The sequence below is a fragment of the Gobio gobio genome (genome assembly GCF_949357685.1).
Source record: "Gobio gobio genome assembly, chromosome: 1".
NCBI classification, from domain to species: domain Eukaryota; kingdom Metazoa; phylum Chordata; class Actinopteri; order Cypriniformes; family Gobionidae; genus Gobio; species Gobio gobio.
Window position 1 is genome coordinate 63654693 of NC_137097.1, and position 60948 is coordinate 63715640.

General features: G+C 36.4%; 5 protein-coding genes across 10 annotated transcripts; 3 read left to right on the plus strand and 2 right to left on the minus strand.

Annotated features, from left to right (window-relative positions):
• Nucleotides 1–9115: 9115 nt before the first annotated feature.
• Nucleotides 9116–23503, minus strand: LOC307122787 (hemoglobin subunit alpha-like). Its single transcript, XM_079811002.1, has 6 exons — nt 23351–23503; nt 23048–23255; nt 22781–22874; nt 9830–9941; nt 9463–9670; nt 9116–9343 (listed from the first exon to the last, which is right to left on the minus strand). The coding sequence occupies exons 1-6, from the start codon at nt 23443–23445 to the stop codon at nt 9215–9217; spliced, it is 846 nt and encodes a 281-aa protein (XP_079667128.1). The 5' UTR covers nt 23446–23503; the 3' UTR covers nt 9116–9214.
• LOC307137164 (hemoglobin subunit beta-like) lies at nt 11155–12019 on the plus strand. The gene is made up of 3 exons (XM_079834664.1): nt 11155–11331; nt 11449–11671; nt 11786–12019. The coding sequence occupies exons 1-3, from the start codon at nt 11243–11245 to the stop codon at nt 11915–11917; spliced, it is 444 nt and encodes a 147-aa protein (XP_079690790.1). The 5' UTR covers nt 11155–11242; the 3' UTR covers nt 11918–12019.
• An 805-nt stretch (nt 23504–24308) lies between the features above and the next one.
• Nucleotides 24309–27280, plus strand: LOC307137175 (hemoglobin subunit beta-1-like). Its single transcript, XM_079834673.1, has 3 exons — nt 24309–25010; nt 25133–25355; nt 25448–27280. Exons 1-3 carry the CDS (start codon nt 24919–24921, stop codon nt 25574–25576), a joined length of 444 nt encoding a protein of 147 aa, XP_079690799.1. The 5' UTR covers nt 24309–24918; the 3' UTR covers nt 25577–27280.
• Nucleotides 27281–29306: 2026 nt separating this feature from the next.
• On the plus strand, nt 29307–52451 carry nprl3 (NPR3-like, GATOR1 complex subunit). Of its 6 annotated transcripts, XM_079834594.1 has the most exons (15): nt 29320–29984; nt 30153–30222; nt 35618–35656; nt 36461–36593; nt 38549–38623; nt 41344–41497; nt 41604–41685; nt 42499–42636; nt 45380–45536; nt 47152–47258; nt 47409–47538; nt 48842–49031; nt 49140–49332; nt 51558–51742; nt 51962–52451. In XM_079834594.1, exons 1-14 carry the CDS (start codon nt 29789–29791, stop codon nt 51721–51723), a joined length of 1830 nt encoding a protein of 609 aa, XP_079690720.1. In that variant the 5' UTR covers nt 29320–29788; the 3' UTR covers nt 51724–51742; nt 51962–52451. The 6 variants fall into 6 exon arrangements, with proteins under 6 accessions (XP_079690722.1, XP_079690720.1, XP_079690723.1 ...); XM_079834597.1 differs by lacking the exon at nt 35618–35656; XM_079834598.1 differs by lacking the exon at nt 35618–35656 and having other exon boundaries at nt 41607–41685.
• On the minus strand, nt 52239–60715 carry mpg (N-methylpurine DNA glycosylase). The gene is made up of 3 exons (XM_079834639.1): nt 60125–60715; nt 53403–53607; nt 52239–53083 (listed from the first exon to the last, which is right to left on the minus strand). Exons 1-3 carry the CDS (start codon nt 60335–60337, stop codon nt 52671–52673), a joined length of 831 nt encoding a protein of 276 aa, XP_079690765.1. The 5' UTR covers nt 60338–60715; the 3' UTR covers nt 52239–52670.
• Nucleotides 60716–60948: the final 233 nt, after the last annotated feature.

Consider the following 60948-nt stretch of genomic DNA (forward strand, 5'->3'; position numbering starts at 1 on the left):
AACTTTATATGTTAGTCTTGTTCTCTCTTTCCGTCTGCTTCTATCACCATTAAAGTGTTACTTTTGAGGATTTTTTTCCACTAAAATAATCTATTTTTAGATTATTTAAATTCTCTTTTGAGAACTATGAAAACGCGAATGCACTCTCTCGCATCAATCTGCGTTTTTTACTCGTTACACTCTCAGCTGTTCTGTCTCCGAACTCACTTCCAGGAGGCGGGAACTAACCTCCGACCTCATCCAATCAAAACTTCCTTTGGCCAATTTCTTTTTCTAGATTTATATTTATAATATAATATAAATTAACTTAAATCTGCTTTCTTTTGTTATAATGCTAAACAGATATTAATAAAAAAAAATAATAATTTTAAATAAAATAATTACTAGTGACCTTGTCAGTGACCTGGGTTACACTTCCAATATGTATATGTCATATAAACATAGATATATATGTCATATCTTGGCCAGCAGAGTTTCATATTTGGGTGAACTAGAACTGCACAATTCTGGATGAATCACGATTTTTTGCTGTAATCCTACTTATCAAAGGTTTTAATAGAAATAGCAGAATAATTGTAATTTAAGAATAAGATGATGTAGGTGTTTGAATTAATATTCTTTTTACAATTAATCATGCAGCTCTTCCTTTAATACAGATATTGCCTCTTTTCAGATTATATTTTGATATCTGAAATCCGTACCTGATGCTCGAATTCGAGCTCTGATATCGTACCTCTTTGTCTGGTAAACCTTCAATGTGTTATAAAAGTTAGCTAGGCAACTAACTTAACTTAAGTTAACTAACGTTAAGAGTCACAATATGTCAGTCGCCTGTCATAAAAGTATTTCAAAAATATATAGATGAAATTTCGATTTCAGGAAATTTAATTTATAATATAAAATATAATATAATATAAGCTAAAACTATAATATAAATCATGTCAACTCGTGTCTCAACTTCCACAGCTAAGTAGCGACATCGCTAGCTATTAGTCTGACTCTGGTGACCAACTAACGTCACTATAACTACAACCAGAAACAAATGTTCAGTCTTACTTGTGAAAGGCAATTCCCCGAGAACTGTTTCCAATTGTGCGGTGATTTGTTCAGCCCCGAGCAGCACACGAAGCAGGCATTTTTCTCAATTCCAGTTATTAGAGTTATTGGAAAGTTGCCCTCCGCAATATGGCGGCGTCGTTGACGTGCGGTCCAGCGGACAATCAAACCGTCTCCATTTACTTTGCATTGCGGGAGGCTGCCTTCTTGTCATTTCGGACTTAATAACAAAAAACTGAACAATGTATAAAAGCTGATATGTGACAAAGTGTACTGCAAACAAGCTAAACAAAACCCAGAACCAAAAACCCCGACGTTTTTATAAGCTGTTGACCCAAAAAACGAGCGTTTAAGGGCAAAAAAGTGGATGCAGACCATTGAGACAGCGCGCGACGAGTCATTACAATGATAACTACGGCGACTATGGCAAGCCATTTTAACTTTTAAAAGCTATACTGGATATGTGTTGCAGATATCTGTAATTCAGTTTTGCCTAGTCAAAAAGAACATTTCAGATATCCGCAACTACATTCTTCCTATCCATAATTGTCATTTCAGATATCCACAAAGACATTCTTCCTAGGACAAATGACGTCATGTTTGCCATTCATTTGTATGGGGCTTATCATTACAGATATCTACAATTCAGTTGCAGATATCCGTAATTCACACAGTGGATATCTGTAACTTGAATTATGACTAGTCAAAATGACGTTGTAGATATCTCAAACTGGAGTTAGGGATAGTCGTAATTTTTGTAGATATCTGTTATCAAGTTATAGATATCTTTAAATGAAATTTGATCATAGATATCTGAATTTTGAGATATCTGTAACTTTCATTCTTCCTAGTCAAAATGTAATTACAGATATCTTGAATTGGAGTTTTGACTATTCGAAATGACGTTACAGATATCTGAATGCAAATTAGACCCACATCCCACTTTAGGCGGAAGCAGAGCTTGTTGTTCAAAGCATCAAATCACATAGCACCTGTTAACTATTAACTTGTATTTACACTGATTAGCATGTCGGAGCAGCCAGAAAGTGTTTTTAATCATCTTTTTAATGCTGCAACCCGTGCTAGACAGGAGCTGGCAGCAAGAAATGATGATTCATTTCTTTCTACAACAAAAATTTGCGTCTATTAGAGTTTTCAGTTGAGCCAAACTGCTTTTGAGTTCGTTGTTTGTGTCAGGTGATAGCAAATGTTAAATTCTTCCGAGATTTCTTTCACAGTTTTCAATAGAACGACGTTCTCTCTCTCCACAAATCCCCTGTGTGAGGGCTCGATCAATTTCATGTCATTTTCTGGTGTTTTTTTCGATTACAGCCAACGCCATGACTGCTTCTTTCTTCTTCCATTCATAGAAATAAAGAAAATCCTCTTTGATTATGGCGGGAGCTGGGGAATATGGATATCTAAAATAGAACGTCATGCACAATAATTTGCACTAGTCATAATGACGTTTGAGATATCTTTGACTTTCATTCTGCCTAGGAAAAACGGAATTACAGATATCTGCAATTGTCATTTAAGATGTGTGACGAGTTTAATGTCGGTTTCAATGATGTCATTGCAGATATCTGTAATACAGTTTTGCCTAGTCAAACTGAATTACTGATATCTCTATCTGTCATTTCGACCAGTCGCAATTACGTTACAGATATCTTGAATGGCAATTCCAAATATCCAAAATGTAATTAGGACTAGCCAGAAAGACGTTGTTGATATCCACAATGTTAATTCCAGATAGCCAAACCTAGCTTTTAAATGTTTATATAGGCACTCTTCTTATAAATAAACCACAGATTTGAGCTTTAAACAACTACATTATCGACTGAAAAAGTCTTAAAACTACGTTTTGTCACACATTAACAGTAGATTTTAACACAAAAAGACGTGTAAACACAGCCCATGTCAGTCATTTCCAAACGAGACGAACATGTGAAGAGAGTAAACTCCAAATGTTCAAGCATCCAACTTCACACGAAAAGCGCGATTTATTCAGGCCACATAAGTTCTTCATAAGGCTGAAACGCGGGCTAGTGAGAGATTGCCCGTTTGTCACGATGACGTCTAAAGTCCCCGCCAAAGATGTAGTCCCTTTTAGCAACTTGTTAGCAACCATCGTTTTTAATGCTGCCTTCACGTGCTATCGGAAATTTCCTAATTCCCACTTTAGAAGTCGTGATTACGAGCTTGTTGCATTCAAGTGCTTTGTTGTCAGAGTGAACAGGAATCATGGTTATTCTTGCCTATTTATTGGGAAAATCTTATTAAAACCAACATCATACGTAGTCTCCCATGCACCGACAACCATATAAACATTCCAGATAGTCCGCTTTCTGCTGATTCTGTAATTTCAGTCAAATGCAGGCTATTTTCGCTGAGTACCAAACATACAACACACTTCATATGATTATTCTTACATGTAAATATGTACTACATTAATGTCAAGACAAGACGACCTAAAAAAAAACAATAAAACTACACCTGCCACAGCAGTAGTTCTCCCCGCCACCATGTTTAAAGCTTATGACACGCCCATCTCGGGAGTTGGGGTATCAAAATTATTTCCGAACTTCCCAGTGGTAAACACGACATCAGAGGGCGTTCATGTGCAATTTTTACCTAGGAAACTCGTATTTACGATAATTCCGATATCACGTGAAGGCAGCATTAGACACAATAAAGTTTAAAAATGTGTTTTATGTCATAGATCAAAACGTGAAAATATTTAAAGGCTTTGTTAACCACAGACCTTATTTCAGGCGATTTAGCAAAAACCCATTCAAAACACCCATAGACTTTAGGGCGAGGGAACCGGTAAGGCTAAAATGCTAACTCACTTCCGCGTTTTGGCCTACAAAGTGACGTCATTACTTCGGCACTCTAGATGTAATGCTGCCTTCACGTGCTATCGGAATTATCGTAAATACGAGTTTTCTAGGTAAAAATTGCACATGAACGCCCTCTGATGTCGTGTTTACCACTGGGAAGTTCGGAAATCATTTTGATACCCCAATTCCCGAGATAGGCGTGTCATAAGCTTTAAACATGGTGGCGGGGAGAACTAGACTGCTGTGGCAGGTGTGGTTTTATTGTTGTTTTTTTAGGTCGTCTTGTCTTGACATTAATGTAGTACATATTTACATGTAAGAGTAATCATATGAAGCGTGTTGTATGTTTGGTACACAGCGAAAATATCCTGCATTTGACTGAAATGACAGAATCAGCAGAAAGCGGACTATCTGGAATGTTTATATGGTTGTCGGTGCATGGGAGACTACATATGATGTTGGTTTTAATAAGAGTTTCCCAATAAATAGGCAAGAATAACCATGATTCTTGTTCACTCCGACAACAAAGCACTTGAATGCAACAAGCTCGTAATCCCGACTTCTAAAGTGGGAATTAGGAAATTTCCGATAGCACGTGAAGGCAGCATTACACTGCACGTTTTCAGCTTCAGCAGCAACCTTAATTCGCTTGAGTTTATTTATACTTCAGACTACTTCAGGAACTGCTAAAAAATTGTGAGAAAGAAATAAACACATAAAGAGATATTAGCTTTATGCTTTTTTTTTTTTTTTGGTTTTATATCGTTTGCTTTATGCGTCTTAATCTGATTCTGACGCATAAGGCAAGCAGTTGAAATCAATGGAGTTCCCTGTTAGTCAATATAGTGACGCCTAGGGGTGCCTTTGACGTCTTCATTGCGACACGGAAGGCACTTGACCATGCTTCGGTTTTGTTCATTGTTCTGTATGACTTCTTTTTGTACTGAATTATAATTATGCAATATATTTTTTTTAAAGTTCCTGCAGGCCAAGTTTTTTTAAGAGCTATTTTGCCATAAGGTTAAAATGAGAATTACAATATGCCCAGTGTTGGGCACGTTACTTTAAAAAAGTAATTAGTTATAGTTACTAGTTACTTCTTACAAATAGTAACTGAGTTAGTAACTGAGTTACATCATTATAAAAGTAACTAATTACCAGGGAAAGTAACTAATGTGTTACTTTTTTTTTTCTTCAAATGTTCAAATATGTCAAATAACTTGGATGCCCCCAATATTAAATATGTTAAATGAATGAATTGGACACTAAATAGAATAAATTATTATTATAAAACATTGTACATTAATGTACACTATTGTAATGTTGCTGTGGGACAATGTGAGACACCTATCAAATTCAATATATTATTGTAAATATTATCAGTAGACCTACTATAGTGTACATATTGTGTAAATATTATCAGTGGACCTACTATAGTGTAAATATTGTGTAAATAGTATCAGTACTTCTTTACTACTCCTCTGGTAGTGGAGCTCACGTTATCACCTGGGTTTTTAGCCACTAATATTGTGGCTGTGATGACGTGAGGCTTCATTAGATTAGAAATAGAATTACTTGCCACCGACGTGGATAGACTCTTTCTCCCTGGGCATAAGCTTCACGTTACATTTATGTAATGTTTATATGTTTATAAACATTCTTACCGTTCACCTCAACGAGGGAAAAGTAGCGCTTATACTTCCAGTTTGCGAAAGCTACCTTTGAAGTCGTTGGACCATCGCTGAATGTGCATATGCGTGTGCGTCAAAGGTGTGTGTGTGTGTGTGTGTGAACTCAACCTATCAACCTCAACCTTGTCTCCCACCCACCAATCATCATCAGTTGTGTACCACCCAACCCAACCCCCAACACGCATGGCTCGCGCGCGCACACACACACACACACACACACGCGCGCGCGTTGCAGGTGTGACTGACAGAGAGCCTGTTCGGATGAAAACCGCTTCAATGAGCTCAATTATAGTAACGCCGCATTTTTTTCCTCAGTAACGCTAACGGCGTTGTAACGGAAGAAACAGTAATTCGTTTGATTACTCGTTACTGAAAAAAGTAATTCCGTTAGTAACGCCGTTTATCTATAACGCCGTTATTCCCAACACTGAATATGCCACACAAGAAAGGTATAGCAGAACATATAAGTTTAACCTAAATTTAACACAGCTTCTTCAAGTAACTCTAACTGATGTCATACTGAAATATGGACATCTGTTCTGTCGAATTTCTAAATTCTTAATACTCTGTAAACCCAAATAAGTTATATAAAATAAAAATAAGGTAATGCAGTACATCAAAATGTTTAAGTTAGAAAATTAAAGGGATAGTTCTCTCTGCTTGGAGCAACCATTGACTACATAGTATTTTTTTCCCTACTATGGTAGTCAATGGTTGTTTGGATCTGCTTGGTTACAAACATTCTTCAAAATATCATCTTTTGTGTTCAGCAGAAGAAAGAAACTCATACATGCTTGCAGTACTTTAGTACTGCACTTTTGCAGTACTAAAAGTAAATGAAAAGTAAAATCCGCAAATATTTATAATTTACTTTTGTTTCTGGATAAATAATAGTAGGCTAATTAATGTCATAAAATCACGACTCTGTTTATGGTAAGAATGTATCCAATGACGAATAAAAAAAATTACAAACATAACATAACAATGAATAATAATTTAATAATTGTATATAGTCCTACACAATTCATTAATGGAACACGCGCTTTTTGAGAAGGGGCTCGCTGCAGCCTGCGGTGGATGTCCAACCCGGCCCACATCCAAGTGTGACGTCAGAGGCCAGGCCAATGCCGCCCTGCAGCCGATTTTTAAGATTGTATTGGTCATATCAATCACAGTAGAGACTGCCTCTACACCAAACACTGATCCCTAAACCTACCCATCACTGTAACGAATTAAATACTGATTGCCTACACCAAACTCTTTTCCCTAAACCTACCCGTCACTGTAACGAATTAAGTACTGATTGCCTACACCAAACTCTTTTCCCTAAACCTACCCGTCACTGTAACGAATTAAGTACTGATTGCCTACACCAAACACTGATCTCTAAACCTACCCGTAACTGTAACCAATGAAATTAGCTGCAGGGCGGGATTTCTGACGTCACACTTGGATGTGGGCGGAGTTGGATATCCACCGCAGGCTGCAGCGAGCCCTACTTGCGCTTTTTGGGACTTTTGGGACCCCCAGAGTTAGATAAGTCCAGACTCCAGACACACCATTCTCATCTCTGTGCCATATCTCTGTCTGACGCACCCACCGCTAGCCTAGCTTAGCACAAAGACTGGAGGTAAACGGCTCCAACTAGCCTACTCAATAAGTGACAAAAAAAAACGTCAAAACTTTCCGATTTACATGTTGTGTAAAGTTACATCGTGTACTAAGACAAATGAAAAGTTGTGATTTTCTAGACCAAAATGGCTATGAACTATAGGCTAGTAATCATGGAACTTTGCTGTCATGGGTGCAGCAGCAATGATATTACACAGCGCCTGAAAATAGTCCCCACACTCTCTGTGCAAGCAGGTTGTCACCTTGGTTATGTTGACGGAAAAGGTTGACTATTCAGTATGGCAAGCCGTTATAGCAAGCCGTTTTAGCTTAAATGATTCCCAGCGTTACTCGTCGTAATTGCATTTTTACTAGTAAGAATTCAATTAGAGAGCTCTACAATTCAATTCTTACTAGTAACAATTACAATTAGAGCTCTATAATTCAATTATTACTAGTAACAATTATGATTAGAGAGCTCTATAATTCCATTAGAGAGCTCTACAATTCAATTCTTACTAGTAACTATTACAATTAGAGAGCTCTATAATTACATTTTTACTAGTAACAATTATGATTAGAGAGCTCTCTAATTCAATTCTTACTAGTAACAATTCCAATTACAGAGCTCTCAAATTCAATTACAGAGCTCTGCAATTGCATTAGAGAGCTTTGCAATTGAATTAGAGAGCTCTCTAAATCAGTTTTTACTAGTAAGAATTACTATTACAGAGCTCTCTAATTCAATTCTTACTAATAACAATTGAATTAGAGAGCTCTCTAATTCAATTCTTACTAGTAAGAATTCCAGTTATAGAGCTCTACAATTGTATTCTTACTAGTAAGAACTTGTATTCATTAGATGCAAAACAGATTTGCGATTACACCCATTTCCCTCAGCAAATCCCGCCTGCGGTGCTACACTTCAAAATAAAAGTCCAATTAGACAATTTGGATAGCTATAGCTATATTTTGCAATTGAAATATAATATTTAATCACTACAATAATTCACATCTGTATACTCTAAAAATTATTAAAGAGCAAAGAAAACACGTGTCTCCTTCCTGCTGGTCCTGTTAACGATAAAGTTTACCAAAATATAATAAAATTTTTGTGTTTATATGCACTGTAACATGTTTGCAGATATGAGCTACGTATAGGCAAATTATAAGGCTAGCCGTCACTCTGACATAATGAGATTTAAAATGTATTTCTCTTTTTTTTTATCCATCATGTTTGTTTTAATTACTCAATAACTACTATATGGAATATAAGTAGAGAGAAATGATTAAAAAAATGTGAATATTATATATAATAAGAAAAAATTAAAAATATTATATTATATACACCCAAAAAGTGTGGACTGTGGAAAAGCCTACTGTAGGTTGGAAGGGGATATATTTAAATAGGCTAAACCTATTCTGGCTTTAGATCGTTCCTGCACGTATTCCTTGTATAGCCTAAAATGTTTTAGTTTTTTTTATTCTCATGACCAAACAAACAAATACAAGCCCAAATTAGGGGTATGCGATATTGACAAAAAATATAAGTTACATCTATTTTTGGGGATTTTTTTCGACAAGGATAAGAAAAACACTTCTGTTTCATCTTTATTTGAATATCAATTAGAACCTCCCATTATTCTAAATTCTCACTCAGTTGAGAATGTCAACCAACATTATCTCATTTGAGTTGACTGAACTTAACCGATAGCTTATGTGGAAGTTGCTTTCTGGAATACCCCCAGATGTAAGTAAATTAAAAATATATATATTTCATCATCAATTGATTGAATAATTATTGATAACCTATTGAATAGTGTAGCATAAAGCTTTTACCCTGCCCAAATGGTTTGGGAACACATGATCGACATTATCAAATACAGGTTAAAGATAAAAACAAGACTTGACTCATTCAGTTCTGTGCCTTTTATTGAGAAATGTTATTCAGGCATCAAGCATGAGTTGGTTTGGGGTGCCGCACAGTGTTGCCAATGAATGCCCACAGGAAGTTTAACGGTACTTCTCAGCAAGACCCAGGGCCAAGTTCTGAAAAAACTTGTCAACTGACACGTGAACTTCTGGGGTGAAGTCTGCAGGGAAGAGCAAGGCGATGACCACAATGACGTTGTGTGCGAAGATCTAGAAAAGGAAAAAAGAGACACATTACCATGACTCTTACTACTAATTGGGGACTCTTAGTACTCAAGATGAGTACTATTTTGATGTAGCCTAGTGCTATTGTTTTGGTGTAAGTCTACCTTGAAGTTGGACGGGTCAACACGCAGCTTGAAAGCATGAAGTTCGCTCAGGGCGGCCAGATGTCCCACAAGGTCGTCTAGTTTTGTAATGGCCTCGCCGACTGCAGTCATGATAGTCTTGCCGTGCTTCTTCACAGGAGCAGACCCGGGGCTTAGGTCAGACCAGTGAGCGAAGTAGGTCTTGGTCTGAGGGTAGACGGTCAGCATTCTGAAGAACAAAATAATATCAATAATAAATCGGGTAATCTAAACATTAGCTAGGCTGAAGGTAGGCTATACAATAAATAAAACCATGAACTTGTCATGTTATTAAATAAGTTTCTATATAACTCCGTTAATAATCGTAACTGAAATAGGAAGACAATACCTGCCGAGCGCTTCGGCGCCGATGTCATCTGCCTTAGAGCTGATTTTACCCCAGATGGCCTTGACAACAGCCTTGTCCTTATCAGTGAGACTCATCGCTGCGTCTTCTTTTTCTCAAGTTAGAAAGACTTTAGAAAAAAAAGATGTTGGCGAAAACGGGATTTTGTCCCACGTTTTATATAAAACTGAAGATGGGCACACCCATGCAATCGATCCAAACCACGCCTCTTCAACGCATTTCTGCTGATCTCTAACCTGTGGTGTCCAATCAAAAACGTGTCAATTTTGTGCTTCTTGTTTAATGAAGATAACGATTTTCTTTCTCCTTGATGCGCTTAAAATATTCTATAAGCATTTTTACAAAGATGTGTGTGCAATTTAAATGACATTTTTTTTTCCAGTTGATCATAAATAAATAATTCATGTTAGAATCATAACTAACACGTTGTTTAAATGAGCTAAACCCAAAATACACAATTGTGTAAATAATAGGCTACAATTCATTTCAAACTAAATATGAGTGTGAAATAATTGCATTAATCTTTTCATAGGCTACATTTGAATTAAAATACCCATTTGGAAAATTGCTGTGCCCAAAACTCAAAAATGAAGCCTTTTTTTTTTTAATTTACGAAATTCAGATGTATAGTAAAATGGAATGGAATAATCCTTATTATTCATATTATGGATTACGAATTATTTTATATTAGCCTAGTTTAAAAAACACACACAAAAAACTAGCGCTTAGTAAAACATTTTGTATAGGCTACATGAACAAGGGAATTTACCATTTTAGCGTATGTAATTCGTAATTCATGAAAAGGGGGAAAAAAGAAAATGTTTACATTTATGAATACGAACCATTAAAAAATAAATGGCCCATTCCCTTGTTTCATTAAGATTTATACAAAATGTTAAGATCGTTTTTTTACTCGTTTAAAATTTGTAATCCATAATATGAATATGTAGCCTAACGATTTGACGGAATTTTACTATAGCCTACACCTGAAAATCGTATATCTTGAAAAAGGTTTTAAAAAATGTGAAGGTATTTCACCGAGAATGTTTGTTTGTTTTGAAAACATAAATTATTTATGTTTAACCCTAACGGTGGGGCATATTTTGGGAATGTAATGGCATGATCATTATGGGCACGACCAAAATTCGTTTTGCATTAAAAAAAAAAACAGCTTGATCATGTTTAAGACATCTTTTACAAAACAACTTTTTGGAAGGGGTCCGATCAGTGAGGTCCAGACACGTGTGCGTCACCTGCTGATAGAAATGATCCAATAAGACTTTGCATATTTTAATGGGCGGAGACATCAGACATCAATAAATTGTACTTCTGTTTCTGAATTTCTACTAGAGATTCCTGTTGGACTAGCACCTAAGGACATCCTAAAGCGTAAACATGGTTGAGTGGACAGACGCTGAGCGAAGTGCCATCGTTAGCCTGTGGGGAAAGCTCACTGATGATGTCGGACCTCAGGCCTTGGCCAGGTATAATAACTGCATCAGATTCTTTATAGACGCATTCTGTGAGGACTCCCTCTGTTAGAGTGTCTGTCAGCAACGCAGTTTGTTTAATGCAGTTCTTGATGCTTCTGTTCTTTTAAGGTGTCTGATCGTGTATCCCTGGACTCAGCGATATTTCTCGACCTTTGGCAACCTGTCAAGCCCCGCCGCGATCCAAGGTAATCCCAAGGTGGCAGCTCACGGGAGGACTGTGATTGGAGGTCTGGAGAGAGCTGTCAAGAACTTGGACAACATCAAGGCCACCTATGCCCCACTCAGTGTGATGCACTCTGAGAGACTGCATGTGGATCCAGACAACTTCAGGGTAGGTTTGCGCAAATGAAAGCAATATCCGACATGGTGTAGCCTAACTACTACTTTGCTCTTAATGTTATCGAGAGAAAAAAAACTGCCACTCAATAGATCTCTTGTTTTACAGCTTCTCGCTGATTGCCTCACCGTAACCATTGCCATTAAGTTCGGCCCCTCTTTTTTCACTCCTGACGTCCATGAGGCTTGGCAGAAGTTTCTGTGTGTTTGCGTGTCCGCTCTGGGCAGACAGTACCACTAGAGTCTCATCACCAATGAACACCAGCTGTATTGCAGAAGATCACACCGCGCGGAGCTGATCTAACTCTTATACAATAAGATCAATAAAATAATGCTGAAAGCACTTTGGAGTTGTTCTCTCCCATTTGTTCCACACAACACACTGACTAGCCTATATCTATGACCAGAGTTATAAACTCTTCAAATAAAAAATCTTAATTTAAGAAAATAATCCTGTTTTAGGCTATGGGTTTTTCGACAATGTGTCATCAACTAATGCGTCAGCAATTTATAATAAGCCTTTCAAAGACAGTTGTGATAGATTTGCAGACTGTGGGTGTTAACCGCTTGAATTCATTGATAAAAGAAATAAAATGTATCGCAACCTCCAGTGGCTGCATCAAAATAAGCTGACTCTTATCTATTTGTGTTAAGTATTTATTAGTCAGTTTCTCTGTTTGCAAATTTGTTAGCAATTTATTTTAATAAGAGAAAAAAGAAAATATGCTGCTTGAACAATATTTTTAAAAGAGTAACTTCTGATTATTATAAAATCAAAGAAGATACCCTAAGTTCAAACCTAACTGCTAAGTATTTGCTTATGATTTACAATTAAAATTTGTCATCACTTAAAAATATTGAAAATATCCCGTATTATAGAACAATTTTCATGTAAATTATATATTTTTTATTTTCTTCTTCTCTGTATCCCCACATGTTCGTGTTCATTGTTCTGTATGACTTCTTTTTGTACTTAATTATAATTTGCACATTTTTAAGTTTAAGGTTTTAAGGTTAAAATGAGAATTACAGTATGCCAAATAACAAATGTATAGCAGAACCGCTTCTTCGGGTTAACTTGTTTAAAGTTTCTAACTCTAACTGAAAAATTGGAAATCTGTTCTGTCGAATTTCTAAATTCTTAATAAGTTGGCAAAAAAAAAAAAAAAAATGAAGGTAATGCAGTACATCTACATATTTAAGTTAGGAATTTAAAGGGTTGACTACCATAGTTTTTTCCCCCGCTACTATGGTAGTCAATGGTTGTTTGGATCTGCTTGGTTACAAACATTCTTCAAAATATCTTCTTTTCTGTTCAGCAGAAGAAAGAAACTCATACATGCTTGGAACAACTTGAGGGTGAGTAAATGATTACAGAATTTTCATTTTTGGGTGAAATATCCCTTTAATGTTCAGGTAAGCATACTTGTAGATTTTTGTTTGTACTCATATACATTTTAATTGCACGTAAATTGAAAAATTACTAATAATTTTTGCATTTACTCTCCCTTTTTTAGTGTCATGACAAAACATGCTGGGAAGTAAATCCCAGCCCAGTTTAAGTAAAATTTAAGTCTGTCTAAATTAAAAGAAACAAGTTCACAAAACTGAAAACCGATTACTTAAAATGTGTCAGTTTTGTGAACTCAAAAATAGAAAGCTCTAAATACTAAAAGTTCATTTGTTTGAACTAATTTGTTTAATTTGAGTTGGCTCTACTCAAACCAATTAATTACTTTTATCTTTAGGGTTGTGATGCAAGAATGCACGTATTTGATAGATTTACACGGTTTGCTGTCCTATGTAAGTTAATAGCCTATTGTATAAAAGCTATAAAAAGGTATTTGTTTTAGTACCAATAATAACCATGACATAGCCTAGGCTAATTATATGTGCCTTCTCAATTTGACAACACAGCTGGACAACCATTGGAAACAACAATCTGGAAATGTATGGATTATACTGTTACTGTCATTAAAAATCAACACGATGTCATGACAATGCGTATAGTACGAGTGTGTAATCTAGTGGGATGTGCATATGCAACGCAGTTTTTCGCGTGCATATGATACGCACTTTATGGCGTGTATATGACACGCTTTTGGGTAGGGTGAGGGTGGGGGTGTGGGGGGTTCGTACATATAATACGCCATAAAGTGCGTATCATATGCACGCGAAAAACGGCGTATACCATATGCACGCCAAAACTAATTTTGCCGTGTACATTCCACGAGATTATACACTCGTATTATGTGTATTTAAATCTATAAACACAAAGGATTGATAACCCGGGCCCCTTGTGGTTCAGTAATTTCTGTTGCCACTGTTGTTCTGTGTAGTTAACACTAGGCTACACAAAAAGGTAGGCTGTAAAGAAGTAACGAAAACAAACAGCACATAAATGATTTCCAATAACAAAACATGGTTAAATGTAAAAAGCCAATTTAAAGTATCACAACTAATTTTAAACAAATCTGTGCAGGGGCGGTTCCACACTGTTATCCCTGAAATAGTTTTAATTCAAATTATGTAGGTACAATGAACATAAACTCCAACAGATTTGTTCAATTACTCCATGTATTACGTTTGTTGTACGATTTGCATGATTTTTTTCATTCTATTTAATTGTTTAAATTAAATGTAGGCCTACTTAACAAAGCCTATTTTAGTCTGTTGTCAATGCAACGCAATACAAGGAAGATGCTGATTGGCTCTTTGAACTGAAGTCAGGCATTGATGCAGCTGCCCGCATTTTTATAAACGTTTGCTGGTGAGTATAGGCCTTGTAACTTTACATTTTGGTCTCAAACAGCTAATACATTATTAATCCCTAATAAATTAGATGTATAACAGTTAGCCAGTAAAACAAAATGTAAGTTTAGGCTGTGTTTACACTCAAACAATTATTTTACTATACTTTATTTAAACAATTTATTTTGTTTAAGGTTTTCATTTAGAAATAAATCAACTGAAGATAAAATAAGACATTGCATCTCTGAAGATCTCAGCAGAGGAGGATTAAACAACTCCACAAACAGCATTACCAGCTTCATGCATTACTAATCAAATTTACTTTATTTCTGTTTCACCATGATGGAGGTTTGTTTTAATTGGACTCTTGACCCTTGGCTCTTTCACATTCGTTTTTTTTTTCTTTGGCTGCTATAACTGTGTTTAAAAAAAAAAAAAATTAGTTATGCCAAGACAAGCCAAAGAGAAAACGTGATAGGGTGACTTTGGCTTATTGATGATGATGACATCATCATGTAGTGGCTGAATCACTAAACTCATTCAGACTCAAATGTTCTGGTTATAGAGGTAATGTGATATAAATTTTGTATTTACGTGATGTTATTTATGTTATTCTGCAGCATAAGATCCAGCACTGTTATGGTAATTGAATAATATTCAAGATTTTAAAATCATGTAGTGCTCAAAATTGTGACAAATTCTCTTTTATTCTTACAAATTGCTTTTCCTTGCCATAACAAATGTGCTTTATAAACACACAGTTAAAGGAGTCAGCGAAAATCAAGTTTAAGAGTCAAAGGCCAAGAGCCCAACTAAAACGAACACTTATCTCCATCATGGTGACCTAAAATTTCAATACCACTGAATTAAAAACTGTTAGTTCAATTAACTAAAAGTTTTTAATTAAATGCTGTTGAAATCTTAAGTACATTTAACTGGAAATGTTTTGTTTTTTCAACAAGACAAAATTAACTTTTTTAGGGCAACGAGTTTCCATAAATGTTTTAAGTTCAATCAACCTGGGGTGCGTTTCCCGTACAACGACGTAACTCACTGCTTAAAGGGTTAGTTCACCCAAAAATGAAAATTCTGTCATTAATTACTCACCCTCATGTCATTATTCGGAACACAAATGAAGATATTTTTGTTGAAAGCTGATGGCTGAGAAAGGCTTCAGATAGGCCTCCATTGGCATTCAGTACATTTATACTCCCAAGACCCATAAAAGGCACTTAAAACGTCGTTACAAAGTCCATCTCACCACAGTGGCTCTACAATAATTTTACGATGCGACGACAATAGTTTTTTTGCGCAAAAAAAATAAAAATGACACCTTTATCCAACTTGTTCTTGTCTTCCGTGTGTGCCTCCACGACGCATGCGCAAGAATATGACGTAGCGCCGGGGTTCGGGAATCCATGAAATGCACACTTTAGCCCGATTTTGAGAACTACGCCGAGACCTAAAGCACGATCAATGTAGAATCCAACAGATTAGTCACGCGCGTCTTCCTCTGCTTGTAAACAAATCGCTTCTGGGTCATGTGTCCGAACGCCGGATCTGCGTCATATTCTCGCGCATGCGTCGTTTTTTTTTTTTTGCGTCGTTTTTTTTTTTTTGCGCAAAAAAACTATTGTCGTCGCATCGTAAAATTATTGTAGAGTCACTGTGGTGAGATGGACTTTGTAACAACGTTTTAAGTGCCTTTTATGGGTCTTGGGAGTGTAAATGTACTGAATGCCAATGGAGGCCTATCTGAAGCCTTTCTCAGCCATCAGCTTTCAACAAAAATATCTTCATTTGTGTTACGAATATGAACGGAGGTCTTACAGGTGTCGAACGACATGAGGGTGAGTAATTAATGACAGAATTTTCATTTTTGGGTGAACTAACCCTTTAAAGCTACACTGTGTGATATTTTCCCCCATCTAGCGGTGAAAAGGTATATGACCATCCAGTGAATTTTAGTTTCTGTTCCTCTCAATTCCGATTTCGTTTTAACTCATACAGTGGCCGATTTAGTCCAAGATTAACATGGCTTCCAGTTCGACCTCGTCCACATTCGACAAGGTGCCTGTGGGATATTCTGTGCGCAGTGGGATGGTTGGAACTCAACTGGCCTAATTATTAGGCTAGAAAGAACTGCAGCTAATCCAGAGTGAACTTTGATGATGTTTATTCACTCTGAGAGAACAAATAAGGATGGTAAATATACATGATAATGACATGACAGAAGATACACAGTTAAGAACTGTATAACTATACTAATAAGTTACATTTGTATAATGTAACCGTAAACCAGAGCTTATTGTACCATATATAGGCGCTAAATGCAGCTGCATTAAAAGGAGCGGAGCTGCCGCTGCTGCTAACAAGCGGTGTCGGATTACAAAAGTGTGTGCAGCTTTAGCACTGCAGTGCGCTCTGTATAACAATTGTTAATATGCCGATCAGACCTGATACATATTTCCATCAACATACATTACAAGCAAATATTTTCTATAAACAAATAAACATTGTTGATAACAAAATAACTGAATGATTATTCAAATAGGTGAGCATTACGCTATTGTATGTTGACACAAAAATACTTCTGAGGTGACATCAACTGAATTACGCGATGACACACTCTGAAATACATCTACAATGACAATAACTATTATTACTTACGGAGTTATTAACGCACAGAAATACCACACAAGGAAAAACAGACTTTTGAGGAATAAACAAGCCAGGAAAACTCCGTATAACTCTGTTACTGGACGCTGCTGAGAGGAAAACTCTCTGCGCATGCACCAGACAATTCTGAACAAGTTGACGCGCACATGCGCATGGCAGGGAATTTTGTACAGTGCCATCGAGTGTTAAAACGCGAAAGGCGAAGCTTGAATTTATGGGTATGTCCCTCTTTGGCTAACGTACTTTCAAGATGAAGGGGCAACATGGCGACCCGCATTCGAACCCCTCACCCGTATGTATTTTATATGGCATATTATAAACTTACGAGAATACTTTATTACTTGAAAGAAGTAAATATACATTAATGAGCACATATAGGCTATTTTTGAAAGAACTTAGTGTTTTTAGCTAAGAATAAACTAAAAAAGTTACACAGTGTAGCTTTAACTACCATAGTACGATGCATCGTTGAAGAAATCAACTAGCTAGTCACAACTGTTTCCCGAAACCGTATTGTGGCAAATCTGTTGTTCAACCACGTTGGTTAATGATGTCATGCAGGTGGTGGAGTAAATGCTTTTAATTAATTATTTTAAGAGCGAATTCATGCTAGATTTTTTGCTACACATTATGGATATGGCACCTGAGGAATTTTGCTTTATTTCCAGATTCAAATAGGCTCTTTTTTACGTACTAGAGCACGTCCGCACATGCGCACTCTTCAAAAACGGTGCTGTAAATCTCTTGACAAACTAAAAGACATTAATGACATTTGTATGTATTCTAAATAAAAGATATAGGTTGTACTGAATGTCAGTTTGCTTATTCTGCTCAAGATAAGGATTTATTAAGTCCACATGTCATGCAAACAAGAACCACATGTCGAGAGCTGTCGTTGCAACCACACAAGTTTGCGACGCTGTTTGCGAACGTTCGTTCGAACGACGGTTTCGGGAAACACTGTCTGGTTGAACTATGTTGATAACGACGGAACTTGCGACCATAGTTGGCCAACGATGCTTTTGGGAAACGCACCCCTGTATAGGCTTACAGTGCAAGAATTTTATATACGGGATAGAGCAGAAAGGGTGGCAACACCTAAAGCATAGCTATACAAATGAATTTGCATTATTGCAGTAGCACTGTCAGTATTTACAGTAACAGCATTAGCCTTATGAACTCGGGCAGAGGCAACTCAGAAAATAGAGCTATTAAAATACATGACATTAGGCTACAAGACAAACACTATTCACATTCACATATTCACATGCAGTGAATATTATTAACAAATGATTGAAATATCATCTTAATGTTTGCTTATTTTTTAGGCTAATATCATTCCGTATCCAGAGATCGAGACTGTTAAGATAGCAGGTCTTCTAGAACAGGGGTTTTCAAACTTTATGATGCCAAGGACCCCCAAATATGATTAACCTTTTTGAGGGACCCCCTTCCTAAAATCCATCTATTTTTATGTACGAAAAAACATTGAAACTGTTGGTAAATAGTAAGGGTGACATTATAAATACAACATATTGTTTCCCAACTTAAATGGGCTAATGTTGAATGTATAAACCTGAAGAAGAACATTTTCGATTAAAAATAATTTGTAAATTTCACAATAAATGTATGCAAGAAGCGTACGTACTGTGTTAAGAAAACTGCCTAACCCCAGTGAGCGAGATAAAGTGGACTATAAAGTGGACTATAGTGAGAAAAACACACTAAAGATACAAAGCAAATATATACAATTCTGGAATGTATACGGCAAGAAAGGAGAGAAACATTTAGAAACAGTGATGAAATCAAAAGGTGAATCCATTTTTGCTTTATCTTTTTATTTTCTGAAATTCTCTGGGGACCCCTTATAACCTTCTGGAGAACCCCTGGGGGTCCCTGGACCCATTTTGAAAACCCTTGTTCTAAAGATATCAAAACAAAATTTGCAAGTAGACAGTAAAAGTAAAAAAAAAGAACAGAAAATAAATGCACATGTTTTGAATGAATATTGCTTGAATAGAGTACTCCTTCCAATGTTGACAGCTCCGTTTAATAGCATATGCACTTTTGCAGTACTATATACTAAAATTAAATGAAAAGTAAAATCCACAAACATTTATAATTTACTTTTGTTTCTGGATAAATAACAGTAGGCTAATTAATGTCATATAATCACAACTTTTACTGTTTATGGTAAGAGTATATCCAATGACGAATAAAAAAAATTACTAACATAACAATGAATAATTTAATAATTGTACACATTTTATTAAAAGAACACACCGATTTTTTGGGACTTTAGCTTATTCATCGTATCCCCCAGAGTTAGATAAGTCATACCATTCTCATCTCCGTGCCTGCCATAACTCTGTCTGACACACCCACCGCAAGCTTAGAACAAAGACTGGAGGTAAACGGCTCCAGCTAGCCTACTGCTCAATAAGTGGCAAAATAATGCCAACATTTTCCGATTTACATGTTATGATGTGTATAGTTACATCGTGTACTAAGACCTTAGGAAAATTAAAAGTTGAGATTTTCTAGACTGATATGTTTAGGAACATAGTAATACTTTAATGTAATGCGATTTCAAACATGTTCCTTTAATGTAATGCGATTTCAAACATGTTCCTTTAATGTAATGCGATTTCAAACGGATGGATGAGAAAAGTAGTTCTAAAATAATTTTTGAATGTTATCTGAGGCTAAATGAGGTACATCCGACGGGCGAGTGACAAAAAGTTTTGGGACGTCTGCCTTTACATGCACATGAACTTTAATGACATCCCATTCTTAATCCGTAGGGTTTAATATGGAGTTGGTCCACCCTTTGCAACTATTACAGCTTTAACTTTTCTGGGAAGGCTTTCCATAAGGTTTGGGAGTGTGTTTATGGGAATTTTTCTTCTAGAAGAGCATTTTTGAAGTCAGGCACTGATGTTGGACGATTTCGTCTCTGCTCGAATTTATCCCAAAGGTGTTCTATCGGTTTGAGGTCAGGCCTGTCAAGTTCCTCTACACCAAACTCGCTCATCCATGTCTTTATGGACCTTGCTCTGTGCACTGGTGCGCAGTCATGTTGGAAAAAGTAAGGGGCCATCCCCAAACTGTTCCCACAAAGTTGGGAGCATGAAATTGTCCAAAATGTCTTGGTATGGTGAAGCATTAAGCGTTTCTTTCACTGGAACGAAGGGGCCAAGCCCAACTCCTGAAAAACAACACCACACCATAATCCCCCCTCCACCAAACTTTACACATGGCACAATGCAGTCAGGCAAGTACCGTTCTCTTGGCAACCACCAAACCCAGACTCGTCCATCAGTTTGCCAGACAGACAAGCGTGATTGGTCACTCCAGAGAACACGTCTCCACTGCTTAGTGGTGGTGTGCTTTACACCACTGCATCGGCCACATGAAGTTTGGAGGTCTGTAGCTATTGACTCTGTGAAAAGTTAGTGACTTCTGTGCACCATGCTCCTCAGCATTCGCGTAACCCGCTCTGTAGTTTTACGTGGCCTGCCACTTCGTGGCTGAGTTGCTGTTGTCCACAATTGCTTCCACTTTATAATATCGCTAACAGCTAACCATACAATATTCAATACCGTACAACCACACTTAAATTCACTGAGCTCCTGAGAGTGACCAATTCTTGAACAATTGTTTGTAGAAGCGTCTGCATGCCTTGGACCCTAGGTGCTTGATTTTATACATATTTCGCCATGGAAGTGTTTGGAACACCTGAATTCATGCATGCATGCAGTAAATTGAAACTAAGCCTCTGCAATCTGTTTTTAAAAATACATTTCTGTAATGTTTTAAAAAGTGGCCATTGCCAACACTGGATTACAGGAGTACCAAAATACAACAAATACAATTTGTATAAAACAATAATAATAAAATAATTTGCAGCGTCAAAACTACCTCAGTGCAAACTTTAAAAAAAGAGAACAGCAGTGCAGAAGATAACTAAGCCTTTAAATCTCCTTTGAAAAAGCTTTATCAGACATACATCATCCTGCCTTTAGATGAGCTCACAAAAATAGTTAACTGACAACTACTAAATGTTTTATAACTTCCTGAATCAATCACGAATTACAGTATGAATATATGCAAATAAAGCATTCGTTAACACACCGAGTTACTATTACTATGTGTCTAAACAATAAGAGTATTAATGTTCATTTAAATAGTTTATTAATCATTTACTTACACTTTATAAGTGATCTTATGAACCACTGACAACTCTTAAATAACTGGTTTGTAAATAATGTAATACTTAATTTTAGAAATGATAAATTGATCAACAATAAAATTATAAAACACATTATAGATTTGCTTATAAATCAAGAATAAACCATTTATAGCTGCATTTATAAAATACGTATTAAAAGGCTTATTAAAGTCTATTAATGCTTTATAAATTATGAATTAATTTTTTACTAATGCTTAACTAATAGCATGCATTTATTATAAACCTTTCAAGACACACATTTTTATGAGCTCTGAGGTTTGTCTGCTTGTGTTGAAGTCAATATAAATACATTTTAACAGTGAAATATATGGACATGCCCACAACATTGTGAATGACAATACAATCAGTGTTTAGGCTACTCACAGAGAGTTTATTTAAAATTAATATTTCAATAGCCATGATTGTTTGTTTTTATTAAATATTATAAATCTCCAAATAAAAACATTAAATGTGTTAAATTAAGTGTAAATCATTTTTAGCAAATGATTGATATATTAAATTATAACACCATTATGTTTTGTTTGTTTTAGTGTTCATGGACCTTGTGTTTGTTTGTGTTGGTCACATGTGTTCCTTCTAATTTGCTGCACCAGTCACCATGGACACAAACCCAATCATCACAGCTTTTCATCATTTAGTTAATCATCTCTGTGTATTTTAGCTCCTCCTTTTTTTTTCTTTGTTCAGTCAGTATTGTTCTTGTCTGCACATTAAACATTGTGTGATCTTCATCTTCGTCTTCATCTTCCTCAAATCTGAGTGTTACTGTCAATCAAGTATTTTTTAATTAAATAATTACATGATTTGCTCAATAATTAATTTAATGAAATCACAAATGCATCACATATATTAATATTTTTCTGCAAAAGAAAATTGTAATTTCTTTGTTTTTGCTAAATATACACAAATAGTGGCTTTAGAAGTCAGTGCTTTAATTCTATCTTACTCAGTTCACATCAGCAAACCATTTTGAGCAAAAGAGTTTGTCAATATTTCAAAGGTTTCATGTTCTTATATTCTGGCTTGGTTATGGCCTCTGCATCCATATGCAGTTTGTTTTTGCTTAAAGAACATAGACATTTATTTTGGTTATTGTCATCAATAACATAAATGGCTGCTGATATTTCCAATCTATAAAATAAAACAAATAAAAAATTCCTGCTTTAAACTGCAATGGACAATGAGGTCCTGAGGTTATCCCAGTAAAGTGTTTGAAAGGGTTAAAGGACAATCAGTAATGCAACGCATTATTTGGTTCATTCATATCGTCCGTAAAAAAAACAAGAGACGTTTTGATTGTTGTAGATTTTATTTATTGCGTCTGAAATCCCATATTTCATTATTTAGCTCTGTTTGCAGATAAACTAGAAGCCCCTGAATGATGATCTTATCTGTATTTATCAGTGATGGCTGCAGACACACCCGCAAGAAACTTGTCCACGGCCACGTGCACTTCTGCAGTGAAGTCAGCGGGGAAATGAATGGCAAGAGTCACGAGGATGTTATGGGACAGAATCTGAAGGGAATAACACAAAAACAATTAATACATCATGAATTAATAATCCGCATTTTATTTCACATTTAGATGTCTCGTTTTGATTGAACTAAGATATACAAGTCTAACCTTGATCTAACCTTTAAGTGAAAGGTTTGAAGCACCGCACAAAAAGCTCATAGATATGATCTCACCTTGAAGTTTCCGGGGTCTACGCGCAATTTAGTGGCATGGATATCACTCAAGGCGCTCAATCCACCAACAAGATCATCAATTTTGCCCACAGCATCGGTGATGGCTGATATCACAGTTTTGCCGTGTTTCTTCACTTGGGGAGAATCGATAGAATAATCAGACCAATCAGGAAAATATATTTTGGTCTGAGGGTAGACAATGAGCATTCTGTGGGAAGAAGAGAAATCCGTTTGTATTGCGTTGCGCAAAACGCTTCGACATTGATTAGGTGTCAAAAGTTATTTTGAATGTAGATGTCTTACCTTGCCAGAGATTCTTGGCCTATTGCATCGGCCTTGCTAGAGATTTTACCCCAGAAGGCCTTGACCACGGCTTTGTCCTTAGCTGTCAAACTCATTTTCGATCCTTTCCACTTCGGTATTAAAAGAGCAAAGTTATAGTTGAAGAATAAGGGGTCTTTTTATAATGCGCGGTTCTGCCACACCCAACAGCGCATCAGCTCCACCTCCCAGACTTCAGCCAACAATTACAGACGATTTTTGTCAATTCATTCCATAATTTCTTATATTAAAAAAAAAAAAAAAAAAAAAAAAAAAGGAATGGTTTTATTTATTTATTTTAAATGAGAGAGAGAGAGAGAGAGAGAGAGAGAGAGAGAGAGAGAGAGAGAGAGAGAGAGAGAGAGAGAGAGAGAGAGAGAGAGAGAGAGAGAGAGAGAGAACAAACAGAAATTGTCTATGAATCTATTTGGCATTATCTCGCTAAAACAGCGATGTATAGCCTATATTCTAAAAAACAAAATACAATCCTAGCGAACATAATAGCGATTGCGACAACTCTATCCGTTTTATCACTAAGTACAGGAAAAACACTAAACAATATATATTAAAGTCTTGGCTGTTTGTGTCTGCAATAATAGCCCTACAGTCCTTTCTTTTTAATTGAAATTAACAACATCTGCTGTAAAAAATTGCCTTACATTTTTAAGTGCAATCAACTTGGATGTTTAAGTCATTTCAACTTAAATTACATTCATTAAACTGACTTAAAATTAATCTTGTATAATTTATAAAAAATTTGAAAATTACTTAACTTTTTTTTGATACGTTAAAGCAATGTAATAACATATCTCATAACTTATTGATCATGTGATTTTTTTTACAGTCTTATCGAGAGATGCTTCGGGGTCCTTTGAGGACACCACCTAAAAGGGTGGGGCAAAAAAAAAAAAAAAAGAACAGGACACCCACGGTCAAGATTAAACAAATTAAGAACATTTTGAAATGGGAGGAACGGTCTGAGTGTCCAGATAAAGCGAAATCAGCTGGCACTCAAATTAAAAACTTTAATTAGATGTTGAATGCGTTATTTTTATTTCAATTTAACGTTAATTTCATGCCGGGTCTGTTCACCTATACGGATTCATTTAAATATTAGCATATGATTGAATTGTCCTGCTTTGACTATAATATGACTCATGTGCCAAGTATGTTTTTTTTTGCATTATGTTAAAGCTATAGGCTACGTTTTAATATTCCTGAGTTGGGAATTAGACAAATCACAAGATGAAGCCTTTAGCAGATTTTGGACTCTTGGGGCAATACACAGAACAAGGGTCGACATTCGTGATTTTGATGATTGAATCCATATTTATTTTCTGATGTAGGCTACGAAATGGGTTCCTGGCTAAATCTAACTTTGCAGTGTCTAATCAAAATGTAACTAGGATCGGATCCAAGTAGGACGACTAGGTACCACACCAATCAGTCTCGGCGCCTGGTGTGGGGCGGAGAGTGCGAGTATAAATAAAAACGCGCATCTATCTACGTTCAACATTCACACTTGTTGAAAAAGGAAAGAGATAATCATAATGGTGCAGTGGTCAGATTCCGAGCGCAAAACTATTGCGAGTGTCTGGGGTAAAATCAACATCGGTGAAATCGGACCCCAGTCTCTGGCAAGGTAAGTGAAAGCGTGTCAAAAATAGGCCTACAACACGTCGTTAATTTAGGAACGTATTTGACGTTTTTTGTTTGATGTGAAGATAGTTTAGTTTTATAGAGCTACTTTGTTTCATATGACAGGGTGCTGATTGTATATCCCTGGACTCAGAGGTATTTCGGTGCCTTTGGAAACCTATCCAGTCCAGCTGCAATCCTAGGCAATCCCAAGGTGGCGGCACATGGTAAAGTTGTGCTAAATGCGTTGGAGACAGCCGTGCAGAACTTGGATAGCATCAAAAGCTCTTACTCCAAACTCAGCCTGCTGCACTTCGAGAAACTCCACGTCGATCCAGACAACTTCAAGGTAAATGCTTTATTTTCAAAATATGAGCGTATTAATAAGGATATCACAGACTGTTGTTGCCTAATAAATGCATGTTTTCTTGACTCACGCAGCTGTTAGCTGATACCATCACCATTGTCATTGCGACCACATTTGGACCCGCTTTCACCCCTGCAATTCAGGCTACCTGGCAGAAGCTCTTGTCTATAGTTGTGGCCGCTCTCACCAGCCGCTACTACTGAAGTCCTGCTCGAGATTCCTGGCATAGTTCAACGATGATTCAATGCATTAATGATTCATTATAAATAAAGCAATCAAACAAAGGGTTGGATTGTGAGTCTTTTTATTCGTCTGGTGAATTACAGCAAAATGATGTTAGGCATTTCCCATTGATTAATAATGAGCATCAACATTTCTCTACAAAATGAACAAAACTTTTGCCATCATATTCAACATTATCAGTGAATAGCTTTTCACCGTGTAGTGGTTATGGAGTAATATTTTCTTTTTCAGTTTTTAAAAAAACTCATGCCCGGCTTATCAGACAGGGTTTAGATTAAGCCAGGATTAAGCATTAGTTCAATTAGGTAATTTAATCAACTTTTATATAGGCTACGCCTTAAAAAAAAAAAAACATTATTGCATTTTGAGACACAACAATGGCACTGAGTGTCTGTGCAAGTAGCTTTCAGTTAAAACAGCATGCATGGGGGCATGAATGCATGTGTTTCACTCCTCATATAATTTCGCCACTATTTAATATACATTCTTGTTAATGATTCATATACAGTATATCTCTTTATTACAGTTTTCCTGTCGTTCTGCAATAAAGAACTTAAAGAAGACAAAAGGGACACCAAGTTGTCACTAAGCCTTTATCATGTGTTAGCAGGATTGTGCTGAAGGTCTCCAAAGAAATCTCATTAGGCTATATGAAATAAATGTTTTTCTCTAGTTTACGTTTGGTGCTATTATTAGCACCCAAATATTGCTTGTCCTTTTCCCAAGAGAACAGCTCTGAGTCTTCTTCTGTAATGCCTGATGAGTTTGGAGTACACCTGACAAGAGCTCAGAGACCATTCCTCCACAGAACATCTCCAGATCCTTCAGATTCCCAGATTCATTTTGGTGCTTCTTCTCTTCAGTTCACCCCACTCATTTTCTATCGAGTTCAGGTCAGAGGAATGGGACAGTCATGGCAGAAGCTTCATTTTGTTCTCAGTGAAACATTTGTGTGTTGATTTTGATGTTTGTTTTGGATCATTGTCCTGATGGAAGAACCAACCACGACCCATTATATGATTTGAAGAAGTAGAAGTGGTCAGGTTTTGATTTTTTATCTGTTGGTATTTGCTAGAATCCATGATACCATGTATCTGACCAAGATGTCCAGGAAATCCAGCAAAAAAATAGGCCCACAACATTAAAGCTCCAGCAATATATTTAACCGTGGGCACGGGGTACTTTTTAATGTTTGCACCAACCCATCTGGTGGCTTTGCTGCCAAAAAGCTCTTTTTTAGTTTCATCTTCCAGTCGTGTCTGACAACTCAATATACTTGAGTTTGTTTTTGGGTGAGCAAGGAGGGTTTTTTTTTTTTAAACCCTCCCAAATACTGGTTGGTGATATGGTGCTGTTTGATTTTAGGCTTTCTGACCCTAAAACTGAACTTATCTCTGCAATTCTCCATCTGTGATCCTTGGAGAGTATTTGTCCCACTCAAACTCTCCTCCTCACTGTGCATTAGGAAGATATAGACATACGTCCTCTTCCAGGGAGATTTGTAACATCTTTAGTTCACAAGTTCACACTTACATCAAATTAAATAGAGTAAAGATTATACATATTAAGGTGTGATGTCCAAGGGGAGGGCTCCAGCCTTAATTAGGTTTAATTATCTGAACGTGCTCCTCCTGAACTTTGTTAATAAAACATCATTTGATTGGAACTTCTTCATTATTGTTCTTAATCAATGCTTTAGCTATATTTTCTTACAGACACTTTCTATTTTGTGAAGCTCAACAACCAAAACCGTCTGTGGTGTTACTCATTGTATTGAATGATTAATAGAATTTGGCCTTTTTTGTTTCCTCATATTTATACTCCTGCCAAACAGGAAGTTATGGCTGGACCATTTCATGCTCCTATGTTCAAAAAAATCTTAATTATGAATGGTAATACTTCAGAGATATTTTACTCAAAATAATTTTTAGGGGTCTCAATAATTGTGGCCATTGCCAACATGCATTTTAGAAAATATTTATTTCATATTGTGAGTTTACCCCCACTATTAATTGTTTTACTTCAATGAAAGGTTAGAAGTTTGTAAAAAAAAATTGAATGAAAGATCAAAAGAATAAACAATGCAGATTTATTTTCACAGCCACCTTTGCTCATATTTCTGGAGCTCATATTTCATACCAATAATTCTGGAGTGGACTGTATTTTTTGGCCAACCCAAAAGTTAGCATCTCATTAGCTCCCTTGACAAAAACCCAATAGGATTTTTCCATTGGCTTTTGGATTATTACAAAAAGTGAGCTCTGTGAAACCGAGGGAGTGTTGAACTTAGGTGGAACCGGTGAATTTTGAAACCTAAGTACAGTCAGCAAAAGTAAAAAGCTAAACGTTTGAATAAACCACAACATGGTAGCACGACTTCACCATTTTGCAGTCAGAGGTTGCTTGTAGTATAAATCTAAAGGATGATGCATGACAGAGTGAACAAATAATAATCACCTGTCTCTATGTGACATAACTTCCCTGGAAAGCGAGCCCTCGTGCTGCAATTTAATTGCAATTTTAACTGATCAAACTGAGGAGAGAGGGAGGAGGCTCTGGAGGAGGACGGAGCCTGAAGGATGACAGTTCATGGTGAAACCGAGGGAGTGTTGAGCTTAGGTGAAACCGACAGGTCGGAGGGCCAAGGTGGAGTCCAGGACTCGGAGGCTTGAGGTGGAGCTGAAGGAACCACGAGCCAAGGCGGAGCTGATGACTGGGAAGCCACTGTCAGATCTGTGCAGCATATACCACTGGAGGATCCAAGGGGCTCAAGGGAGACAACGGAGACGAGGCAAATGACCTGGATGGCTTTGACAGTGGAGGAGGGAGATGAGGCTGGGCAGAACCATTAGCAATGAAGGAGACTGGAGCTGGACAATGAAGACTTGGTGCTGGGCTTAACCATGCAGGGACTTGGATAACTTGGAACTAGGATTATCCAGCAACGATTTTAATGGCATGGAAGTGGATGGACAGCTGTGACTGAAGACCAGTTAGCGAGCACTTTCTCATCCAGCTCATCACTCAAACGTTATTTCTGTGTTACAAACACTCAGATAATGACAGAAGTAATGTAAAAGTTTATAGTTTGGATATAAACACTGATATCTATGGTATCAAAATAGAGTAAATCACCTTTTGAAAGTGACATGACTTAATAAAAATAAAAAATAAAGATCGTTTCCACTACATCGTTGTCGTGTAAACATACCACTAAACAAGACAGAGAAACAGAACATAACTGTGACATCTGCAGCCTTGGGGTCCAGGAATAGGGTTAAGGACCACTGGAATATTGTCATCATTCTCTGCCGTAGAATTGGATTGGGACACAGCCAACTTTAAAACTTTATTGGGGCAAACTGTTTGTGGACAATAGTTGGATATTTTTTGAATAACCAATATGAATAATTCAAACAACAGCATAAGTACTGAAGTGTTATAATCATGTCAGTATTTGTATTTGTAGTTATATGGATTATAATAGTTTTATAAAGTAATAGGCCCTAATTCATATTTTATGATGGATTTGATCATAGCCTAATTCAAATGTAAAACAATACAATTTAGGAAATATAAACTATTATGGCAGCTTTCTTTGAGTTGGAGCCGGTAAAAAAACTAATTTATTAAACCTAATGTGTTTTATTTACTTATTTATGCACGCGGAACCATTGCATCAAGTCATTTGTATTACTTCGGCGCACTTAGTGTAACACCAAACACTGACCAGCGGTAATGTTGTGTTTTTTAGTAAAAAATGACTCTTATTTATGCAGTTCTCAGTTTTAAACTGTACTGTCAGGTTAGTTGCAAATCTTCCGTGACGCCAGCCGGTGACTGATGGACCAAACATTTAGGTTTACTAAATATCGAATGAAACCAGTCGCTGGTTTGCGTTAGTGTTTTTTTGGTTAGCTAGCAGGCTAACAGAACGTGTTATACTGTCACTATCTCCCATATTCGTTTATGTCAGTTCTCTTTTCAGGTTATCAGAGATGCAGTTCATCAAATGCATCGGATGTCTTACACTCATTCGGTTAAATTCTCATGCAGTGCAACCTTTTAGCTGTCCAAACCTGTATTGTAGATGTTACACTGCACGTTTTCAGCTTCAGCAGCAACCTTAATTCGCTTGAGTTTATTTATACTTCAGACTACCTCGCGTCAATATGTACAGGCAGTGGTCTGCAGATTTAAATTCAGATGCTAAGCTGATTTGGCAGCAGTCTGAATCCAGCCTGCAGCCAAATGGAGAAAAAACAAGTCCCATAAGCGTTATACTAGTTAGCTCTGGCAGCAGAGGAAACAAACTGCTCTTCAGATACCCGTTTCAGAAGGTGTCTGAAAACACTTCATCAGCAGCATGTAAGTGTTCCTGCTTCCTCTTTTGTATGTCATCCAAGCAGTTTAACCTGACACTGCCCCACCTGTGATTGATACATTACAGAAGGACTGTTTTTGACACTGTTAATCACATTACTACACAAATAATTGTACTTTTCAAGGTGTGTATTTTTTTCTTCTTCATTAAAGCAAAACAGCGGAGTCCATATGTGTTGAATACATCAGGTGACTCTACGGAGGACCAGGATGGTGACTCAAGGTACTATGCAAAGCAAGGGTTTTTTAATAATTTTGTACTTAAATTGCTTTAGAACTATGCATGTTGTTGATGTAAATGTGCTTTCTGCTAATAACATATGACCCAAATTATTCTGTTGTTAGCATTTTTATGCATGGCATGTTAAGCTCACCAGTGTCACCAGAGTTCATTATGTCCATTGTGTTGTATGTTTTATGTTGGATGATTTTAGGTTGTAATTCGGATATTATGCAGGGTCATTAGTGAGTGCCTAACCACAATATACAGTGCTGCTTGAAAGTGTGTGATTCCCTTGAGGATCTGTGAAAATGTGAATAATTTTAACAAAATTAGAGGAATCATACAAAATGCATGTTGTTTTTTATTTAGTACTGTCCTGAATAATATATTTTAAATTAAAAGATGTTTACATATAATCCACAAGACAAAAAAAAAAAAACTGAATTTATAAAAATGACCCCTGTTCAAAAGTTTATGAACCCTTTATTCTTAATACTGCGTCGTTCCCTGGATAATCCACAGCTGTTTTTTGTTTTGTTTTGTGATGGTTGTTCGTGAGTCCCTTATTTGACCTAAACTGCCCAATGTTCTTCAGAAAAATGCTTCAGGTCCTGCAAGTTTTTTCAGCTTTCCAGCATTGACTGTATGATTCTGAGATCCATCTTTTCACACTGATTGAGGGACTCAAACACAACTATTAAAAAGCATTCACTGATGCTCCAGAAGGAAACACGATGCATTAAGAGCTGGGGGTGAAAACTTTTTGAATTTGAAGCTCAAGGTAAATTGTACCTAATTTGTCTTACGTAAAACATGCAAGTGGCTTCCGAAGGGCAGTACTAATTGAACAAAATTGATATTTTAACCCTTAATCGTCCCTTGGGGTCCAGCTGACCCCACTGGACTTTTCCTCCATTTTTTAAAAGTGTTCCCTTCATCTCAGGGCCATGAGACTCGGTGACTTTTCCTAAATAATCTATCTAAACATGCACAAAAAATCTGGGCTTGATTTGGTTGTTCTAAGGGTGTGTAAAAAAAAAGTTACCGTTTAAGTCCCTCGGGGTCAGATTGACCCCACATTGAAAATGAATGGGAAAGTGTAAAAAATGAAAAAATTTCACTTTTTTTGTCAATTTTTTTTTACTAAATCCAGTATAAATCTGAAAATTTCCACATTTATATCAAGGTCTGGTCCTAGAGCATAAACACAAAGTAGAACGAACTTTCTATCTCATACACACACACGTACACACACACACAAACACACACATGTGTGTGACTGCAACAGAGAGTATTTTTATTGAAATTGGCAAATAAAATCAACAAAACTGGCATAAATCTGAAAGATTTTCATACATAAATGAAGTACTAATACTAGAGCACAAATGCAATATGGAACAAGCATGTTCACTCACACGCACACACACACACAAACACAAACACAGGTGTCTGGAGCATTTTTTTGGATTTTGGCAATGAATGGGAAAATGTAAAAAATGCTTTTTTTTTCACTTTGTTTGTAAAAAAAAATCAACTAAATGCAGTATAAATCTGAAAATGTCTACATTTATATCAAGATCTGGTCCTAGAGCATAAACACAAAGTGGAACGAACTTTCTGTCTCATACACACACGCACACAAACACATACATGTGTGTGACTGCAACAGAGAGCATTTTTATAGAAACTGGCAAATAAAATCAACAAAACTGGCATAAATCTGAAAAAATTCCGTACATAAATGAAGGACAAATACTAGAGCACAAATGCAACATGAACAATCATGAGAAAGAGAGGGAAAAGGGCAAATAAAAGAAAGATGAAAGGCAGCTTAACTTTTGCATAACTTCCCTATGGATCTCTATTGGATAATGTGGTCATTGCACTCTCTTTCTCTTTAACTATAATTCCTAAAGTTTTTCCACAAACCTACAGATGGCGGTATTCTATCCCTAACACATAGAGCAATGTCCAAAAACTATTTATATTTATTTAAGATCATCATTCAAGTGATTTTTTCATAAAAAAATTATTTTTAATGAGCTAATTTATGACATAGTTAGGTATTTGTGCAGCAAATAGGTAAAAAACTACCAAATACCCACAAAAACACAGCCTAAATGTATAGTTGAGAAGTAAATAAAAAAAATGATATATAGTTTTCCATGTAAAAAAATTATATTTCCTTATGCAATCGCTCTGTAAAAGTTTGGGGTCTATCTGACCCCAAGGGACTCAAACGTAAACCCTACTTGAGGGGCGATTAAGGGTTAAACAACAAAAAATACACATTTGGACATCTTCAGCCTGTTCAAAAGTTTTCACCCCCCTGCTCTTAATGTGTTGTTTCCTTTTTGGAGCATTAGTGAAGGTTTGAGTCCCTCAATCGTCCTCAGTGTGAAAAGATGGATCTCAAAATCATACAGTCACTGCTGGAAAGGGGTCAAATATGCAAAAGATGCTGGAAAACTGTAGAATTTTCGGGACCTGGAGGATTTTTCTGAAGAACGTTGGTCAGTTTAACTACTCAGGGCAAACAAGGGACTCAAGAACAACCAACACAAAACAAAACAAAAAACAGCTGTGGATCATCCAGGGAACGACACAGTATTGAGAATCAAGGGTTCATACACTTTTGAATGGGGTCATATTTATAAATTCAGGATTATATGTAAACATCTTTCATGTAAAATATCTTATTCAAGACAGTGCTAAATAGCAAATAACATGCATTTTGTATGATCTCTCTTATTTTGTTAAAATGATTCACATTTTTACAGATTCTGCAAGGGATTCACAAACTTTCATACAGCACAGATCCAGAAACTTGATTAAAAATAAAAATGTTATATGTGATAGTTTTAGGTATATGATTATAAAATGTTTAAAGCAGCAGAAACATAACATAATTAGGATAATAATGCATAATATTTATAAATATATTATGTAAATACTAACGCATTATATTTTGTACATAATATTGTTAAAAATATTTGATGCAGTGTCAGTGTATCATTACTAATATTATTATAGGCTAAATTATAAGCCTAAAAACTTCACCTGAATAATGCCATATCATCAGGTGTGCTTTGTGATAACATATTGACATACAAATATAACAAATAATCACAATTTCAAAGGGCCATATGTAGAATTCAGAAATCCTCGTTATTAGCGACACCGGTGGCCGCTAAGTGAAACTGCAGCCAGCAACTTCTGGCTTGTGCTCTCTTTCGAGCACACGTAACGTACAAGACATTGAATGGGACATTTAACATAATTAAAAAGGTAATTTACACAGCTCTTACTAGCTGGCGTCCATTACACTCACCCCCTAAACCTCACTCCTATTCAGGTCACGGCATCAGTGTAATCCCTCTGGTCCTACTCACCCCACTCCGAGTGGGACTTGAACCGGGGTCTCAGATGTGGTAAGCGGGCAAGCTAAAGACCGCAGCTTCTAGCGCCAGTCGCGAGTGCACGTCTTGAGATTAGGGGCCTCATTTATAAAACTTTCCGTAGATTTTATCCTAAAAGTGTGTACGCACAAAAGCTAGATTTTGCATACACACAAAAAAATTCTGATTTATAAAACCATGTGTACGCCATAACCGGCACAAAAATCCCTTTATAAATCACAGCCAGCAGAAGATTGTGCGTATGTGCATCTCCACCCTGTCTCCTCCCCGAAATCACCATATATGGAGCTTACAACGCCTAGTTTTACTATGTATAACCTCATCTGCATATTATTTGCGTGCAAATTCCCATCCACGTGACACGTACAAAATATTAGATACGGACTATAAATGCCATTTGTGCCTTACACAGTACATTGCGGAAAATCATCCAATATCCTTTTTATGTTTTAGAATAAATATCAAAATATATCGATAAAATCTAAGTTGTATAAAATACTTCTTCGATATTTTTTTTTCAGAATTCTTTAGAAAGTTGATTCATTCATTTCCACGTGCCAAATTATATTTTAATTCAAAATATTTAGTTAATTTTAAACAATTCAAATCAAATTAAATTCATGCAGTTTTGCTGGTAATGTGAACATATATGATGTTTAGGCTATTTTTAATGGAAACAGATAGGCCTACTTATTTATTGCAGCGTAAATACAATTGTCTGATTCAGCGAATCACTGAAAAAGGAAACGTGAAAGTCTTAACTTACAGTTAAGTCAAATACAGTGATATTTTTTTATAATTTTGTGAAGATGTCTTTACACTCCGTGCAGCTGTGGTTATACAGTAAGCTTTTATCATTGGACCTTTTCAAACCGGATAATGGAGCGTTCGACCACCGAATCCTGCAGTGTCTGTAATATCGAAGTATGTTTGCATCACTGATCATCGTTCTCGCTAAAACATATTTTGTCGTAACATGAGTTTAGTTTAAAGAGGAATTATTGGAATTAGCCTATATTTAATCCCTTCTGTCATTAAAACAGCGTGTCACAGGGAAAAATTATCAAAAGTAGCTCATCCACATCTAAATTCATATAATTTGTGTTTCAATTCTGAGTAATGAATTTATGTAATTTAAGTGCATATCACCATCAATGAAACTGGAACATCAAAATGAAAACAGAGTTTAAAATTCTTCTTACTTCATTACTTTTCTCACTCTAGTAAAAGAGTTTGTACGCACGGGTCGAAGTTTGCGTGCAAAAATTTGGTGCGCTATTTTCCTGTCAACTAATGCGTCGGAAATACGCCTCTTTCAGGGCCTGTTTTGTGCGTACGCAACGGTTATAAATGAGTCCCCAGGAGAGTGAGATTTACCTGCACAGCTCTTACTAGCTGGCCTCCGTTACACTCACCCCCCTAAACCTCACTCTCACCCGGGTCACGGCACCACTGTAACCCCTCCGGTCCTACTCGCCCCACTCCGAGCAGAACTCGAACCGGTGTCTCTGGTGTGGTAGGCAGGTGCGCTAAGAAAGACAACAAAGACCGCATCGTCAGTCGCTTGATCGCCTCTTGAGGCCAGGGGAGTGAGGTTTACACGCACAGCTCTTACTGGCCTACGTCCGTTACATTTACATCCTTTAGATTTTCTTGTCAGAAACGTCCCGAGTCCTTCACATAAAAATCTGTCTACAGACTTTCATAAACAACTTAGGAAGTCAGGGAAGGTCTTTTTTAAAAGTTTCGTTACAAGCTGTTCACACATTGGCAATGAAAAAGCGATTAATACATGAAAATGTATACATATAGCAGATTTAAACCTGTAAAAAGAAAACAAACTTACTGTCCTTGTTGATCAATCTTAAAATTTGGTTTGTTTTGTCATGCATCCTGCCAACTTGTCTGCTGCATTTTTTTTTTGTTTTTTTGTTTTGTTTTGTTTTTCTTTCTTTATGGCCCTATTCCCATTTCAGAGAACAAACTCCACTAACTGATGAACAGTTGGTAGCAGGGTAAGATTAAACCACCATTCTCTAAACCACCTTTCCTTTTTCCAGAGCACCCCATCTTTGTTCATCTTTTCTCCCTTATAATTTGTCTGACATATATATTCTGTTTTGTTCACTCTATATATATATGCGTTCAAATGGCAAATGTAATTGTGATAGCTTGTGTAATTTATGTCATTGTATTATATAATAATAGCTTAAATCCTGGGTTACGGATTTGAATGAATTGCAATGGTACAATTATAATTTTGCTTTTACAAAATTAATTGAAATTAATTGAAATGCACTATTGTGGGAGATACTTCAGGCAATGAAATTAAATCAAATGTGATACAGGTCATGCTCATGAACTCAGCACATGTCAATGTTTTTCCTTTCTTTTTTCCCACCTCAAATAATTAAATGTTTGAATCAGACCACTGACTTTTGTACCATGGGCCTTCTTGGGATCTGTCTCACTCTAAAGGACCTTGTCTGAGTGGGTGAAATATATACAGTGAGCAATTTAATCCAGCAGATTCATCCCTTTGCCAAAGGGTTACAATCACCTGCATTCTCACTTATAAGAGCCTTTTAAAGGTTTAGCTCAGGAAAAAAGTCCAGAGGCTTCACCAAATCATTTGCCCGATCACCCATCCCTTGTTGAATCCCCTAGAAATATGAGTTAGTGTATAATTCTCAGTGCTGAGTAGATTAGCACTTGAAATCCAATCAGACCCGCCACCATAATTTTACCCACTGATTTTAGGTTTACTCCTTCTGTGTTGTCTTTTCTTTAATTCTCTTTTTATTCCTTCACCTTCAAAGGTTTTCTGATATTATTCTCGCCACCATCTTGGCTACCAAGTCTGATATGTGCGGCAAGAAGTTTGAACTAAAAATCGACAATGTTCGCTTCGTCGGACATCCAACCTTACTGCAGCTTCCACATAGTATTCAGGTGAGATATGCCAAATATCTTGTAAATTGCAATTTAAAATGACTAATTTCGATCTCATAAAAAAAAAAAAGTAATTTATTCATGTGATGGCAAAGCTGAATTTTCAGCATCATTACTCCAGTCTTCAGTGTCATCAATGTTGAAAACTGTTGTGCTGCTTAATATTTTTGATGGAAACCAAAATCTGATCAATAGAAAGAACATAAATCTTTTGTAATTTTATAATAGGGCTGCACAATATATTGAAATTATCGAAAGATCGCAAATGTACATATTTTGATATGCATATCGCAACGGCACGCAATATCTGAATGATTTAAATATGCTACTTTAACATTGTGAAAAGTGTACGTTTTAGGTCGACGCATATAGCAGAGAATAGACTGGGCACACGACTGTTATTTATGTGACTTGCTTGACGTTAAAAAGAGTTATTAAATGCAATAACTTGCGAAAAACAACTCCTTGCAGTCTCGTGCTGTCTGACACACACACCACACAAGCCGTTTTGTGTCTTGTTACACACTCGAACTGTCAAATACACACACAATGGTGTCAAAATAGCTGTCTTGATGAGTATCCATGTAAACACAGTCTGTATATCAGTTGGGGAAAGAAACAGAATGTGTGTCAATAGGATCCATGCAGGTCTTAAAGTGACAGCCTGCTAATACTGTAAACCTGCTGCTGTCTGTCAAACAACAAAAGAACAAGAGAAAATCACTCAGTGCTATTGGCTGAATAACCTTTGTAGCTTTATTATGTATCAGTGTATATTTAATTCATGTGAAGACTACTGTTTTTAGTTCTTATTTTTAATAACAAAGATAAATTAAAATAACAAAAAAAAATCGTCCACCTCTACTTCAGGTGTCTTTGTTTACCTGGATGTTCTTGATGTTAAGTTTTAGGTTGATATAACTATATATTACCAAGTCAAGCAAAAAGTTTTTGGTATTTAAATATTGGCATTACATTTTTAGTTTTTTTTACATTGATGTTAAAATTATATTGTCAGATTTGTGACATTCATTTTTGCTAAAACACTGCTGGTCACTTTCAGAAGTTGTAGCGATGCTTTCTTTTCCCAGAAAGAATGTGAAACACATAAATGGTATCATTCTCAGTTTAAAAAATTTTTTTTAATATAATTTAAATAGATTTTTTACACTCGTATCGCATATCGAATATTGAATTATTTAACAAGGTATTGCATATCGCATTTTTCTTCAATATCGCACAGCCCTACTTTATAAATGTCTTTACTGTCACCTTTGATCATTTTAATGCATCCTTGATGAACAATTTTTTTTCTTAAAAATCTTACTGATCCCACTACAAAAAGTAGTGTGTATACTGTGTTAGATTATAGTATGAGAGTGAAGGAAAGCATTTTGAAATGCTCTATGTAAGATGAGCTGCTGAAGATATTGCCAAGGCACTGACGACTGCCATGATCACAGGTTAACAGCTCCACCTTCTGTTAGTGGGAAAATATGTTAGGAGACCTCCATGCCAAGAAATACTTTGCATTTGTTGAATGTGAATTTAAACTGCTTTACAAAACCAAGCTGCAGGTAAATTCAGCATTGATTCAGATTATTAAATTAACACTTTTGCTGCATGTATGTTATCAACACAAAACTCTTTTATATTAACCTGCACAATGAAAGTATAATCTACATACACACATACTTAATAGTTAACATATATTTTTCAAATATAAAAATATTGTTTTTCAATATTTTTTCTATATATTTTTTTTAGAACTTGAACTTTAATAAACTTTATGCAACATTTAATTAATTTACTAGTAAATTAAAATAATTTAAAATAAAGCAAAACATTATTTATCATTGCTCTAAAATTATCAGCATTTGTCTTCTTGAAATGCATACTTAATAATAAAATAAACTTAATCTAATTCTACTTAATAATGATGTTGCTTTCCCCAGGTCTCCAAAACGGACCCCTCCCCCAAAAGAGAGCTGCCCACCATGATCCTGTTCAGTGTGGTTTTTGCATTAAGGGTAAGAAACAAGCATATTTAAATAAACTCTTAATGAAAACAAATACAATCTTCATATATATATATTTTTTCTTAACATTGCAACACTGCATATCTATTCAGATCCTGACGAGCACATTAATTATTATTTGAAAGATCACTAGTGAGTCATTTACTATCTATTAGTATATCTTTGGAAGACTTTTGTCTTTCAAACACATTAAAATTTACAAATTCACATCATTTCATATTTAAATGCATTGTAAGGATTTTGTCAGTATTTACTTGAAGTAAGCCCTAAGATTTTAAGTTTATGATTTGGGTCAATAATAAAATTAAGTTCACGGTGCTCTGATGTTGGTTGACATGCAGGTCAACTATATTTAATGCACTTCATGTTGTTGATAAGAGAATGGAATATATTTTCTTTCTCTTTGTATTTATATCAGTATGGTACAAGATCCTATTCAAATCAATGTAATAAACAAGTTAGGTCAAAAGTAATCAAAATGTATTCAGATTATATTCATTTAAATGTGTAATGTAATGGATTATGTTACTTACTACAATTTTTGTAATGTAACCAGTAAACGACTACAATTTCTAAAGTAATCTACCCAGCACTATACACACACACACACACACACACACACGAAAAATAACTTTTCGAAATGATTATATTATGATGAATTCAAGTGTTTTACACACCACTGTTTGTTGGCCCCCAAAAATATTAGGTTACACTTAAAATATGTGACTATCATGGCATTAGTGTTTTCTTCTAAATTAAGATACAACATGTCCAGTATCTGGATATTTCTGTATGCTTGATGAAGGACAGTACATCTATGTGAACTAAGGGGGATAAAAATCATATTTTGGTTTGATCATTGTTTAATATGTATTGCAAAAAAATAAATTAATACTGAATTCATTTTAGAGCCCCTATATAGTGACTCAGCTGTTTGTGGGTATATCTGAGGTCAAGAGTTACTCAGAAAGGGTGTGGATTGTGATAAGACTGACAGGAAGGCTGGACTCTGTTCTGGTCACAATCAGACTGCACATGGTCGGACCCACCCCGGTGCAACCATGACTTAACATAGCAGAGCGCCGAGTCAAAGCTCCAGCTGCAGAAAACGCAGACTCATGCTCCTATCTGTTCTCCAGCAATGCCCACTCCCTTTTTTCAGGACCCTCCCTCTGTCACAATGCCCACCATTAGTCTGCAGATTTACCATATGTGCACATTTGAAACCAGAAAATATTAGGTTGTAATTGGGTTGTATTTTTGGTTGGGTTATACTTTATGCCCCCTTAAAAATATCAAAATGCAGAAATTAAAAACATGTTAATCACACAAAAGGTGTATTCACATCATTGTGTGTATGAATTATTGCCTTCATTAAATGAATAATGACTGTTTTTATATATGTATATGTGAATATGTTACTTGTAACATTTTAGATTTATATACACTTCAGATTATAATAGTTCTTTGAGACATTTAATAAAGGTTTCTTGTCCTCTATAATCATGTAATTACAGTACATTAGACATGCACATTGCATCTAGGAGAAAAATATATTTTATAATATAATATTTAAATATCTATTTTTTTTATTGCAAAATGCCAACAAAGACTTTTTGGATGAGCTGTAACTGAATTTTATAGTTTGGATGATTAGAGACATTTGTCAATGAAATGTCCAAATAGTTTTCAATGTAATTTAAAATACATGCTGATGTATGAAATGAAATGAACTATTACTACATAAATGTACTATTCATCTTAGTTTAATATAGTTTTGAATTTGTTTTAAGTTTAAAATTAATGACTCAAAAATTGCATGTAGTGTAACCAAACAAAAAAAAGTACTAACATATTTTCCTCAAACCTTGAATACATGCGTTGGACTACATGATTTTAAGGAAGCTTTATTAAAATATACTCTACAGTTATGCCAAACTTTTCTTTTCAAGATTTTCATCTTTTTGAATGAGGGAATTTTTTTTTATTCATTATGATTTTAGCATAGTTTGACATTTTTCTTTACCTTATGTCCCCCCAAAAAATATAAAAACATGTAAAAACAAATGAAAAACATGCTCATCATCAGTGTTGGGGAAAGTTACTTTTAAAAGTAATGCATTACAATATTGTGTTACTTATAGTAACTAATTGTGTTACCATCATTTTTGCTTCTTATGGTTGAATTGGATAATCGAAGGTCAGCAGCAAAGACACCGGTTTATAAAGTGACATTAAGTACATATGTAAACCAAATGTAATTATTGCATGTTTGCGTAATATTTTGAGTTTGCATTTAACTCTTTATTTATTATGAGGAATACTGAATCTGTTTTTGTGCAAGTGAGATACAATAAGCATCATGTTTATACAGCGCGCCGCACACAATGCCTCTACACTTACGGTACTCCAGATTTCTCAACATGGAGAGGTGTCATGGTAAAACAAACTTTAAAAGTGTACAAATAAAGAAACGTTACTTTACTCATTACTTGAAAAAAGCAATCTGATTGAGTAACTTGCATTACTTGAAATGCGTTTCCCCGAACACTACACCATAGAAAAAGGTGTATTCAATTCATTGTATGCATGAATAAATGTATTTTGGAATAAATTAATAGATAAGCACAAACAATGAGTGTCATGTCATTGACCCACTCATTAAATGAACAATAACTGTCTTTCTTAATCTCTGTTTCCGCCTCCTACAGGCCAATGCAGACGCCTCAGTCATCAACTGTATGCATAACCTGTCTCGTCGCATCGCCATAGCCCTGCAGCACGAGGAGCGCAGATGTCAGTACCTCACTAGAGAGGCCAAGCTCATGCTAGCAATGCAGGACGAGGTCACCACCATGACTGAGAGTGAGACATCTCATCCCCTTGAGATGTGCAGTGTTGGTCCTGCAAATATAATCACTGAAGGTGTAACATGATTTTTTTTCACCATGCTGTTTATCTGTTATTATAGCAGATGGCACCCCGCAGTCGCCGTTTCGCCAGATCCTTCCCAAGTGTAAATTAGCTAGAGACCTAAAAGAGGCCTATGATAGGTGAGTAGTGTTACGTTAACCATCATTTATCCAAGCACTCCTGTCATTAGGTTGATAGCATTCTTGTCAACGAATGTCCCTTTGATTTTAGGGGTAGGTTATGGTTAGGAGTAGGGAAATGGTTAGTTAGGGCTATAATTGTTCAAAAGGAACATGTCCTGCATGGCTAAAACATGCTGCGGTCACACTTCTTTCACTCTTAACTACGACTTTTGCCTCAATAAGCTCCTAATTACTACTCATTAATAGTTAGTACGGTAGTTGTTAAGTTTGGATATTTGGTTGGATTAGGGGATAAGGCATTGATATGTGCTTTATAAGTACTATTAAACAGCCTAGTAAAATGCATGCTAATAAGCAACTAGTTAATAGTGAGAATTGGACCCTAAACTAAAGTGTTACCCATGCTGCATGTCATGTTAAATTCTTATTCATGAAACCATGAAATCCATAATTTTCTCATATGGCCAAATCTTGCATACAGTTGTGTACTATCCACCTTATTTTTAATAAAGAGAGGTTGCATCTTAAATGTGCAAGGCTTCCAGTTCAACAGGTATTTATAGGGTATTTGTTGTCATATTATTTTAATTATCATAATCATAAACACACTGGTTTGTAAACACACCATTTACTGCACTTTGTTGTTGTTTTAGTTGTTTCCCTATAGCGTCTAACGGTTCCGATATCTCACAGAAAATAGCTTGCTTCTGCTTTTCAAAATAAGGTGGACTTTTGTCCATATTCTAAACTAAAAGAAACACTCTTGTCATTTCTGTCTTGGTAACCTTATCCACTGTGTATTGTTTTCAGTCTCTGCACTACTGGAGTTGTTCGGCTTCACATTAATAACTGGCTTGAGGTCAGTTTCTGCCTGCCACACAAAATCCACCGTGTAGGAGGGAAACACATCCCACCAGAGGCTCTTGAGCGCAGCCTAAAGGCCATTCGGTGAGTTACAGCATATATCCAGCATATTTAGAAACATTCACATGCCCTCATCATGCTGTAATTAATTCAGCAAGTTGCTCCAGTTATTTTTTTGAAAATAAAAACGGCTTGCTTTCTTAATGCATGAAAAAACGGATGTTTAAAAATGCAGCTTATCACATTGAATAATGGGATATAGCTAGTGTTCCTCAGTGTGCTTTGTTATAGTGCTGTTTTTGGCAAACATAGTAATTCATCCATCTATTATTTGTGCACATTATGTATACTATTTGCTTCAGCAAAAATATAGTAATATGATAATCTGACAAGTGCCTTAAAGGGATAGTTCACCCCAAAATTTAAATTATCCCATGATCTTACCCTAAAGTCATCCTAGGTGTATATGACATTCTTCTTTCAGACTAATAAAATCGGAGTTATATTAAAAATATCCTGGCTCTTCCAAACTTTATAATGGTAGTGACTGTTGGGTCATTTTTGAAGTCCATAAAAGTGCATCTATCCATCATATAACTGCTCAACATGGCTCCGGGGGTTAAAGGGTTAGTTCACCCAAAAATGAAAATTCTGTCATTAATGACTTACCCTCATGTCGTTCGACACCCGTCAGACCTCCGTTCATCTTCAGAACACAAATGAAGATATTTTAGTTTAAATCTGATGGCTCTGAAAGGCCTCCATTGGCACAATGCACGGTTCACTCTCAAGACCCTTAAAAGGTACTAAAGACGTCGTTACAAAGTCCATCTCACTACAGTGGTTCTACAATAACTTTATGAATCGTCGATAATAGTTTTTGTGCGCAAAAAAACCCTAAATAACGACTTATATAGTGATGACGATTTCAAAACACGGCATCATGAAGCTTCGAAGCGTTATGAATCAGTGAGTCGATTCAGCAGTTTGGATTGCCAAATTTCAGCAGTTTGGCGGTTTGACACGCGATCCAAATCATGATTCGACTCACTGATTCATAACGCTTCGAAGCTTCATGATGCCGCGTTTTGAAATCGTCATCACTATATAAGTCGTTATTTAGGGGTTTTTTTGCGCACAAAAACTATTCTCGTCACTCCATAAAGTTATTGTAGAACCACTGTAGTGAGATGGACTTTGTAACGACGTCTTTAGTACCTTTTAAGGGTCTTGAGAGTGAACCGTGCCAATGGAGGCCTTTCAGAGCCATCAGATTTCAACTAAAATATCTTCATTTGTGTTCTGAAGATGAACGGAGGTCTGACGGGTGTCGAACGACATGAGGGTAAGTAATTAATGACAGAATTTTCATTTTTGAGTGAACTAACCCTTTAATAAAGGCCTTCTGAAGCGAAGCAATGCGTTTGTGTAAGAAAAATATCCATATTTCAAACTTTATAAAGTAAATTATCTAGCTTCCGGCGAATCGCCTTCCATATACAACTTACGGAAAAAGTGAAGTTTAATTTTGAACTGCGAGAGGCGCTACACTTTTTCCGTAAGTTGAATACGGAAGGCGATTTGTGATTCGAGCCGTGTGGAGCAGTTATATGATGGATAGATGCACTTTTATGGACTTCAAAAATGACCCAACAGTCACTGCCATTATAAAGCTTGGAAGAGCCAGGACATTTTTAATATAACTCCGATTTTATTCGTCTGAAAGAAGATGACTTTAAGGTGAGTAAATCATGGGATAACTTTCATTTTTCGGGTGAACTAACCCTTTAACCCTTTACCTGTCACCCCCCTTTTTGAGCATTTTGTGAAAATGCACTACCCAAACTTAAATGGTTGTAATTCATGAACCCTTTGGACTAAAGACTTATGGTTGGTCTCTTTTAAAAGAAGACACTTGGCAGATTACTGCTGAAGTGGAAAAAAATTATAGAATTAAATTATATAAAAGTTATTGAAATTTAAGTTTATTGTTATAAAAATATATAAATTAATACAGGTTTCAGCCTAAAAAAGACAGAAAGTCAAAGCCAAAATTCTAACCAAGTTGTGTTCAAAATTTTAGGTCAAAAACTCAAAAAAATTTGTTTTCTGTAAGACTTTTAGCTGCATAACCTCCAAAAATCCACTAGGGGTTAGACACACCATATTGGTGATTCCTAAAGATTGATCTGGCAGATATTCTCTATATATAATATTATTTTCTGAATATTTTTGGCTAAATACTAGAATCAATGTTTATGTTATGAACTTTTAGCATGAAAATCAAAGTTTGAATGATTAAAAGTGTGGTTGTTGACTTTTTGTTACAAAGCAAGGTGAAAACTCCTGTAATGATACAGATTTTTTGATGCACACTCTTGTCACTCTTGTCATATATTAATCCATTACTCTTCCAAAATATATATTTTCTGCAAAATCATCAACAAATATGTATTCTTGAGCCTTAGACCTTTCCAATGATATATAGTTTGTCATGACTAGATTAGGATTTAATAGTAATATAGTGAAGTAAATGTAGAATGCCCGTATACGGGCAAGTGACAGTTAAGGTTAAGGTGATGATACACAGGGCAACTTTTTGACCAATGTTGCCGTCAGCGAGCAACCAGGTCAGACACAGGGCCCACGACCGATCTGAAGTATCCAGATAGAGATTTGTTGCCCATTCTCAATGAGAAAGTGCCTGGCAACATTGCTCAAAAAGTTGCCCCGTGTATCATCACCTTTAGTCTCGCCTGCTTTTTTTTGCATGATCAACTTGCTACACTTGCTATTTAGTAGTGTTGTGGTGGTGTGCCCCCTGTAGGCCGTATCATGCACTGCTGCTCCTGGACAATGAGAAGGCCTTGCTGGCTCAGCTCCCTCTGGACTGCTCTCCTGCTCTAGTGCGGCTCATCAAGACCTGTTCAGCCGTGAAGAACCTGCAGCAGCTGGCTCAAGACGCTGACCTGGCCCTCCTGCAGGTCAAAGATTATATGCCACTGTGCACTTTTATCAGCCATGTCCTTTTTTCATTTTTAACACTTGGAAATAGTTAATTGGTCTGACAAACTTTCAGTCTTGAAGATTTCTTGCAAAAAATCTGATGGTGTACTGACACCTGCAGGTTAAATTGTGTTCAACAAGCATTTGTTTTTGTTATAGTTAGTCTTATACTGCCACCTAGTGGACAGAAAATAATTCTGTTGGAATATCATTATGGCAGATATGTTTTGGATAGACAAAACAGTATAAAATCAGGATAAAATAGTGTTTTTATTATCTTTTTGACTTCAATATTTATTTTCCACAACAATATTCAAAAGCCAGAGACTAATAGTGCATGGTTAACTGGATAAGGATAATATAAAAAAATAAAAATAAAAAAAATAAAATAAATATATATATATATATATATATATATATATATATATATATATATATATATATATATATATATATATATATATATATATATATATATATATATTACAAATTCTACACAAAATATTTTAGCGCTTTACATAATTAGACTTTTTTTTAATTCATTTTAAAAATATTTATTGAGTTTTTTAAAGATTTTATATATTTACATGACTTGAAATCCAGGTTGTTTTGTCTTATTTTAATTCTCATTTTGTTTTATTTTAAATCATTTAACTCTCCTAATGCATTCAGGTCTGTTTGACCTGTTTTGAGTTATATTTTTTTAATTCATAGTTTTTAGTATTGAAATGAAACTTTGTATGTGTGTTAAAACTGTCAAAATACACAAAATAAAAAATTTAGGAGATGTAAATAAATTGTTACACCTTTTGCGTTCAGGTCCGTTTAGACCCTAAAGTTAACTGTGGCTTTTACACATGAAATTATGCGGATTTATTTTCTTTTTCTTCTTTTGTTTATATCTATTAATTAGATTTGTCTGAAACTACTTATGTAAAATACATTTAGCTTCTTTCCTACACTCACACATTTTTTTCTTTCCCACTGGGGCTACATTTTGTCTATAAACATGCTTGCGCATACGCAGACAATAATTCTGAAATAAAAAATAAAATTACTTTTATTGTGTTAAATAAAATGAGATTAAATTGTGTTAAAAAATATAATATAAAATATTTCCTTTGAATACATTTTAGAGTTTTACTGATGTTGTTTAAAAAAAAAAAAAACAGTCATGAGTTTTAAGTTCAAAGGAATTTAATTAAATCCATCTCATAAATATTGATAAATATATATTTTTTGTTCTGTAGTTCTTGTAACATTTTAAATGTCAAAGACTTTATCAATTCTTAATTAATAAAAAGGGGGTACATTAAGTAATGGCATGGTGACATTTAAAACTTTTAACATTTTGCGCATTCAATAAATGAAAACATTTTGCGCATTGAAAAATATGAAGTCATGATTGTTTTATAAACGAACGTTCCACAGGGTCCAAATGGACCCGGGAATGCAACAGGTATATGCAGTTTTGTAATACATTAGGAGGGTTGTGTCATCTTAAGCACCCCCGGGGAGGTTTGCTGAGGCCTCCTATTGGGCTCCGGTCCCTTGGAGAACCACTGCTCTGAAATGTTCCACTGCCTCCCACAGGTCTTCCAGATTGCTGCGCATTTGGTGTACTGGGGAAAAGCCATCATTATCTACCCTCTCTGTGAGAACAACGTGTATATGCTCTCCCCCCATGCAAACATCTGCATGTGAGTATGTGCTCTCTAGAAAACCAATCGAAGCTCTTTTGTATTGTCTGTGTTCTAATGTACTCACTGTACAAAGTTTAACTTCTCATTATTCTTTCAAAAAATCTCACTGCAGACATTAATCATGACTGTGTGTCTTCCTCCCCCCAGCTACTCTCCTCTGGCTGAGGAGTTCGCACTCCAATTTCCAGGTCATGACCTGCCCTCCATGTTAGCCAAGTTCTCACTTCCTGTTTCTCTGTCCGAGTTCAGGAATCCACTGGATGCCCCTGTGCATGAGGTTAGTGTCTTAAAACGCCTTTTCACTATCTCAGACAAACAACAGACAGGAAGCCATTCATTTTCAATGGAGAGTAGCACAGGAGCATTGTGGAGTTTCGTACATGTGTATGCAGAATTTTCGGATTCAATTTGTGCTTCAGATGCATTTAACTTTTGCTGCTAAAACGAATGTGTCCACCTGACAGGATGTAATGTATTCTAATCAAAACTATGAGATTAGTAAATAAATTCACTATAACGTTATTCTTTAAACTTCAAATTTCTGTAAAAATGCTATGAATAATTATGTCAGAAATCATTATTTTATAATTAATTATGTTGATTAGTCCAGCCCTAGAAAATGTACTGTTTTTCTTCGAGGCATATACACTTTAGTCAGGGTAGCCACATTGATTTTTACATGGATGAAAACAAGCCTGAGAGGGGAAAACGTACTCTTTCTAATGGCATGCACTTTATAAAGACCCTAGATCACATGTAACTTTCAAAACTCAACACTTTCAAAACATTAAATCCTTTGGAAACATGTTTCCTCAGCTGAACAATTGCCCATTGAATAATTACAGTCCATTGAACACACTGTACTTCTGTTCCTCATCCAACGTGACTAAGGTCTATTGGTGGTTGATTGTTTTGTGTGAACATAATCATCCATGGATGTTACGGAGGTTTTTCAGATTTTCCGTTGCAGCGTTCTCTCCATGTTTACGATATACAGTATTACAATATTTCTTTGTGAACGCACTGGATCCTGTACCGGAAACCGAAAGTAACTGCCCTCCGCTAAACGTTTACTCTTTGAACTCTTGCACCCAGGAACAATACAATACATGATCAACACCAATTATGACTAAAAGTTTGCCAAGAGGTATTTCCTTCTAAAGCAGGGGTGGGGAACGTCGATCCTGGAAGTTCACTCTCTTGCAGAGTTTAGCTCCAACCCTAATCAAACACAAGTGAAACTAATCAGGGTCTTCAGGTTTACTAAAGTTACAGGCAAGTGAGTGTTTTTTTTCCGGGGTTGGAGCTAAACTGCAAGAGAGTGGCCCTCCAGGATCAACGTTCCCCACCCCTGTTCTAAAACACGGCAGTATTTGACTCACAGCAGACTGGTGGGAATGGTCTTGAATGGCAACATGCCCAGTGCATTGTGGGTGTTAAAGTTATCCGTCCTATTTTGCATAATGGAAGACAGCAGCCTTTTTTCTCTAGTCACCTTTCTTCTGCATAGGGAGATGAGTTTTATTGGCTATTAAACCCTGCTTGAAGATGCAGTAACCATTATGTGTGTATCTGAGCAGGCCCAGCTCATCCAGATGGTGGTATGGATGCTCCAACACCGACTGCTGTTTCAGATCCATACGTATGTTTATCTGTTGGTCCCGCCCACTGAGGAGGAGCCTGGTCTACGGGAGGAGGAGCCATCCCTAGTCGCTCGTATGACAGGACGAAGTCTGAGCACGCCCAGTGCCCTGAGCTTCGGCTCTCCCAGTATGTAACCCAGTTAACTACAACTCCACACGGACACACACATGAGAGAAGAGACACCCTTATAATCAAATAAAGTCTCAGTAGTTTCTGTCATTTTTCTCTTCGCAGCAAGTAGCGATGACATGACCCTGACGAGTCCCAGTATGGATAACTCCAGTGCTGAGCTGCAGACCGGAGGAGACTCTCCTCTCAATAAAAGAATGACGGAAACTCTTCTGGCCAGCCTGACCGAACATGAGCGGCAGGCCATCCTCCGTGTCCCAGCGGCGCAGAACCCAGAGGACCTGCGCTTATTTGCCAGGTGACAGAGCATTTTTATAGCTTGTCTTTTTTTTTTTATATCTCCAACTTGACTTTGTTCTGAACAGTAGGTCGTTTTCTTGCACTCATTTCGTCAGAATGAATCCAGTCCAATTTCTGATTCTGAAAGTTCTGTATATATTGAACCCTAAACACTGCAATCCGATTCACATATTTGTTTACATGTGCATTAAATGTTTTCCAAACTAAATTTCCGCACATTTACAGTGATCAGAATCTGACAAAATGAACCGATGTCATCAGAGCTACAGTACCACCAATATAAATGTAGTTTTTGCCCTGATGACGTATCTAACATGACAGCTGACTCAGAAGAGGTTTTTTGAGCAAATATTTCGGAAATATTCAGTCTCATCCACTGACCAGTGGCCTATCCGCTTGTTAAGTCGTGACATGAGGAACGCCGTTTCTGGGTCCAAGCCTCAACTCGTTTCACTTGAGAAATGCTATCGATGCCGTTTATGAGGGCTATTTATTCATATTAAACATTTTAAATACTTACAGTCTCTGTTCTCACAGCGTCACAGACATTAATATTTTAATGATTTATAAAAGATGAATCACTGGGGATCTGGAATTTTGGTATGGAGATAAAGGTTATGATTATAATTTTTTTAGTATTAGACCACATGTGTGTGTATATTAGCACCATTTGTTGTTTTTCTTGTGGAATGAGAGAGAGCGTTTGGACCCGGAAGTGCTGCCGTGTGACGTCATACTTAAAAGGATTGGTTCACTTTTAAATAAACTTTTGCTGATAATTTACTCACCCCCATGTCATCCAAGATGTCTATGTCTTTCTTTCTTCAGTCGAAAATAAATTAAGGTTTTTGATGAAAACATTCCAGGATATTTCTCCATATAATGGACTTCAATGGGCTCCAAACGGTTCAATGTCCAAATGACAGTTTCAGTGCAGCTTCAAAGGCTTTAAACGATACCAGACGATGAATAAGGGTCTTATCTAGCGAAACGATCAGTTTCTGCGAGAAACCGAGCAGTATTTATGCTATTATTTTACCTCTTATCAGACGAACGTGATAATCTCGGAGCTCTGCCATAACTTCCGCTAAGTGAGGTCAAAATACGAGAATGGTCATAGATATATCGATCGTAGATGCCTCATTCTGCTGATCCGTGCAGGCGCTAATGAGGCATCTACGTATACATCTATGACCACGCTCGTAATTTGACCTCACTTAGCGGAAGTTATGTACTGAAACTGTCATTTGGACCTTGAACCGTTTGGAGCCCATTGAAGTCCATTATATGGAGAAATATCCTGGAATGTTTTTATCAAAAACCTTAATTTCTTTTCGACTGCAGAAAGAAAGACATGGACATCTTGGATGGCATGGGGGTGAGTAAATTATCAGCAAGTTTATTTAAAAGTGAACTAATCCTTTAACAAACGAATACCATAAAGCCGGTTTAGGTGGCTAACCAGGTGTGTTTCAGTTTATTTTGCGCCTACCCTTAGGCACCATGAAAGTGGTTTGGCTTTTAGCAGTGTTCATCGCCGTAGTAACTTGTGCTCTGGGGCAGGTTATGTGCTGGGGTAAGAGATCTCAAACCAAAATTGAGCCAATCAGCTGTGAGCAAAGTGACACATGTCTGATGCAATAAAGACACTCCCCCTGTTTGTACTCCAGATTAAAGGTCACTACATAGGCTATAGCAAATGATTTTTAAAGACACAATAGTCTGGCTTTTAGCAATACTTAATATCTAAATCATAGAAAATGATTATCATACCATTAATCCATTACACATGTACAGTTTAAATAACTATAAATATGTAATAACGGTTATATATATAAGCTTTAGAATCAATAGATAAAGCTAGAAAAATGACTGTCAGCTTTAATGTTCAATTCTTTCTATACCTATATCAACTATATAATTTCACAACTTTTACTTGCACTGATATAGGAAGATTTTTTAGGAAGACGGCTCTTTTCTTCTTGCTGTGTAAATTTGTTAAGATTGTTCATATATTTCAAATCTCGTTATATTCTGCACAGCATGTAATTGGCTGTTGGCTACTGATGTCACACCTAAACTCAGAATCAAAGCCTGATTGGTTTGGTTTGGTCAACTCGAAACTTAAGCTCAATTGCATCGATTGAAGTCCAGCCAGTCTGGTTATAAATGGATTATTTAGGTGGATATAAATGTAGATTGTGTCTTGTTGTCTTTCTTTAGGCTACTGCATTACTTCAGAGGCCATCATCACCTGGAAGAGATAATGTACAACGAGAACATGCGCCGCTCGCAGCTGAAAACGTTATTCGACAAGTTTCGCAGTGTTTTAGTGATAACCAACCACGAGGACCCCATCATCTCTCTGTTCCAGTCTCCACCAGAGTAAAGGGATCATTCAGCTCGCCGTGAGTCTGAGGACGTGGTGACGTGTTTGCTCATCATCAGTGGCTTAAATAACCTAATTCAGGAGCAAAATGCTTTCTGCTGCAACAAAATAATAACCTGCTCCGTTTCAAAAGAGGCTTATAGAGTGAGATATCGACTGTATATAACTGTGCTGACCAAAGATTTTTATGTTGTCACGATTTTACCTCATATGTGGTTGATTTTAATAAATTATTCAGGGGTCATGATGTGCGGTTCATCCTTGGGCAGCCATAAAATGGATCGTTTAAGGATTCCACCCAAGCATCTCCTATTTTGATATCGTTCCCTGGTGGGGATATATCATCTCCTCAAGCAAAAAAGACCAAAAACACATGCCATGATGGTAATTCCAGACCATGAGACTCCATGCCCTGAAGACTCCAGTGCGGAGAGGCCGAGAACAGAAAGAGAAAAGGGGGTTGTAATTGCGATGAGGTGCAAATGGTTTTCCAAACATCTGTAAAATCAATGAGCACCAGGAATAACAAGGCTATTTTATTAAAGAAACATGATGTTACAAAAAACAGACATGTTCAGAAATCAAACTCCCAAGGAATAGTTCAATCAAAAATGACAATTCTCATTATATTCTCGCCCTTGTGTCGTTCCAAACCTTTCTTATTGTGATTTTTGTAAGTTTTATATATAGAATATATTTACAGTATATAGAGAACATGAAGATACTTTTATGGTGTTTGTCTTTTTTTGGGGGGGCATTTATTTTATAATGTGGAAAATAGCAGCTTGGACATTCTGCTAAATGTCTCCTTTTGTGTTCTCCAGAATAACCCTCCAAAATATACACGTTTAGAACAACATGAGAGTGAGTAAATAATGACAATCTACATTTATTATCAAACTATCTCTTTATAGAGCAATTTAATGACGGAACAACATGAAGACCCTTCAGGAGACTGTATTCTCCATCTCAGTGGAGGAATGTAAGTGCGTCTGACGCTCTGCGTCTCTGTTCAGCACGCTAACACATGGGTGTCCTCTCAGATAGAAGCGAAGTGGTTTGGTTGCCCATTCCCCATGAGACTCCACTCCGATCCGATGGGTCGACACCACCTCTCCAGCGGGAACAGTCTCTTGCTCTGGGTCCCTCTCAAGCCACACCTCTGTATCAGTGGCCAGATCCCTGCGGTCGAAGCAGCGCTGTATATCTAGCGCTTGGCACAACTTGGACGGGCCGTTGCAGAGCTCTCTGTCCTTAAGGGATTTGGCTCCAACCTTGCGTTTGGCTGCTCGCAGGTCCCTCATGACGTCCTGACTGCTCAGAGGCTCCAGCGAGCGCAAAAGCACGGCCGCCCCCTCCCCTGCACACACACACACACATAGTAGAGTAGTTAGCAAGGCTCCTCACTGTCTCCTTCCTGTTGGCTTGTGTCTGTGTGCATATGCTCCAACCTTTCTCTAAGTTTTTGTAATGTGCCAACTTGACCTATAATGAGAAACAGTTGGAGAGAAGCAAAACAGCAGCAAAACAAAACACTTGTTTCTTGCATAACTAGCGATGTGGGATCTGTGGTTACAGCCTTTTCCGGCTCTTTTTCCTGTGTGTGTGTGTGTGTGTGTGTGTGTGTGTGTGTGTGTGTGTGTGTGTGTGGTCAATTAGAGTGGGTTTTGAAGCCTCACCTTGGCTGGAGACGTTCATGCAGAGGTAGATGCCGTAGATGGGATAGACATAGATGGTCCCTGGCTTCATGAACATGGCAGTGTTCCTCTCTGTGCGTTTTCCCCCTGCTGAGTGGGACGCCTTATCCTCCCCACCCAAATATGCTTCGGTTTCCACAACCCTTCCCCTGAGCTCAGTGCCATCAGTTAGCTTCCTCACCAACACCTAGTAAACACAGAAACCAGATTTCACACTCTTTCCTGCAAAAGCACTGTCTGTACAGTCGTCTTATATCCAGCAGGTGGTGCAGATGTGCCAATAAATTATATTGACAGACTGAGGTGCTGGCTCATGATACCTAATATCTTGGTGCTTTTTGAGAAAATGTGGTTTATGACTTGATCTATGATAGTTTTTGATAGTTGATAAAACATGCACTCAAAAAAATACATGTTTAGGGTTGGTAAGATTCTTTGCATGTTTTTAAAAAGTCTCTTATGCTCACCAAGGCTGTATTTATTTGATAAAAAAAAATACAGTTAAACAGTATTATTGTGAATTATTATTATTATTATTATTGCTTAAAAAAAATTCTATTATATATATATTTCTATTATATTATTATATAATATATTTTACAATGTAATTTATTCCTGTGATCAAAGCTGAATTGTCAGCATCATTACTCCAGTCTTTAGAGTCACACGATCCTTCAGAAATGATTCTAATATGCTGATTTAAAATATTTCTGATTATCAGCAATGTTGAAAACTTTATATTTTTGTGAAACTGTGATATTTGTTTTTCTGGGTTCCGAAAGTTGGGGGGGAAAAACAGCATTTATTTAACCCTTGTAAGGTCTTCGTTTGGGAATTACATTCAGGGTCTTTGGGGTCTCCACAGACCCCAGGCAACAAAATGTCATTTTGTAACAAAACAATAGTTTTTTTTTTTTTTAGAACAAATGTATTTTTACTCTGTTTATTAATGCTTTTACTCAACATCTGTGCAGTTTTTGGAGTATTTATAATAATTTTTTAATTTATATAAATACATTTAAAAGAATTATGGATTTTCACACAAAATCTGGGTTTTTTTATGTAAAATTCACTTTATAAAACACTCAAATTTCTAACTTTCATTCGTGGGGATAACAGATAATTTGCCATGGTTTAGTGTAAGATTTTTGCCCATCTTTTGGAAAATACCGTTTTAAAATAAATGTAAAAAAAAAAACTTTTACCAGTAAATGGCTGCAGAGCTCCACTATTTGCTATGTGCTATTTGACTGACCGAAAGACATCTTTTCACAAGTATTTTTCAGTTGGATTCATATCTGAATGTTATGAAATCACAATTATAACAACTAAAAATAATTAATTTAGTCAAAGTTTAGCATTTTTTTGTACTGAAAAAAATCTTTTTTTCAATGATGTTACAATAGAATCAAAAAGTTGGAGTCTTTAGAGTTTATCATTTATTTCAAACATCTGATTTTCTTTATTCTACAAATTTAATCTACACTTCAGTTACTAACTGTTACAGAACAAAAATGTACAGAAATTAACAGTTATATTACATATTGAGTAAAAAATACACAACACGAACATCAAAATGCAATGAACTGAACAGCAATAACAAATGTATTCGTGTGTGTGTGTGTGTGTGTGTGTGTGTGTGTGTGTGTGGACTGGTAATCATCACGTTATGGGGACAAAATGTCCCCACAAAGATAGCAATATCCGAAATTTTTAGGTCCCCATGAGGAAAACATCTTATAAATCAGACTAAGTGATGTTTTTTGAAAATGTAAAATTGCAGAATGTCTCCTGTGAGGGTTAGGTTTAGGGGCAGGGGCAGTGTAGGGGGATAGAATATACGGTATGTACGGTATAAAAACCATTACGCCTATGGAAAGTCCCCATAAAAGATGAAAACACTACGTGTGTGTGTGTGTGTGTGTGTGTGTGTGTGTGTGTGTGTGTGTGTGTGTGTGTGTGTGTGTGTGTGTGAGAGAGCATGATCATTTTGCATTGTGGATTTTTCATGCATTGTTGGAAGTGTGCCACTTCATTTCTATATGCGTGTTCTGTGTGGTTTCTGTTTTTGAGGATGAATTTTGTCCATTTTCTAAGGAGAACATCTGAGTGTGACTTTTTCTTTGTCACACAAACATAAAAACAGATATCAATCCAATTTTTTTATTTATTTGTAGATCTAGAGAGTGTTGACAACCGCACAACGTCTCATGCCATTTGGACAAAGGGAAACATTTTTTTTATTTGAGCAAATGTCCTTTGGGGTCAGAAAAGACCCTGAAGACCCTAGAAGTTTAAAGCTGCAGTCCTTAACTTTTTGCGCTCTAGCGGTTTATAAACATAACTGTATGCGTCTTGCGGAAGAACATTTGCAGCCGGAGCTACTTCTCTGTTTATGCCTATAGCGAGTCACGCAGGGACTGTGCTCCTCCGCAGCGGTTCCTACCAGACCGGTCTGAAATAGTCCCAATATAAACACTTATTATAAGTGTACCATAATGATCGGTTTGGAAAATGGATTCTTGTTGTACAGTCTCATTATATAATTTTTGTAAATCTTGAACACAAAAAAGTTTCGTACAGCAGCTTTAAAATAGAAATCTTTTGAAACATAAATGTCTCTGATCCATTTAATGCATCCTTGCTGCATAAACATATTCATTTCGTTTCAAAAATGTTACAATATATTTAAGTTTTAGAAAAACATTACATTTTTAGGGTCGTTTAAAATGTTCTGTAAAGTTTTTCAAAACCATATGAACACAAAGTGTAAGAACCTGGCACTTGTGTTTTAAACTAGAAAACTAACCATAAGCACTAACACAAATGTGCTAAAATACCTCAGAATATCCTAGCAACACTTTAAACATCGTTCAAGCACCACTGTTTTTTTATTATTAAAAAAGTAAACATTAGTTTCCCCAAACTAAAATGCATGTTTGAGCTGTTTTAACTGAAAGCAACTTGTGCCAGTGCCATTGTTTTGTCCAGTCATGTTTTTTTCTAAGGCATGTTTATAAAAAGCTACTTAAATACCCCAATTGAACTAAGGCCTAATCCTGGCCTAAACTAAGCCCTGTCTGTGAAACCAGGCCCTAGTTTACCACCCAACTTTTCAACTCTGATTTCATTCATGGCTATTAAACAAGATACTGCTTCCGTATTTATAAAGTAATTACTGTCGTCCAATTAAAAGAGCAGAATGCAAACAGATCTCATCTTACAGTAGCTCTAAAGTCTGTGTTCAGTCAAAGTGGGTTTATTTGTTTCACTTAACCTTTAGAAAGGACGCTTAAAATGTGCAAAAAGATGCTACATCCAGTCGTGCATGGAGGTAGAGCAAATACAAGACCGCTGTGAACGACTTATGCAAAGAGCGCAACAGAGTGTGAAAGCCACAATTGTCACCTCCGCCATTCTGGCTGCAGGCTGTCACGCCGAACGAGTGCTTGGTCACACCGAGCAACCTATTATGGGACAGACCGGATACCCTTCAACATGATAATGACTTTTCATGCTTCTCATTTCACCCTTATTTACACACTGGTAAACTGAAAACAAACAAGGGCATACTTTGTGCTGGTTAAATTGACCTGAAACTCTGCACTGCCACTGCAACAAAGTGTGGCTCATTTTCTGGTATTTCAGTAGCCTTCGTGTTTTCAGCAGCCGCCTTTCCATTTTAAACCTCATTAAAATGCAAATTAGGCCTCTCTGTGTCAGTTCGAGTCTATTCTGTGCTCTGCATTCTGCATTTAACTCCGTCATTCAAATGTTCCATGAGGTCAAGCTGTATTTCAAGTACACTACTGAGTGAATCAGGGTAGCACAATTGATATGTTGTCATAAAAAAACTCCTAGAAGCCAGTGATTCTCAACTTTATATCTAAAAGCACCACATTAAAGTCACCATTACATTATATTTTAATGGAATATTGCAATATTTATAATTCATAATCTAAACCCTTATAATCTTTAATCAAAATAACTTCCCCTGTCACTCACATGTGTTCGACCAATAGCAAACCACAACCATCCAATCAATTCCCATTGGACAAAAATAAAATCCTGCCCTACATTTTTTCTTGTTTGAGAAGCCGTTTCACTCATATGTGTCACAATAGGGAAGAAAAACCTGTTGTTTAACACATTTTATAGGCATTTTAATTGTGGCATTACAGAAACACTTTCTTCCAACAAGTCAGAATTGGGCTTCTATGCCAAGGAATGAGTATGTGCTTGGGATGTTGCTCATTTCTGGGTGTCACTCCATGATTTCATCACAGTTTCTGTGAATAATTCTTTACAGGTTTGGGATTACACTCTTAACCCTTTCCTGACAATATGAATGTAAATTAACTAATATTAAGTAAAACATACAATGAAGCGATATGCGATACGATATTGCTTTAAGTGTGTAAAATCGATTTAAATTATCTATATTTTTTTATTTTAAAACTGAGAATGATACCATTTATGTGTTTCACATTCTTTCTGGGAAAAGAAAGCATCGCTACAACTTCTGAAAGTGACCAGCAGTGTTTTAGCTAAAATTAATGTCACAAATCTGACTAATTTTAACATCAATGTAATTAAACAAAAAATGTAATGCCAATATTTAAATACCAAAAACTCTTTGCTTGACTTGGTAATATATAGTTATATCAACCTAAAACTTAACATCAAGAACATCCAGGAACTAGGGGTGGATGATTATTTGTGTTATTTTAATCTTTGTTATTAAAAATAAGAACTAAAATTGGATCCTATTGACATGCATTCCATTTCTTTCCCCAACTGATATCTTTCACTTAAAATTTACATGAATAGTCATCAAGACAGCCATTTTGACATAACTGTGTGTGTATTGACAGTTGGAGTGTGTAACAAAACACACAAAACAGAACTGAAGGGATCACACGCCTTCAGAGAGGCGGCTTGTGCGCACGTTTCGGTGTGTGTGTCAGACAGCGCGAGACTGCATGGAGTTGTTTTTTGCAAGTTATTGCGTTTAATAACTCTTTTTAACGTCAAGCAAGTCACATAAGTAAGAGTCGTGTGCCCAGTCTATTCTCTGATATATGCATCAACCTAAAACACTTTTCACAATGTTGAAGTAGCCTATTAAAATCATTCAGATATTGCGTGCTGCTGCGAAATGCATATCGCGATATGTACATTTGTGATATTTCGATAATTTCGAATTTCGGAATCACTCACAGGAAAGGTTTGTGTTACACTTTCGTCTCAATATACTGTTGATATAATTAACGAGAACAAAGTTTTTGAAGGCACTACCTCTGTGTAATGCAAGTTACATTTTAAAATAGGCCATTTTATTATACAAACTGCCCGATCAAAAAAAAAGTCACTGTTTGTATTTAAATAGGCAAATGCTTCAGAGTCAATGATTGGACCATTATTGCAGTGATTATGATGTTTCTAGCATGTTATATGTTTGGCAGCAGTTCTTCTAACCCTAATTGATGGAGTGTGTAGCTTTTCATTTCTTAAACAACCATGTAGGAAGATACATCATGGCCATATTCAAAATGATGCACCTCTTATATGTTGTGATGTTATTTCCATCAAGAGGTGCATCAATTTTTGGTCAAGATCTTGTATTGACAATGCAAGAGTCCAGCACTCCGTAAAGTCTCCTCCAGCACATCCCAAAGACTTTCAATGAATTTAAGGTCTGGACTCAGAGGCGACTTTATTTTTTAAGGAGACTGAGGTCTTTCAACATCTGCCTCCCCCTACTATGCTGTCTATCAGACAGTGGTGGCCAGTGCTATCAAAACAGAGTTGACAAACTGATTAAGAAAGCTGGCTCCGTTGCAGGGAATGAATTTGATACGGTCCAACGGTCGGTCCGGAGCGAAGAATACTCTCTAAGCTGAGATCGATAATGGCCAACTCCTCACATCCACTATACGCTATTGGGATGCTTAACAACAGCACCTTCAGTCATAGACTGATTGCACCAAAATGCATGTCTGAGCGTAGCAGGAAGTCCTTCCTATTGACTGCTGTACTATCAGATTGTTCAATGTGCTATGAATATGGCAGGATTCATTATTGGAATTGCATATATATGGTATTTACATGTACATTTTTAGGTACTATTTCTTTTTCATTTTTGTACGGTAGATTGTAAAAGACTTGTCAGTGGTGCTGTGTTCTTTTGTGTGTTGAAGCTGCTGTGACAATATAATTCCCTGTAAAGGATCAATAAAGTATCAACAACAACAACAACAGGTGCCGATTCATATGTGAAAATGATCCTTCATGCCTGATGAATCTTGACATAGTCATCCTGGAATATGGCCATGATGTGTCTTCCTATGGTTGTTTAAGAGATGAAAAGCTTCACACTCCATTGATCAGGCTTAGAAGAACTGTTGCCAAACATATAACATGCTACAAACATAATAATCACTGCAATAATGATTCAATCATTGACTCTTAAGCATTTGCATATTTAAGTCCAAACAGCGACTTTTTTTAGCTAGGCAATGTGTATCTATTTAGATAAATGACAGCAAAAAGGCAACTAATAATATTCATATTTTATTTTAATTAGAGAAAACGATTTCTAATATTTTTCGTTGACAATAACAACAATGCATGGCACTTAAGGAACGTGATTTCTCAGACGTAACCTTTTCATTTGAGGTGATTTCCTGAGATTGGACGCTTACCTTGCCGAGAAAGGCCTTCGCCAGATCAATGCAGGGCTGATGGAAGAAGCTGTCACTCAGTCTGACAGGGTCTTTCGTTGAGAAATAAGGGCTGAGATGATGATGATCCGCAGAGTTCGTGTCAGACTGACACCGAATGAGCCTCTTGAGAGGTTCACCATCGGCAGATTCTGATTGAGGTAATGATGAATTCTTTCTCTTTCGTGTTGTCATTTTAAATATCACAAAATATTAGGCTATATATTTGCCCCAAAACCATAACAGGTTTGTAAAAGACTTTCTATCTTTTTTGCTTTTTAAATGCTAATCAAGACCAAAAAGCACGCAAGATTAAGGTCAACGTGTTTCATGTCGCGTTTATAGGTCGATATACGTTATATTACAAACTGCTACATGTTCCTATATGTGCAGATTATTTTGAATAAGTATAGCTGCGGTTTTGAGGGGGGGTAAAACATTTAAGGCGAATACTGTCGCTGTTGTGTTTAATGGATCTATATTGAATACAGAGTTGCTACAGCTTTAACAAAGTCATTCAGTTTAGTTTCAGCAGCCCGGGTTTGTTTACCTTTAGCAATCGCAAAGCACTCTGGGATGCTTAAAGGGCCAGTAGCGTTTGTGTGACATTTGGTTGTAATGTAAAACAACTTAGTGGTTGGTTTTTAGTTGTTTTGATTGATCTTCGGATGAAATAAGGTGCAAGTATTTTTGCCACTTCAAGTTTTTCACCCACAGAAATGAGTAGCAAATGAACTTTAGCGATGATTAAAATGACAGCTAATGTCAGATTTGCCCTATTTCCTTGCCACCAAGTTAGTTGCATG

Coding starts and splice junctions, on each gene's coding strand:
- nprl3 (XM_079834594.1), top strand. CDS start 29,789: ATGTACAGGCAGTGGTCTGCAGATTTAAATTCAGATGCTAAGCTGATT. Junction 30,223..35,617: donor GACCAGGATGGTGACTCAAG/GTACTATGCAAA, acceptor TTCCCATTTCAG/AGAACAAACTCCACTAACTG. Junction 47,539..48,841: donor TGGATGCCCCTGTGCATGAG/GTTAGTGTCTTA, acceptor GTATCTGAGCAG/GCCCAGCTCATCCAGATGGT.
- LOC307137175 (XM_079834673.1), top strand. CDS start 24,919: ATGGTGCAGTGGTCAGATTCCGAGCGCAAAACTATTGCGAGTGTCTGG. Junction 25,011..25,132: donor GGACCCCAGTCTCTGGCAAG/GTAAGTGAAAGC, acceptor TTCATATGACAG/GGTGCTGATTGTATATCCCT. Junction 25,356..25,447: donor TCGATCCAGACAACTTCAAG/GTAAATGCTTTA, acceptor TGACTCACGCAG/CTGTTAGCTGATACCATCAC.
- LOC307122787 (XM_079811002.1), bottom strand. CDS start 23,445: ATGAGTTTGACAGCTAAGGACAAAGCCGTGGTCAAGGCCTTCTGGGGT. Junction 9,942..22,780: donor CGTGGACAAGTTTCTTGCGG/GTGTGTCTGCAG, acceptor TTCTAACTTGAG/AAAAAGAAGACGCAGCGATG. Junction 9,671..9,829: donor GGCGCCGAAGCGCTCGGCAG/GTATTGTCTTCC, acceptor TTTGTTCTTCAG/AATGCTGACCGTCTACCCTC.
- mpg (XM_079834639.1), bottom strand. CDS start 60,337: ATGACAACACGAAAGAGAAAGAATTCATCATTACCTCAATCAGAATCT. Junction 53,608..60,124: donor CGAAGGCCTTTCTCGGCAAG/GTAAGCGTCCAA, acceptor TGTGTTTACTAG/GTGTTGGTGAGGAAGCTAAC. Junction 53,084..53,402: donor CATGAACGTCTCCAGCCAAG/GTGAGGCTTCAA, acceptor GTGTGTGTGCAG/GGGAGGGGGCGGCCGTGCTT.
- LOC307137164 (XM_079834664.1), top strand. CDS start 11,243: ATGGTTGAGTGGACAGACGCTGAGCGAAGTGCCATCGTTAGCCTGTGG. Junction 11,332..11,448: donor GGACCTCAGGCCTTGGCCAG/GTATAATAACTG, acceptor TGTTCTTTTAAG/GTGTCTGATCGTGTATCCCT. Junction 11,672..11,785: donor TGGATCCAGACAACTTCAGG/GTAGGTTTGCGC, acceptor CTTGTTTTACAG/CTTCTCGCTGATTGCCTCAC.